The sequence below is a fragment of the Semicossyphus pulcher genome, unplaced genomic scaffold (genome assembly GCF_022749685.1).
Source record: "Semicossyphus pulcher isolate SPU_LCO1_2020_fin unplaced genomic scaffold, fSemPul1.0.p SCAF_16, whole genome shotgun sequence".
NCBI classification, from domain to species: Eukaryota; Metazoa; Chordata; class Actinopteri; order Labriformes; family Labridae; genus Semicossyphus; species Semicossyphus pulcher.
Window position 1 is genome coordinate 23,247,062 of NW_027211670.1, and position 60,948 is coordinate 23,308,009.

Sequence of the window (60,948 nt, forward strand, 5' to 3'; positions counted from 1 at the left end):
TATTTTGAGTGCTGCTTTTTAAATTAAGATGCTCATTGCGTCCTCTTCTTCTGAATTCATTTAATGGCAGCTAACTGGACAATTAGCACCACTAACTGTTTATCTGGACGTGCTCTGTTCCAATAACAGTACTGGAATAAAAATCACCTTTTCTTTCTTTGAGTAACTCTTCACATCCTCAGAAGAGTGGGAGCTAACGTTTTCTTTAAACGCTGCTACTCAGAAATGAGGAAAAACAATTACCTAGATCAAGAAGCAAACTTGGTTTATGGGCCACACATGATCCAAAGTTTGGTGCATGCTCTGCAGTGAGTTTCTCCAGGCCATGGAGGCAGTGGAGGCAATTTCCCTCCCTGGATGTCTGCAGGAGGTAATGGGAGAGATGTACTCGCAGCAGCAGCAGCAGCAGCCACTGTGGCTGACCTTGGTGCTCCTCACGAATCAGCCAAGCACTCAGCTCGAGCCCGGGCAGGGGAAAAATCACTGTGAATAATTTCTTAATGCTTTCACAGAGGAACAAAGAGAGGAGGGTGAGGGAAAGGGGTCAGGGAGAGGGAGAGAGAGAGGGAGTGGGAAAAGCTAGAAGAGGGAGGAGGAGGAGGGAGACAGTGAAAAGTTGAAATGGATGCTAGTGAGACAGAGAACAAATAAGCGCAGGAGACAAAGAGAAAGAGGAGAGGAAGACGAGCGTGATGATGCATAAAGTCAAAGTAAAAAGGAGGAGTGGATGAAAGGAGGGCTGAACATAAAAAGGGAGGGGAGAGCGCTGTGTCCGGTGTCCTGGGATCATGCTGCAGTCTACATTATTCATGGCAGCACCAGATTCATCCAGGGTGACTTACAGCGCTCATCATTTACATGCTATCACCCATGAATTATTAAAATAATGACTTGTGCGTCTGATGAACCATAAAGTGTAGGGGTGAGGTCCCCGAAGGGAAACATTGACTTAGAGGTCAGTCACAGGAAGCTACACCCTGCATAAACATACTGTAGTCTCAGTCGGGAGTCGCGTTTAAAGACCGCCGGAAATATGCTTCATTCTTTACATTTTTCATAACATGCACCACCAGGTGTCCCGGAGATCAAAAAACATCAGTCAGAGAGAAAAACATCCGGGCCTGCAGCACCTGTGTGCATATCAAGTCTATGATAGGGTGGGGGAATCAATCCCTAACATATCAATACAACAGAGTCTTGTTTGGAGTGTAAACACCAGCATCAATAGGACAAATACATGATCCGTCTCCCTCCTCCGTGTTTACTCCAACAAAGATTTGAGATTGGGAAAACTCTTCTGACAAGCGCAGGGTTTTATGTCACGTTGTGGCCACTCAAGGAGCATCACTTCCATCAGGGTTTCCCACAAAATAAAGAGTTTAAATCCAAAGAAAACGTGAGCCTGAACATTAAACAGCAGCATCAGCAGGCCGACAGTAAACAGGAAATGTCCCACCACAATCATTAACAGGAGGGACATCATACCAGAGAACATCTCTCTGTGTGTTTCTTTGTACAAGAGAAGGTTTTTTTTTTTATGAGATTATGATACCACAGTGAAGTTGACCTTTGACCTTTTAGGTATAAAAGTTGAAATTGTGAAACTATAGTTGTGTCCCAATCCCGGGCTGCAGCCTGTGAAGGAGACGGACAGAGGATGCTCCATGCATAGCCTGTGTAGACCGTTAAAGCCGAACCGTTAAAGCCGGTCTGGTCTACGGAGGATTTCCTGTTTGCGTCATCAGCTGTTCCCGCTGCTCCTGTCGACTAGCAACAGGTAGCTAGCGGGCTAACTAGCTAGCATAACTAATGTCACGTAACTTAACCAAAACATGTGTATCGCTAGCTATTCGAAAACTAGATTGGGACACAGGTCATGTCATAATTAGCTTGTGCATTCTTGATTTAAGACCCAAAATGTCTTTTGAGAGATCACAGTGAACTTTGAACTTTGACCTTTGACACCCAAGTCCTAGTGGACTTTTGTGCCAAATGTAATAAAATCCCTCCAGGTGTTGAGGTGCTGGGATATTGTGTTCACAGAAATGGGGTGGACATTCAAACGTACGCTGACCGTAACCCGAAGACATCAACAAGGAGAAAACAAACAGCTGCTTTCACACACTGATAAAGCTGATACAGCTGAATAAACAAGAATAATTCAACCAACAAATTGGAATCAGTTCATCCTGAAGTCACAGATACGTTTGTGCCAAATTTGGGGTAATTCCCTCGGAGCGTTCCTGAGATATCACAAGAACAGGACAGAAGGACGAAAACCATTCTACCTGCTGCCAAAGCTTCGGCACACACCGGGGCACAGAGATCATTTGTAGCTCTGGCCAGGGTTTTAATAGATGTCAGATCAAAACCTAATTTTGTAATACCACCCACTCTTAGTGCACGGCTCATTACTCCATCCTAAATGTGCAGCTCTCTAAAACATCTTGATATTTTAGGCCTTGATCTTTGTAGGATCTGAAAACATCAGAGCGGTTGAGGAGGGAGAGAAAGACGAAGCACATCCTTACTCAGAAAGAGCTTTTTAATAAGGTGCAGCAATTAAGCTTTTAGGATAAAAGTGGGCTCATCTCAACACATCCTGCCGCAGTTGTCCAGTCTGCTGAGGCAGCAGTTTGAGCTCCACCATTCCTTTATTGCTGATCTCTAGAGGCAGAACAAAAGTATGACATGGCCAAGAAAACAGGACGAGTTATCCCCGATTACACCCTCAGACTTTCAGAGGAGAAATCTTGTCAGGGATTTTGGTTTGTGCAGATTTTCTACTACCGTGATGGGATACACAGCTCCGGTCTCAAACCTCAGCAAATCATTATTGATATTTAGGATTTACATCAGTGCTTTCTGAGCGGAACCACAACAGCCAAGGCAAGCGAAGTCTTCAAGGAGATGAAACCACCAACAGTTCCACTTCTCCGCCCTGAGGCTAACGTTAGCTACCGCACTGCTGTTGATGGATATTAAAACTGACAGTAAAATTTCACCTCCAGTTCTCTTTGAAGACCAGAGCTGACTGCTTCTCGTCAACCGTATCCACATTTAATAAACCTGCTTTTGTTTTTTCTCACAGCACAGAATAACCACAGCTTGTTGTAGCAACACTCTGTTATGTTCCCTTCTCCTTCCCTGTGAGATCACATGAAATCACATAAGATCACGTCTGGTTCAACGCTCCCTCAGGCGAGCATTAGATTCTTGATCTATCCTGTAGTGTGTGCATGTTTTACATGAGAGAGAGGAGTTTCTTCTTATGTGTGTGAGACTGTCATCCAGCCCCTCAGTCACTCAACATTTCACGAATGTTTAAGACTCTAATTCAGACTATGTGTTACATTAACGCCCACTGGACTTCTATACTGTCCGTCTATTTTTAAGCTTTTTGCACTCACCAATATCCTGCACATCTGTACAGTTTTTAGTTGCACCTGTTGTACATATTTTGTATAATATGTATTTTATTTTTATTGCCTATTTTTTAAATCTTATTCTGTTTAAGTCTTTTACTTATTTTGATTCTAGTTCTGTTGATTATTCGGCAGCAAAATCACCAAAACAAATTCCTTGTATGTGTGAACCTGCTTTGCGATAAACCCCAAATGTGATTCTGATTCTGAAGTCTAAAGCGGGCATCACCCGTCTGAACACAAATAACTCCAATACTTATTTTTATTTATTTATTTCATTAATGTGCAAAATCACTATCTCACTTCTCAGCATGTGCAAAACTTCTCTAAGGGCCCGATCGGACAGAACGCGTTTAAGCAGCTGCAGGGCGGCTTTTTGTCATTGCTTCGCGTTTTGGAGGAAACACTCAGTTGAAAAAACTCAAAGCAGAAAAGCGCCCGACATCATTGGCGTTTTTTCTGATTGTCCAATCGGATGAAAGGAGAGGCGGGCCTTCTGTCAGTAGACAATATAACGGTTGGTTAATGACAGCTATGATTCGGTGGTTGCCGTAACAACAGTAGAAAAAAGGCGCAGCGAGCTGCTCTTTTTTTTAACCGTAGGCTTCAACAAAAAAGGCAGTGCGGTGCGCCTCGCGTTTTACAGCCTGCAAAACGCGCTCTGTCTGATCGGGCCCTTACTGTATTATTACACCAGGTGGTCCATTTGTTTCTTCATGCTGACTTAGTTTTTCATTTGGTCTGTTGCATATTTACCATATATTGTTCACTTATCTTATTAGCGCTATACATGTTTTTTAGGATACAGTTTGTTTACTTATTTCTACATGCCCTTTATTGTAATGTTGCATGATCCACTTTGCTGCTGTAAAATAAAGGATTAACGTATCTTATCTTATAAAAAACATGTCATAGCATTCGGGGCAACCCTGGGACTTGGTTCGAACAATGAACCAAGTTCAAATCAGGCTTTGTACCTTTGTTGCCTTTTCCTCTCCCTAATTTTCAGTCATGTCTGACTATGAGTGCCATATTTGTTCCTCTTAAAGAAAGGGTTGGGTTTGTATTTAAAGTTGAATACACAAGGAATTAAAATTATATAATAAAAAGAAACCTGAAAATACAACATTTGCTTGCCTCTACTGTGAGTGAACAACTCAGGTGTAATAGGTTCGGTCTTACCTTAAAGCTGGTGTTGGTTCACATTGTTTGCCCACAGCAGCATCCCATTCATCTGTCAATAACACAAAATTGATAAATAAGCAATACAATGATAACCATGCTACACTAAAGCCTTATAGTAGAAATATGTCATTTCCAACATAAAAAGAATCAAGATGAAAGAATATCCACCCATTCCTCGTGTAGTTGATAATAAAGTCTAAGCGTGTTTACATTTGTTTTCTTTTACACAGGAGTTTTTTCACACACCACCTGTCAGTTTACTCTCTGATCACCCCAACAGTCAGAGAGAAGCACAACCCAGTCTGACACGAAGCTACCACTGGAGTACCATCAGTCCACACAAGGCATTGTTAGCATTGTTCTATATTTACTGCTGCCGTGCAGTGATCACTTACACTGTCGGCCATATATAGAACACTTCATAGTTATACAGCACACAGTTATTATAAACTAGATCCAGGTGTTAAATTAAAGGCTGCTGAAGCCTGGAGGACCAGCAGAGTGGAGCTTCTAATCTCATTTTATGAACTATAATATTCTGCTCACGTGTCCCATCTCTCTCTTGGTTCATTTTACCTCTCGAGTTAAGTCTTTCCACTGTGCCGATTACTGGAGCTGCCTTGGAACATATTTAAGTTGCGTAAAACATGAAATAAAACATGACTGTGAATAGATGTCGTTTAAAAGACGACAAACAAACATGGCTGCCTTTCAGGATTGCACATCACTAACAGGAGGTTTCTAGTGGATGCGTAATGAAGAGTGCTATATGATTAGGTCACAGCTGACACCTTTAGGCCTGGACATCACTGGGATTCTCCATTAGCAGACACGATGTCTGTCAAATTGGTAAAATATAACTCTGGGATTTTATGTACATTGTTGAAAACACCTGGAAAACACAATTTCCTAAGAAACCTTTAAGAAAATGTTCAGGTAACATGCACATATTCACTCCAGAACAAGAAAAATAGCTTACATACTTTTACTCTAAAATACAAAAAAAAACAGTTTATTCATCCAACTTTTACTTTTTAAACTATCCGAGTAGAATAAAGGAAAAGTTTCTTTTACGAGTTGGAAACAGCTCGTCTAAGGACTTGTTTTGTAAAGTACTGTTTATTTACCATTCTGTGAGAGACTCTTAAAGCACTTAAAGCATTCCTATCCGTGCTACACAACATCTCCAAGGTTCCTTACAGCAAAAGATTGTCCTAGACGTACAACAACAAACTGCTCAGACAGACAGACCTTTTTTTGGCCAGCATTGACTGAGGCTGGATTAACAGGCCTTTCAGAAGTCTGCAGTAAAAGAAAGAAAGAAAATATAGAATTCTTAGTGCTATATGTTCGGAGAGCACGTGTTCCCATGCAGCTCAGCTCTGGATCCTTTTCAATAAAGTTTTTTAATGCAACAACTGTCCAAAGTTCAAAGTGGAATCATCTCATTTAATTATTTTTCTGAGCCCTTCATGCCCTCTGGCAGTAGCTGTCAATGAGACTTGGTAATAACACAGGGGAAATCAGCATTACATTTGATGATGACTGGATAGAAAGTTATTTAAAAAGTATCAAATAGACTTTATTATTAATGTTCAACGTAATTAGCCATTGGAGAGGCTTTTCTTTACCAGTGAACATTTGAACTTTTGTTACTCAACCCAAAGAGGAAATTAACATTGCATGCCAATTGTAATTGGTCCAATTAACAGCACAATATTAAGAAAAATCAAAGTTAAAGGATTTACATTCAAGACCAACATCTATTCTTTAGAGGATATATCTCACACAGTAAATTGGGTGAAGCTTTAAGATATAGGGAAAGCCTTTCAAGCACAAGGAGATCCAGGGCAGTACGGTGATCAAAGGCAGACATGTCTATATGGTAAATATGCTAATCATTAATTACTGCTAATCATCATAGTCAACTGAGACAGGGTTTAAAACATCTTTAATCTTTGCACCCACCTTTGAACCAACAGATCTGTGTTTATGCAGGTGCACATGCATGTTGACATGGTTTAATACCAATCACATGGTAAAAGTTCTCTAATCCAATTATAAACTGTATAAATAATGAACCAATCCAATTACAGACTGTACGTATAATTAATAAACTACTGTGATGTCACCCACTGGTTTGTCCAATGCATTTTGCCCGTCGCCATGTTGGTTTTTGAGCCAGAAGTGACCATATTTGGACGAGAGAGTGGCACTGGAGAGGAGGGGTGAGCAAACGTTATCAAAGCTAGACAGTCTGCGCCTGTGGCTAACATGTTAGCTAGCAAACGAGCTAGTTAACCATGATGTTTTTCAAAGAACCAAATTCTATTTGTGGTGGCGGCTTACTGGAGTTGTTAAGACTAAAAGAGCCAAGAGAGCTTGTGAAATGTAACATACTCACTGCTTGCTCGCCAACATGTTGGGTTGGAAATAGAACGGCAGGGGAACGACTAGAACTAGGTAAGTTAAAAAAACTGGCCTTGTCACCTATAAATCCCGCTGGGTTTTTTTTGTGAAGAGAAGCCAAAGAAAAATCCTCCCATGCGTCAAATAAAGCGGTGTTCGAGAAACAGTGAACAAACTAACAGCCAGGTGAGGGCAGACACTGATACCTGCTAATTAGTGTTACAATATACAAAAATAATAATTGATTTTCATTCGCAAGAAGAGTAGAAGCACGGACTTCTTAAAGAGCCTCTTAGTACAATAAACTAAAATCGCACCAACACCACAAACACGCCCAAGAGGTTACGTTCAGCGACTGAAATGACACCTAGCAGACAGCTAGCGGCACACACCTGTCACTCAAAGCTGCTGCGCCCCTAATTATGCATAACTTAAAGATTGTGTCATGAAGAGAGACATCAGCTATAAAGACCAAAATCTTTTTTTGTACCAGGCTGTAAACATGTTTAATTCTGCTGTACAGTTAAGTATTATAATACAGGGCGTAATGGAGATTGGCTCACTTTTGGAGCCAGCCTCAAGTGGTCATAAGAGGAACTGCACTTTTTGGCACTTCTTGCTTTGTCTTAATTGTTTAGCCCTGGAGGATGCTGCTTGGATCCAACATGATCTGTAAGATTACACCGAGATGGTTATTGGCAGTGGACTGAATCCAACGCTGGGGGTAATGTGTCAGATGTTTTGTTTCCTCCTGGAGCTCAACCCGAACCACTTAATGGAATTAAAAAGAAACTTAGGTCAGGTAGATCAGAGAGACATATGTAACACCTCTGTGTCATATGTCTTACTAACACCTCAGAAATGTCTTTGAGCCTGATGTGAGGCTTTCAGTGGGAGCTTTTCTCCCTTGAACATGCTCAGAGCGGTTGGTGAGTAATGTAATTGTGGTGCAGGAGATGAAATTATCGCACCCTTCACAAGGTGAGGGTGTGTAGCGACGGCATAAGGAACACTCAAGCATTTCAACAAGGCACAACTGAACTGCTATCCATCTGTACCACCCCACAAGGGAATTTTTACTGGACACAAAAAACAAAACAAATTCGATTTACTTTTTTAAAAAACTTTTTAAAATTGAATTGGACTGTTCAATCTTTGTCAAACTTTACCCTTGTACGTGTTCCAGAGGAGACACGGCTTTAATTGTAGCGAGAGAAGCACTTAATCTGTCAAACTGAAGATATGTTGTCTATAAAACGGATCAGAATCAGCCTCTAAGCTTTATCATGTGTCGGGTTGTGTAAATAACCATTAGCTAAGATCTGCCTCACTTAGAAACTGTTGCTACATGTTTCCATCTAAACCACTCGCGTGGTCCTAATTAGCACATGATCACTTAGACTGGCCATTGTTCTTGCTAGTCTGAGTTAGCTTAAATATTGATTGTATTGTCAAACAATATGTATGATCATTTCTCTAACACGTGTTACCCAAATGTGACACTGTCTGGGGTAGCTTACACTGGGGTTGGTAGCTGCTTTAGGATGTACGTCTTGATCTTTTGAGGAGCAAGCTCGTTAGCCTGACATGCTAACAATTGCAGCTTCCACACATTTTGATCCGGTCCCTCCCCTTCTGCTCTCATGTTTTAGAAGAGCTTAATTAAAAACAGACTCCATCCTTCACACTCTTTGGATACCAAATATTGCTCTTACTCCAGCGCATACACATGCCTTAACACGTGGAGCATTCAAAGTTTGACAGGCCGACACTGTGCGTGGTTTCAGACAAGCCATAATTGGACAATCACTGTTTGGTGGACGGATTTAACGAACTGTCAATTGTAGAAGGACATTTCTCCTTCGGGTTATTAAAAGCGACACATTTTCAGACATGATAATGAGGACACTACGTTGGTGTCCTCAATGGAAGCTCCAACGCCGTCTCCGTCTTGTCTTGGTCACTGGTATTTCCATTCAGTCTCGAACAAGGTGTTTCTGCCTTTCATTCGGCTGTCAGTTCCCCATGGTGACACATTATTCTTTAATATTACATGCACCGTCTGCCCTGTACTGACATGTACAAAGGCACATTGTGCTTCTGCCCTATAGTGCGTCTTTTCCATACAGCAACCAAGCATTGTCATTTTAGACATGTAGTTTTCGAGTGTGGAAAGAACATTCTTTGTCCCTTGATTTCAGCAAAGAATGCAACATCTCGGCAGCAAACTTCTCTTTTTAATTAGTTATTGGACGAAAACTGAATCTGAATTAACTCCTATTTGGTGTCTTCATTTACTTGGTTTTAAACCTGCTCAAACTCAAATCCTGCTCTTGATCACAGCTGTTACACACACACCTTTCCCCTATCTTCCGCTCACTATCTCCCCCTCCCTTTGCATCTTCTTCTTCCCACTCCCTTGCCCTCTCTGCATTCACACAAAAAGAGATAATGAAACACCACGGAGGGAAACGCCACCCACACACTCGGACAAACACTGTTGGAAAACAATAGCGCTGACTGTCCTTGAAAAGAAACAAAAAAATAACACAAAGCCAGCGAAAAATGCTCCGTAAGCCCAAGGTAATTAATTAAGAATGTTCAGATTTAGTCATGGCTTAATACCCAGCAGTACAGTGCGAAATCGCAGCGAAGTGAGAGCTAATTAGGCCCACCTCTTAAGTCGTGATGTGTTTTATTTATAACTGCATTTCGGGAACGTTCTCTAAATTTATGTGGCACCACCATGGTGACCAGGAAATCTCACACTGCTGGTTTAAAACTCTGGATGTCACCGAGCATTCATAAATCTTATTATTGGGTGGGATGAGTATGTTAATAATGTAGAACAAGGACAGTTTATGAATATTCATAGCGCCCATGATAGATCTTGGTGAGCCGTTATGAGTTGGCTCTTAGCTCGGCTCTGGGCGGACAGCTCCTTCTTAAAAGCCATTCATCATTGGAAGGTGTCACCGCGGACCGTCTCATCTGTAAAGGCACTAAAGTGGCTTTCAGTCCTCCAGTCAAACAGCTAGAGCTCTATGAGACGACTCCACGGCTCTGCGTCAAACACCGTTATCACAATTTTATTGCATGTCTGTGATGAATGCTCCGTTTTGATTGGTCAATTTTACCCTCTGTTATTTCAGTATAGCACGCTGCTGCGAAGCAGGCGGACCATTGCAATGGATGGAGCCATTATCACAGACTCTAGAGAGCTAAGACCAATTAGCCTTATTATTACGTCGGCCATTTTACTCCTCAATATCTTAATAATGTGGTACTGTTGTACTCCACTGCTGTAAAAAGAAATCAGGAAGGACATTTAAACATATTTTAAAGTAAAACAACATATTTGATAACCCTTTAGATACCGTAGGACAACAGCTAACATTAGCATTCAACCAATTCCTAGCTAAGATTATGTTAGCTAAGAATTTATCGCCTTTCCTGTTGTATTTCAAAACACTAACAAATGGTAATGTTAGCTTTCAGCTACTTCCTAGCTGATGGCAATATCAGCTAGTGGCAGAATGCTAATGCTAGCTGTTATCTTACTGTAGCTAGTAGGTGGTCAAATATAATGCAAGTATAAATATGGGCAGTTTTGCCTCCAGATTTTCACTGTTCATCGTCTTTCAGTTGCTTATAAGTCGGGATTTGGTGAAGTGGTAATGATGCGTCCGAAAGTTTTAAATCAATATCATCATATCCAAATCAGTTTTGCGTCAGTTTCTTTAGCAAGTAGCCGAGTTATAAGCAGGATAATATCCAGGGAGCAGGACGTGAAAAAGAGGGGCCTACCTGGCTCTACCCACACAAAGAGAATCTGATGCCTTACATATACATCATCAATCCCCTGTACTACAGTATACTGCAGTACAGGTGAGCTCCAGTAATTCAGAAGTGCTTTTCAAACCGGCATCATTGTTCCAAAGAGAACAAGCAGGCAGGGAGAAATAAACACCAGCCAACAATCTGTTTAAATCAATATCTGCTTTGCCAGCTTACTGTCAGACTTTTGTGATACCCCGCAGACTGCTGTTAAGCTGATTTAAAGGCCCTGGAAAAGACAATTTTCTCAGTCAGCATCTTAATGAAGCTCTCCCAAAAGCTTCGGTGTATTTTTGCATGCTTGGCCAGTAATTTATTTCTCATTTCATTCGGCCTTCACTCCTCTCTCGCACGCTCGCTCCGATTTCCTGCTGTCATTGTCCGCTGCCGTCAATTGAGACATCAGCTGTCACATGAGCTGTCACGTCTATCCAGTCACACTGAGACACACCCTCCGTGTTAGCAAATTATCTTGCTGCTGGTTTTAAATATGATTTTTTTTCCCCCACTGCCTCTAGTTAGTTCATGCTGCTGTTGTGTGTGCTACTCGCTTTCTCCATCCCCGCCCAGCCTTCCCAGATTCATCAGCTCATCATTTCATCATCTCATCAGGTCTCAGCAGCAGTAACAAGCGGGAGCTTTATCCTGCTGCTGCTCCGAGCAGACGCCCTTCAACTACAAAAAATATCCCTGTAGAGTCGAAGCATCAAAGACCTTCTGACAAATCACGTCATCTGTCATCATCTATTATAATCATTGTCTTGTCTTAATTCGCTGCGTCTCCTGAGTGAACTAAAGGAGATGGAATCCTACAGAAATCCAAATCTGATTTAACACCCGTAAAGAGTCCTGATACATTTTGGACCCTAAAACTAACAACATCCAAGGACCATTTTTTCAAGACTCAAGCTTTGATTTCTGCTAATTTACTCTTAAATATTTAATGTCACCAAAAAACCCTAAGATTTGCAGGGTAGAAGGTTTTTATGTCGTTATTTTAATTGTGGATAATCACTTGGAGTTTTAAGAACGAATGGGAAATGGACTGCACTTATCAGCACTTTTCTAGTCTTCCGACCACTCAAGGCACTTTTACACTACATGCCAAATTCACCCATTGATGGCAAAAGCCTAAGTCCCAAACTCCAATCAGTATCTACACCCATTCATACCTGATGGCTATGCCCTCGGGAGCCATTTGGGGATCGGTGTCTTGCCCAAGGACACTTCAACATGTGACTGTAGCAGTCAGGAATCAAACCCCCAACCTTCCGATTGAGAGAATACCAACTCTACCACTGAGCGACAGCCGCCCACAACAAAGAAACCCCCGCCCACTTTTTAATGTGTTTGCATTGCAAGAACTAGGAACGATCTTGGTTTCTAGAACCAATCTTGAGAATCCGTTATTAGGTTCTACTTCAAAGTAGGTTCTCTCTGAACATACGAGGAACCTTGAGTGATGGAAGTGTACGCTGATTTGTTGAACACGTAATCCAGTGCAGAACCAGCAACAGCCGTGTAACAGCTAGCAGCAGCAGACTTAAAACACGGGCCAAAGTCCTGGCTCCATGAAGCACATGCATCAAACACAAAGCTCCAATATGGCCTCCTAAGTCTTGTTTGTGCTGAAGAAACATCTGAAGGAAATTAGCGTCTCAAACAGAAAATAGGCCTTAAGGGTTCAAAGTTCAGAGGGGAGGTTCCTGGTGGGCAGTTCCTCTCAGGGAGTCCCAGGAACTGTTTGATCGTACAACAATGTTTAGGCAGGTGGTGCGTGTCAAAGGAACATCCACTTGAACGGCAGGACTCAAGGTTTCCCAAAGCTTCACACTGCCTCCGCTGGCTCGCCTGCTTCCCACAGTGCATCCTGGTGCCATGTCTTCCCCAGGTGAGCGACGCACACCTGGACATCCACATGATGTGAAAGAAAACGTGATTCATCAGACCAGGACGCTTTCTTCCATCGCTCCGTGGTCCAGCTCTGATTCTCACCTGCCCATTGGATGCGCTTTCGGAGGTGAACAGGGGTCAGCATGGGCACCCTGACCGGTCTGCGGCTACACTGCCCCATACGCTGCAAACTGCGATGAACTTGGAGGTGCTCTGACCCAATCTTCTAGCTTCACAATTTGGCCCTTGTCAAAAGTCCTTAAAATCCTTGAAATTGCCTGTTTTTCACTTTAACTTTGAGGACAAAATGTTCACCTGTCAGCGGTCATGATGTTGTGGCTGATCGTGCATATTTATGGTCTTGGAAGCAGCTGGTGCAGCCCAGTGTAGGTATATAAAAACTAAATTTAATGCTCTTTTCAAAGCATTTACATACAGTAGCATTTGGTTTCTGAGTATTGTTTTTGACTTTGAAAATCTTGCATAGTAATTGTGGCATATGTTTCTTGTTTTTCACCCATCCCAATGACTGAAATCGAACCTCCTTTCTTTCCAACTCCATCAATAAATCCCTTTTTTTAAAGCTTGAAGAATGAAGGAATGATTTTCTGTCTGCAACCCAACAGAAGAAAAGGACAAAACAAATATAAATGCTCGTTTTAGTATTCAAATTAAAGCTGTGGAGAAGATTTATATGTACAATTATAAATCCATACCATGCTTCTGTGCTCAAACATATAATCAACATACTGTCCGGTTCTGAATCACACCACATCTTCTATTTCTACTTTTAACCATCTGCAGACTTTGGTACACATATGATTTTACAGTGTTTTGCAGAAAGCCATTAAACAGAGAAGTGACCATGAGTAAGTCTCCTCTCCGAGCGACAGCACAGCAGCTCCTGTCGTCAGTCCTGCCCTTGGCTTTCTCAGTGAGTTCAAAGACCCTGTGGGGTATCCAGAGCTCATCATTTATTGATCTGATTCTTGTTTGATTCTATTTATAGTTTACCGCTTCAGTACTGTAACACTTCCTTCTGTTCCCTCCTGCGTGAAACACACAACACTCGTGATCAAGCACATTATTATCAGGTCGAACTGTGTCAATGTCACAGCAGGGTAACAGAGAGATGAATCTATGGTTTGTCGTGTTTTATCTCGTCCCTGTCGCTGTCACATCCACAGAAAAACAGAGTGCACGCAGTGGGAGCCTCGCAACATGGGGCATGCATATTTCAGATGCTCAATCTAAGAAGATGGCATCGCTACGTGTTCTCTGGGTTGCTAAGAGCTTGATAAAGGGCGGGCTGCCTTTCTGGAGGGGGTTGTTATCCATATTAATGAGTGTCTACGGTTGTGTGGGAGACATGCTGCCCGCCCACTATCAACACCAACTTTTCATGAAGTTACAGTACGAGCCAAGATGTTAATTAGGATTCGTCTGCTACAGGTTAGATACGAGGAAGCTTTTATTTCCCTTAAAGGTTATGTTTGTGGCTTTTGCCTTCATTGGATAGGACTTGGATTGAGTTGAAAATATGGGAAGAGAGAGCAGGGATGACATGCAGCAAGGGGGCAAGGGTCGGAGTCAAACCTGGGGCAGCTGCATCAAGGACTGAGCCTGAGTCTAAGGTCAAATAGCAATACAACAAAAGTCAAGTACCCGAGACTTTCAGTCCAAGGAGCGACTTCTTAAAGGATTAAAATGTTCCTGAAGCCCATTGTAGTCCACGCTTCCACTGACGTCTAAAGACCTGTGAAAATTAGCCTGCTGATGTGTTTAAGAGTCTTCTGGTGGCAGCGAGTTTTCCGCCAATCAGATATATTCAACACTACAAGTCCAACCCCCAAAGTCCCTGACCTTTCAGACCCCCACAGCGGAGATCTTTGGGGGAGAAATATAGTTTCCAGGACTTTTTTTTAGAACCTGGTCCTAGCAGTGGACCTTCTTAAGTCCCGGGTCAAAGTTCCTGGGAGGGAAACCCAACCGTAGTTCTCTGGTATGACTTTAAGTCATTGAAAATTCTACCAAAGTAAAAGCACTGATGGATTATCCAAGCAGCGACCTCCCAGGCTGAAAGATGAAGCCAAAATGGAAGTGTCGGAAACTGCAGTTCCTTAATTGGAAGTTCCCGTGTGTTTCTTCTACTTGCTCCTCCTCCATGTATGCAAGCTAACAGCATATTTGCTATGTTCATTAAGCTAGCTTGGTCTCTGTGGGAAACACTGTGGTTAACTATCCAATTAGCCAGCTAATGAATGAGTCTGAGGCGAAGACTGGGTGACTTTCTCGCCTCATCCTCTCATTAAAATACAGACTTCTGGCACCAAAACAACAAGATGGAGACGGCTACAGCGCAAAACTCACTGCTTCAAAACAGCAGTACACGAACCATTGGTGACGACTATAGAGATAACAGTAAATATACTTAAAGATATTATCTCAAAGATTTCAGTTTCATTCTCTTTAGCACCTCTAATGGCGATCAACAGTAAATGCAGTACACGTCCCAATTTAACCAGACGTCCACGGTTGGCTCCGGTTGTAACTCTTGATTTTCCTGGCTGACGGTCGCTTTCCTTTTCAGACTGTTTGCTTCATCTGAGCGTCGAGTTTGTTTCTTTTTCTTTGGATTTTCACATTTTTTTTTTTTTTTTTTTTTTTTTTTTTTAGATTATTTTTTGGGGCTTTTTGCCTTTAATTGATAGGACAGCTGAAGATAGACAGGAAATGTAAGGAGGAGAGAGTGGGGGACGACATGCACCAAATGATCGGCAGACCGGGAGTCGAACCTGCGATCAGTGCAACGAGGACTGTAGCCTCTGTACATGGGGCGCCTGCTCTACCAACCGAGCTAAACCAGCGCCCCGGATTTTCACATATTTTTGAAGTTGTATCTGTAGACATCCATCTTTTCTTTGTTTGTTCAGCCATAGTAGATTACTGTTTACATGCAACACTCGCAGAGAGCAGAAAAGCAGCCGCTTAGCTCCGCCTACCCTCTCTGGCAGACCAACCACTGCTGGCTGATGGAAAACGTGTCACTAACTGGGCGCCGCTTGGGATTTTTTCCGCGAATGTCCCCACAGACACCCAGTCTGTAATACTGTGAATGCAAAGGCTTTCATCAGCGGGCCATAGGCTCAATCACCACTGTGTTACCTCAGTCGGCGACAAAAATCTTTGAGATTATCACTTAAAGGTATCAAAGTAAAAGTACTTAATCTGCAGAAATCCAGGAATCTGTTTTATATGATTTATGGGTGGGGAAGAAGTTCAGTTTTGTGTTGTTGTTTGATGTTGTTGCTCTTAACTCTTCTTAGAGGAAAGATTGTAACAGGGTCATTGGATTATTATTGGATTCAGTCATGTAAAAGCCTCTTTGTGTACATTTAATCCTGATTTAATTTCTGGACTGTATCTACAGTACTTGCAGTCTGAATGGCGAGGCTGTTGCAGTAAACAATATAACAGACTGTACAGTGAATAGAAATCATGTGTTAGAGAGCAGGGAGGTTGTGAGCAGCGTGCACAAGGTTTTTTAATCTATTACCGGTTATTACCCCGCTGCACTGTGCAGATATAAATGTATTTGCAATCATTCCCCTGCTCTATTACCTCCTCCAACTCTCATCCTGCATATTACACTGTGTAAATGTCTGGGTAAATATTACCCAGAATTCTGCCTCTTTTACTTAGCAACATGATTTCTTATTTTACGAGCGCACAGGACATTTTTACAAAGACATTTTTATTTTCACACATAAAGGCAGATTTCTTTTTTAACATGAATGTGGGCTTTTATGGCTCATGTGTTAACCATCAGACAAATTTATGCCTATTGCAGTGGGAGGAAGGTTTTAAGGAACACAATAAAAGGATTGTACTGCCATGAGACTGTACATCCGGTTGTGTAAAAAAATGAGTGAATGAGCAGAGAGGAGAAAAACCTCTGGACAAAAAGAGAAGAGAAAAAGACCAATAATCTCCCCCTTGAGGCGCTCCTATTTATAGGAGCTGAATGTCGCTTCAGATTAAGGTCAATGATGAACATTTGCTGCCCTCTGCTGGAGAGAACAGTTTGTATCTCTGTTTTTATCAATTATAAACCCACAGTAACCTGTGCACCTGCTTTATAAAATCCTTTAAGTTAAACTGTAATCAAAATATCTGTATGAATATATAATATGAGCTCTCAAGCAAGAGTCTCAGCGGAGAGCTCACACACTATATACGCTTCATATTTAACCACACAGCAGAGGATATAATTCAATTAATTGGACCATGATTTCACATCCACAAATCACATCCCACGTGCGCCCCAGGCTCCGCGCTCTTAAAGCTCGTATGACATAAAAAGAAGATGAAATTGCCTCCAAATAAAGATTCTAAGGGGGTTGTATGTTATAGATGGTAAAGCCCCCTCGAGGCAAATGTGCGATTTGTGAAATCAGATTATAAAAATAAAATTGACTGCGCACGAGCCTCCTGGGGAGAAGGATAATTGGACATAAAATCTATTAAATTACAACATTTTATTAAATAAGGATTCAGTTTTTACTAGTTTCATCCAAAGCAGCAGAAGCATTTATCAGTAAGAGAAGCAGACACAAACATGTCCAACTGCCTCGCCCTGCTTTTTTAACGCTCAACAAAACGTACTGCTGCATTTTATTTAAGGTGGAACAAAAACACTGAAAGAATTTCAGACTTTAAATCCTCACAGACATTTGTAAGAAGATATTTGACGTTAGGAAACATCAGCGATATTTAATGTTACATGTGAAGGCACTGTGATCTGAATTTGAAAACATTACGTTTGATTCTCTTTCTTCCGTCTTGAAAAGTTGACCTTTTGCGGTCTGACAGCACTATCTTATGGAGATTAGAAGTGTACAATAACGCACTGATCAAAGCCAGGAGGAGATATTTTTACAGTGAGACGAACCTGCACCGATCAGCCATAACATTATGACCTCTGACAGGTGAAGGGAATAACAGTGGGTGGGAGATGTTAGGCAGCAAAGTTCTTGACTTCTTGGCCCCTCATGATGTGTGTGCGTCGCTAACCTGGGGAAGACATGATACCAGGATGCACCATGGGAAGAAGACAAGCCGGCGGACACAGTGTGATGCTTTGGGTAATGTTCTGCGGGGAAACCTCGGGTCCTGCCATTCATGTGGATGTTACTTTGACACCACCTACTTAAACATCGCTGCAGACCAAGCTTCGTGGAAACAGTATTCCCTCATAGCAGTGGTCTCTCTCAGCAGGATGATGCTCCCTGCCACACTGAAATGGTTCAGGAATGGTTTGAGGAACAACGAGTTAAAGGTGTTGACTTGGCTTTCAAATCCCCCAGATCTCAATCCGATCGAGCGTCTGTGGGATGTGCTGGACAAACAAGTCCGGTCCATGGAGGCCCCACCTCGCAACTCACAGGACTTACAGGATCTGCTGCTCACGTCTTGGTGCCAGATACCTCAGCACACCTTCAGAGCTCTAGAGGAGTCCATGCCTCGACGGGTCAGGGCTGCTTTGACGGCAACTGGGGGACCTACACAATATTAGGCAGGAGGTTATAATGGTCTGGCTGATGGGTGTATGTACTGAACAGATTTGATATCATTTCTGGATAAACACGGCTCTATTTTCTTCATTTCAGCCTTTTTGATTCGTCCATACTCGAGTGATGTCAACAGGAATTAAAGAAAAAGGCAAAAACGTCAACTGGACCAACGGTCAAACAACCATTAACCGAAGCCTGTTTATGAAACTATTAAATTATTGTTGCCTCTGTGTTTCATTGTCGAACACAGTTTACAAAATAAAAGACTTCTCTCCACAAAAACAGGGGGGTTTCCACACCAGGGCGCAAAATCTTTCTACTCACAGCAGCTAATCCGACATGATACCCTGTTATATTCACCACAATATCCCATCTTTACCTCCACAGGAATCAATGTGTTACAATCCTCAGGTGTTGTGCAAACAGAGCAAGCACCGTTCAATATCTGTCAGCTTTCAAAGTCAGAATAAAAGCCGTGGATTACATGTTTGATTTGAGGCAACAGTTTGTTACCAGGAGGAAATGACAGAAGCTATGAAGGTTTGAGCTGCGGGGCCTCGGCCATCATGTAATTTTCATTAATCTGGTGTTCTGCTGCAAAACTACTGCTGTTGGTAAATCAATCGGTGTGCCTTGTGTGTACTTGTTTCTGTACGAGGAAGGACTCACAAGCATTTTTCTGGTGTAAGAAAACGTGAAAACCCTAAAAGTCACAAATTGGTATTTAAGATAAATAATTTGCCATATTTTAAAAGAGGATCCTACTTTGTTCGATTTTTCAAAGAGATTTTCCGACCAAAGAAATCTCATCATATTCAAGATAAAATAAAGTGTCTGTGTCCTAAAAAAAAGCCTGAAAGTTAAGATGAATGCATTTAATCTTTACACCTATAATATGATTAAATGCTCAGCCTTCCTGACTTTTAAAGATTTAAAGCCATAAAACATTTCAAAGCCCTTAAAGGGTAAGTTATTTTTAAAACTAGGTCCTTATTTATTGTTGAAACTAAATGACGACGACACATCCCGACCTTTGAGATGTAAAGGCATTTTCAGTCCACGGAACAAAAGAGAATTTCCACATCATGTTCTAAAAATACTGTATTTTTGGATCCAACACTCACAAACAATCACATTGACATTTCCTTCAGAATAAAACGAGCGCACGGGTTCACATTTAATCAACATTCAGTTCATCCTTCTTTTAAAACCGTCCTGTAAATAAAAACAACTCTTTGTGCCGTGAACGATCACAGCGTGTCTTTGAAGTAAGCCCTTTATGGTGACGTCTCGGAAACATGATGAAGTAAGGAAAGTTGTGTTTACAGATCCACAACTCTTTGGTTCTTGGGCGTGTTTGTCATTGATCATCAAAACATCAATTATCCATTCTGCCACTTAAATACATCAAACCGCTAACAGAAACAACTGGTATAATTCATATGAGCATGAATCACAATCTGTTAAATGAGTGGAAACTTTTGCTTTGTGGCCCATTTTCTCAAAGATGAAGCTGCTAGTGTCACTAAAACAAGAGTCAGTCCTTTATGCTACGACAGCTACTGGCTGCTACCTGCTCAGACTGAAATGTGCTGCCTTGTTCCGGCTAATAACTATGAACATATTTAAAAAAAAAAAAACACATCCGAATGTTTCAATTCAATTCAGGAAAGATGATATTGAATCTCTGCGTCTCTCTTTTCAAACAGGCTGACAACAGAAAAAAATATTTTCCACTAAACCAAACTGTGATTTCTAAAGTCCAGAAAAATCCCACAGCTGGGAACCACACTGAACTCCTGCTAAGGTAGCACGCCTATAATTTAATTATTAAATATTACTGCACATCATAAAACTAATGGACTGAGTGAAATGCTTCATGGACACTTTGGCCATCATACACCTGCAGAATACGAGCAGAAATGTCCCCTAACCTTTCTCTAAATTAAATTAACTTTAAGACATGATTACAGCTTTGTAACATCACTCAGACTCCCTTTAACATTCTACAGTATAACCTATTTCCTTAGATCCTAAAAAACAAGACTAGATCACTAGACGAGTTTGAAAGCAGGTGCGCGCTGCGGACGTAGGTGAGGACAGCGGACGAGCAGCAGAGGAGCAGCCCCGCCTACTCCCAGAATAAAGCATCCAGAGCCGTTTAGACAGAGAGACGTGTCAGTGGAGGTCCAATGTGCTCCATGATCCGCCATTGCGATGTCGCAGCTCTCTCTCTACGGCTCTCTCAGTCAGTCAGTCACATGCAGACCCATGTGTACGGCTGACCCCTACGGATTTGGATGAGGACTTCATTTTTTCAACTCTACTCCATCTACAGTTTGGTAAACAAATCGATCCTTTCTCTGGTTCTATACGAGCAAAAGAAAACACTTAAAGCTGTACGCGACACAATAACTTTCAACAGTAGAATAAGTAGGATCTGGTGGTTGCAGTTTGTGAAGACAACAGAAAAACCAGGCTAAAGAACATCACTTGCTTGCTTCTGGAAACATCCTAGCACCGGGTTGCTACCGTTTTAAGGGTCCTGCCCTCTAACCCTGACTGCCCTAATTGGCTGGGGCTACAAACCCACTGCTCAAAGGTAAAGGTCCAGAAAAGTACCGAACACTGCAAATATATTAAGAAAATGTGGGAAAAAAAGGAAGGCGGCGGGGTCTCGTACGATTAGTCATATAATTTGTGTGACTCCCAAGGGATAAGAAAGGTATTATTTTAGAGATAATACGTTGTTTACTGTGGATAAGCCTCCTCATTCTGTGTTTAAAAAAAGACTACGCAGTGTGAGAGCAGCTTTTAGGAGCGACAAACCCAAAAGACACCCGACTTGGTAGCTGTGGTTCCCCTCAGCTCAACAGAGCCTTTAGGTCTCTTTTAACTCAGAGCTTTGTTCTTTTGGTTTGCAAACTCTCAAAGCTCTCATGACACTCAGCAGCAAGCAAAAGGCACCAAAAACCTACGATGGGCGACCTGCCAGCACCAAGCAGCAGATAAAAATGTTTGGCTAGCTGGTGAAAGCATGGAGCCTTTAGCAGCTAAACAGCCAAACCAGGAGCTGAGACCAAAACAGCAGGAGAGGGAGAGTAAATACTGGAATAACACTCATCAGGTATCTGAAGGACGACACCAAATGAGTGCTAAAGTTGCTCAATGTCTTCTGGGAGAGCAAAATTGTCATAAAGACTCAAGAGGGTGATACTATGGGAATGCTGCATTCACTGACTGCTGGTGTCCTCTTGGCAGGACAAACCCACTCCTGCTGCTTCATTTGTCACATTTTTTCCCCTTTTTTGATGGATATTGTCTGTTTTTTTATACGTGTTGAGAAGTGTTTCTAATATTTTGTCCTTTTCATATGTAAAAGCAGAAGAACAGAAGATTAAAAACACTTTTGAGTGTACCAGGATCGACAAGCCTTCTGTATTGGATTGCACTAGCTTGCACAGACGTACCTAATAAACTGGTAAACCAGTGTAACTTGGATCCAGATTCTAAAGTGAGATGCAGACATAAAAAATCTTATGCTAATGTAACGGCTCCTGAGTTGTAGGATTTTCTCATTATGTTATGTCGGATCAGAAGAGTGCATTAGTACATTCTTTCTGCACTCAGGCCAGACGATTGTGCAGACAGGAGGCTTACTGCGACACACAACAGGAGGAGTCCAAATATGGAAACGGTCAGATAAAAGTACGAGTTGCTTAACCTCCCAGTCTTGGCCCTGAGCGCAACAGCGTGGGCTAAATATAAAACTTTGTGGTTTCTCGTGTCTCGCCTCTGCAGCAGTTCACAGGTCCCTCACCATTTCATTAAAAAATGGTTCCTCTCCTCTAAAGCCCCAAAAACCCAAAGTAAGAGGAGGCTTCTGGTGGGAGAGAAGCTGAATAAATACAGCACTGTATCATTACATACAAAAGAACTTTGGCGACCGCCTCACTGTGCCAGTGGGTGTGAAATGGCACATGGTATTTGTGCAGCTACATTGTCCTCGCCCCTCGACACCTTTCACATCAGAAATCTGCCATTTCTACAGACACAATAGTCTCTTACAAATGCTTTTTAAGTGTCTCTGGAAAACCTTTAACTCAAAGGAAATAGGCCACAAAGAAGCACTGCAGTACACTTTCCCTTGGTCCTCTCTGTAAAGTGTAATGTGTCTCTTTCCTGGGGTTTGGTACCATGGCAGTATCCCCAGAAGGCTTCATTTAGAGCGCTGCTCAGCACAGTCGAAAGCCAGAGAGCCACGGATCCTTGTGGATCTGCAGCCAAATCAGAGGCCTGATACTCTGTGTGCTCTCAGCAGTCCATGGGGACTAAAGGAAGGAGGTGTCCTCTTCAGCCTTGTCAGTACTTATTAATGCCGAAGATCCTCACACCGTGCAGCTGAGGCAGCTTGGGGATGAGTACAGTGAGCAAGGAAACTGTGTTGATCACAAAATGGACTCGGTCGTATTTGGTGTAGAAGCTGGTTAGTATATACCTGCAAGAGGAGATAAAGAGAGAAGAAGAAATAATGATTAGCAGATTCAAGATTAAAGGAGCAATTCACCCCTGGAAAAAGCCACTGTCAGTCAAAGCTGGTGTTCACTGTAATCGATATGGTTTCGCCCGTTCTACATTCCTACAACACCCAGCGTGCATTGCGCCCCTCCCTCTGAAAGGAACGGCCCAGCAAGGGCGTGATTACATAGGGACGTCATAGGTCTGCGTGTAAAGTCTACCTGCTTGATTTGTTCGTTCTTTCGACCAGAGCAGCTGGTAAAACAGAGTTCTACCAAATATACCTACAAACACAGATCATCATGGTGTCCACCTGCGTTGTACCGAAGGATAAGGGGAGCACGATGAAAAGAGACGCTGTGAAATACTACCGTCTTCTTGGAGGCGGGCATCCTAGATTGAGGAAGTGTAGTTTAGCGAGCTCCCTGGCCTCCGCCAGATGACGGGTGTTACGTAGTCTGGCTGAGGTTTTCCAGAGCACATTGGAGAAGCGGATAGCGTCCTCCAAAGGCATAGAGCCAAAATTGCACCATAATGGCGTTATCTCTACATGATAGCATGATAGGACTGAGGTTGAAAACATGTCATGGACCGATCATTCTGCCAACAAGCCTGAGGAACAGAACAAACTCAGTATGCAAAGACCTTTCACTTATTTTTCCTCTGATAGTCACCGTAAGATAAGTTTCCTAACTCATGGATCGGTTCCAACACTGGAATTTCAGAGACTGTTTCAACATGCTGAACAACAGGATTGCAACATCAGTGATTAGTTAAACCCCAAACATCAGGGTATTTAACATTTTAATGATTATAAACCACACTTCTGCCTCATGTTTTTAGTCAAATAATTTGGGCTAAAGTTAAAAAATTACGTCAACAAAATCCGTAATAATCAGTCAGTAGTCTCCAAGTCTGCAGAGGTGCACTTTAATGACCTTATGTCGCTGTCTAAGTTCATGAACTGTATAAGAGCATCATCCATTTTCCCCTCTGATGTTCTCAGGTGCTTATGCCTGAACTGTCCCTAAATGCTGCAATGCTAAGCTATTAATCCATCACTTCCACATAAGTGGTCTTTGCAGCGAGGCACTCCAGTCAATAAGAATCTATACAGCTTTGATATAAACAAGCGCCTTTGGATGTAGCTGTGCACACCATTCAGGGATTTTTGTATGAAGAACAGAACATTTTGTTCTCTTCTGAACAAGTGAGGACATGCAATAAAAGCTCTTGAGACACTTTTGTGGAGCTTTTTCCAACTGGAGCCTGGAGACTGACCACTTGTCTCTCCCTGCTGGCTCTGGCTGTTAAACAAAATGAAGGGGAGGCTTTTGCGTGCACAGGAGTCCACCTGCAAAACTGCTATCACCACAGTGTTCAGGCCGAGCTGGCAAACTAACCCCAGGGAGCCCGAGAGAGTGCTTCCTGTCAACTGAACTCTGCTGGTTAATAAGGACAGAAAAGGGCAGGAGAGCAGCACGGGGTCCTGCTGCAAATACTAAGCCCCTTAACAATTTGTGAGCTTGGTTAATAAGGGAGCAGCAGGGAGGGTAATCAATCATTGTGGGTGAAAACTAAAATAAAGGCTAATTTTTTAGAGAAAAGTATGTTTTTGCAGATAATTCATCAAGTGCACAAATTAATCAAAGTTATATTTGTGTACCAGTTCAGTTAGGAATAAAAAATAAGTAGAGGCAGCAGCACACTGATTAAGGCGGCTGGCACGGGGGGAAAAAGCAATCACTCACTTCCATAGAGACCCACAAACAGAGCACAGTGTCTGTGTGTGGGAAGCCAGTGAGGGATCATGTCCTTGTTGAAGCACTTGGGAGTTTTTCTGGTTGTTCTGTTTACACTCTCTTCATCTGTCGACACCGTCTTAATGTCAAATGTTGGCACGACATAACATTCAGTCCTGCTCTACTAGTTTCACAGAGTCTAGATCCGTTCTAGATGATCAGCTGCTCACGCCACCTGTTAAATAACCAGAGAAGAGCAGAAGGATCGGAGAGACACTTACAAGACAATGGGGGTGATGGTGAGGAACTTCCGAGAAGCGGTGAACTGCACACCATAGTCCATCTGCTCCCAGTGTGTGAGGAGGCGAGCCTTGCCCTGATCTGGGGTCTCAAACGGCGTGCCTTTGACGGTGTGAAGTAGCAGGTACATGCACTGCAAGAGACGAGAGACACAAAGTCAGAGACAGAAAGAGAACGCTGTAAAAGTCATACTGGTGGATGATTACATTTTACAGTGAGTAAATAGGTAATGTGAAGTTTAGATGCTTAATTTTCTCGTATTGATGATTTACTCTGCAGACTTTAAACGCAACAAGTGGATGTCTTTCAGGATACCACGTGTTAGGAGTGCAACCTAGACGACTAAACATAGCCATCCCTAAAAAAAAGGCTATATATCGTCTGAATAGGAGTGACTTTGCAGGGCAATGCAGTGCATCCTCAGGGAGCTACGCCCAAGCAAATCTCTTTTACCCCAGGAGACCACTGTGTCCCATGTGAAACTTAAATAAGTTTATGTATTATTTTGGCCCAAAGTGTGATTTTTAGGGAGTTTTGGTGCATGAACTCTGCCAAACTTTAACTGTTTTGTTTTGTAAAATGGTGAGGTCAAGGCACCAAAAAAACCTTGACTTTTACCTTAACCTTACTAAGCAATAATCTTTAGGCCTACTACATCGATATCAGATCACACACACACCCCATTTGAGTATCTTTTTGTTGTTGGATAATGAAGTTGTTCCAAGTGTCAATATAAACCGTGTCCCAATCCAGGGGCTGCATCCTACGAAGGCCTCAGCGGCGTGCCGAAGGCTGTCCCAATTCGAAGGCTCCTTCGGATGCAGCTGACAAATGCGTCCATTTCCAGGGCAACAAAGGATCCATCGGGTGCATCCTTCGAGGCCCAGCTCATCCTGAGATGTATGTGTATGTATTTATTTGGTTTCAACTCATTCGAATAGCAAATGTTACACATGTTTACAAAAACAAAAGGGCCCTTGAAACAAATTATCTTTAAAATAATAGGTTAAGTTACGTGACGTTAGTTATGCTAGCTAGTTAGCCCGCAAGCTATCTGTTGCTAGGTGACAGGAGCGGCGTTTGGTGACGCAAGGGTAAGGGCGGGAACAGCTGGTGACGCAAACAGGAAATCCTCTGCAGACCAGACCGTCTCATTTCAGTTCGGCTTTAACGGCCTACACAAGCTATGAATTGCGCATCCTCTGTAGACCGCTTCCTTCGAAGGATGCAGCCGCTGGATTGGGACACAGCTATGATCTAGCACTCTATACTCAATTTGAAAATGTAGCCACAAGTCAGGTAAAAGCCTTTTGAAAATCAGCAGGAAGTCTCGTCATGGTTGCAGTCGGGCCAGCAGAAAAGTTGCAGGAGTGAATATCCAAATATTTACAGTATTTAATGATCATAAAAGAACAAAAAAATAAGCTCTGTTTAATGTTAGAGTAAGGCATGTGTTTTGCAAGCTTATCTCTGACGTGACAAGAAGGCGCATCATTCCTGCTACACTCTTTGTGAAACAATACGTAGGACACCTGGGTTAAATAGGGTGTCTTAAAAATCTAATTGTACTTAATACTCTTCTCAGGCCAAGCAGACGATCTCAGGTAATCAAAATTTAGGATGCAAGGATGAGGAATCATCTCTGAAAGATAAATGCTGGTTGAGACATTTCAGGCACCAATTTAGTAACAAGGAGCATGACTAAGAGCAGCTAAATAAAACATTCCTGTCTTCGTGCAGAGATTTGTTACCCCCTGACTCCTTTGTAAAGTTATGCTCCTTCACCACACACCAAACCTTTAATCAGGCAGCACTAAATTGTCCTAAACTGACCAGACTTGCTGAACAAATCTTAAAAGAGTGGTGATGTTAATTACGGGCACTATGCTTCACTTACCAGATTGTGTATGAGGTTGGTGAGGGTCCAGACCACCGGTACGCTGGCAAAGGGAATGCTGAGCAGGATGACGTGCAGGAGGCCGATGCCCAGGATGTAGGAGAGCCACATCCCTCTGCTGTTCATCACGCGGGTGTTTGGGTTCACCTCGCTGTGCGCCGTGCCCACATTCATGATGGCGGCGGTGCCACTTCAAAAGCAGTCTGCCTTCAGTTTGAAGCCTGTGTTTGATCTTTGAACCCAGCTGGTGTGACTACCTGTCTGCTACACAGAAAGGAGTGTTAATACAACTTATAGCAATGATCTAACTTTGCCTGAACAGCGTGTGCTGTTAAAAAAATGATATGACTTGCTAGCTTGAAGCTCGAGCTGTTCAATTAAAATAATTACTTCCATGTAGGGCTGGGCGATAAGTCAATACTTGTATTCACAAACTTTGAGGTGCACTTTTTATTTTATTGGTTCATCGTTAAGAGCTCTGCTCATAAATGTATCAACTATATCTCAGTAAAACTACTGAACAGACTTTTTTACCATATAATGAAGAATATTTTAAACTGGGCTTAAAAATTAGGAGAATAGAACTTTAAGAGTTTTAAATTACAAACCTTTGGAGTGTTTTGACAAAATTGATTCAAATACTTGCCAATTAACTGCACTGAATATGTACTGAATCATGTTCATATATAATTTTGCATATTATGATGTATTTACTTATTTCAAAAGTGAAAGTGATTAAAACCATGCAGCCCAGCCTTACATGTTTTATGCACTTCTAATTCAATACTAAAGCAGCTACCGTTTACTTAGATGTTGTGCAATAAAGCACAATCATGATGATTTAGACAGACACCTGCCAGCCAATCAGAAACAAGTACTTTCTTTGGCCATGGTGGAACTGGAACTATAGCTAATTCAAGATATAGGTTGGATTGACATATGTTAAAAAGTAACCTTTGCACTCAAGAAAAACTGCTGAGCTAGTCACTCTCTGCCTGGTCAACACTAATTGATTGACATGAGTAAACAATGTACCGCCTGTTCATTCCAGCATGCTGTGTTGCAAGTTGTCAGAGCCTTGCATGTAACTGGCTACATAATGACCCGTAACGTAGCTACACACACCTACAAGTGGGCTACCTGGCACTACTAGAGTTAAAAGTACACTAATATATGTCAGTTATACCTGAGTAAGTAAATAGTTCCACTCACTGCAGAGAAAGATGGCTTCAACTCCGACCTGTATTAGTCCGTTATCACAGTTTTTGTCTCATCGATGCCTTCAGTTATATAATTAATACTATCACTGGGAAGCTGGCGCGAGTCCAGTGTATCGATCAGTCATCCGGGACCATCTCTCAGCTCCAAACGTGCTGCGACGTGTTCCGGTCTGCTCGCGGGCACACAATTAACCGAGACGCATCCACTTTTCCTTCGTCTTCCAGACAACAGCTGGTGACAACACAGCACAGTTCATGATGTAACGTCATCGCTATTCGTTACCACGGCCCCGTATTTCGGCTGAGTTTTTTCCCTCCTCGCATTCGGCTATGATTGGTTCGTATGCGTCACGTGGCCAAGACTGACCTATCGGCGTTTAAAGCGTTGACAGAACGCGGACTACGCCCCCTTTCGACGTCACAGTGGAGGAGGGATCCGAGGAAACAGGCATGACAATTGGGATTGTAACGAAAATTTAAAACGTTTTAAAAGGAGGAAATCATATTTAATATTTTACATAAAATAACTTTTAAGGAAGTAAAATATATATATTTTTTAGAATTTGAAAAACTGTTAATAGTAGTGTTTTCTTCTAGAGGTAATTTCCTGTTTTCTACATTTATTTTTCTATTTTTAAACAAATTTGACTTCTAAACTTGCAAAAAATAATATAAAAAAGAAAAAGTTCTATTAAAAATACCGATTTTTATTTTACTGAACTTTCATAAATATTGTAAGAAGGCAAAAATTATAAAGCAGAAGCAGTTTAACTTCTGCAATCTTACAATAAAGTATATAAAAAAAACCCAGACTAAAATTATACAGGCGTGATAAAAGCTCTGTAAGGACATTTATGCTTTGAGTTCAGTGTTAACATCAGCATTATCACAGTGGCAAGGCAAACGTACTGATGTTTACAAGGTAAAAGTTAACGAGGTTACCCATGTAAATAAGGGCTGTTAGCATGTGCACATCTGCATTAAATACAATGTAGAGCTGAGGCAGGTGAAGATGCCAATAGTTTTGCAGGTATTTAGACATAAACCAAAGCATTGGTTAAATCAAACATTTGAACTGAATGTGCTGATAATGTAAAAGTCAGGGAATCACCTATTTTTTTCAGCGGGTGGCAAAAATGTCTGTGCTAAATTTCATTGTAAACAATAAATAGCTGCTTTTTTTGAAGCAGTAAAGTAAAATATGTATCGGGTAAATAAATAGGCAGAGTTAAGAATATATTATAAAATATGCTGTATGACCAGTGAGATATGACTATGTTAAGAGCTTTACAAAAGGAGTATAAACGGTGTGAGAAGGTGGAGCTAGAGCAAGAGTCAGGAGATCATCAGATGCAGTAAAATATATCCTCTGAAAACAATATTTCTGCAAATTTCACAGCAATCCATCCAAATATTGTAGAAATATTTCAGATTTGGCAAAAGTTCTGACTCAGCCTAGCCACCAACAGATCGCATGACTAACTGACGGAGCCATCCTCTTAACCCAGGACGTGGGGGAATTAAAGTAGCTCTTACAGGTATGAAACACAAAGCAAGGGACACGTGAGACTTAATGATCACAGATCTTTAGATAATTTTAATTCATTTGACGTGTTTGATTAAAACATCCACTGGCTCTGATGTCTCTGCTACGCTCTTGATACCTCAGCACAAAAGGAGGCCCTTGACTACTTATGTACCCAAGGTGAGTGGAGACCTTCCTGGAGGCGAAGAAAAAATGACTGACGTGGCTGATACTCCGTTCCCTAAATCAAAGATCAACAGTGTCATGTTCTAGGTCCCAAGATAAGCTCTAATACTAATTTAGGCCCACAGGAGCCCGAGGCTGAAGGGGTCAACTGTGTTCTTCTTGCATGCCATGTTACGTGACACCCACTGTTTCTCTGATCAGTGTCAAGAAACAGGTTTGGCCGACTGACAGTGGACTCTCTCATATGCTCATAGCCCTGGGTGCTGTAGCCGTGTTAGCTGTGTAAACCTAGAGCTCTGTTCAGATGCGAACTATGGATGACAGCGCTGTGAGATCACTGCTGGCACTGGAACAATGGCCAAATATGTGACAATGATAAAACAGACCTGAGGAGAGGAGGAGAGTTATGACGCCTACAGTGTCAGAATTACAAGACGTCATCTGCATATATATGACATTTAGAGACAGATATGAAATGGAGACGCTTGAATATTTCCAGTCCTTTCAGTAACATTTATAATATACACTTAATATACACAATGTCTTTGTCCAACGAGTCTTGCTTTTATGTTTTATCCTACAAAAACGTGCACTCAGCCTCGCAGGAGTGGGTATCTGATCTTTCCCGTAAGAAAACTTTGGCCACCACTGACGCTGATAAAATCAAAGCTTCAAAGTCCGGCAGTGGTATCCATTTCTGCACGACCACATATTTAACAGATGTTAAGGTTTGTTCTTCTGTGGACTACATTTCTCAGCACTTTGGCTAACCCTCGTGGGACTACTTGCTGAGCTTTTCAGATGAAATGTGATTCTGTTAGCAGGACTTGTGGCGGTAATAAAAGCTATTACTGACAAGATGCATTATGTTCTGACCGTCTCTAGCTGGGAACTAAATTCTTTATATGTCATTAGCAAAAAGGACTATTTTTTAGAAATAACTTTATATATAATTAATCATTTTATAACCATAACAACGTACAGAATCTGCAGGTATATTAGAGAGAATTTGCAAATTCAACAAAGAAAGAACAAAAACGTAACCCCAGGACCTTTATACCTTTAAAGTTCTTCCTTTCATTTAACTATTAGAAAACATTTCATACTCTGAATGACTAGCTCAGCCACGGAGCTCCACATAACCTGTTTGGTGCCATTTGTTTGTAAAAAGGATAACAGAAACACGACTGGCCCAATTTTCATGAAATTTCATGGAAAGGTCAACGTGAGCCGACGGAGAACAAATCCAATGTTGGGGCTGATCTGGATACGTACAACAAAACCAACTTAAAACATCACTGGATAAAGAAAAGCATAGCTGAGACATCGATGCTTCAACTATATAGTTTTTAAATACATCCAGTTACACAGTGTGCAGAAGTTGCTAGCAGAATGGAATACATAGAAAACTGGACGATTGGCCTTGGTGCAGGTCGGCGCTCTTTGAGTGTCCTTCCTGTTGTAATGTAATCTTTATCTGGTGCTGTTAACACTGTTTTGAATTCTACTTTAAAAGCTATACATGTCTTCCCTTCGTTGTAGATAAAGTTTTACGAGTGATTGAAGCTTTAGTTTATATTTGAGACACTGCAGCTTGCATAACATCACAAGCCAGCTTTAAAAGACATATTTGGAAGAAAATTCTTTATCACTTACTAAAGCACTCTCCAGATTGCAATATTTCAATGTTCCAGCCTAAGAAATTTGGTGCTGCTTCCCTTTATGCTCCAGAGATTTCTGGTGATGTTACAGTTCTGTCAATGCAGGGATTTAATCCTGACTATTAGCCCAACCCTTCACGATAAAAGCTGTGCACTTGATTTAACAACTTAATTAAATGAATCTCAATTGTAAGGCATTTTGCACAACAGTCACTGTTTTGTAGAAGTAGAAGCTACACACTCTACACACTTTTGAAATTTAGCGATTCCAAAGACATGGCTTTCAGATCAGATAAAATTTAAAGGGAATTTGTCACAATAATTTTAACATTTTAATGACTCAATCCCTTTTAAAAAAAAGTCTAAAATAATTGGTATTCATCGTGTCACATTAAAGGATCATGCCTTCATAAATACAGCACACTTCATATACTGTCTGTTCTTGACAAACCAAGAGCTTCTGACTGTGTGCAGCCAGCAGATGTCACCATCAACACACTGTGAGCTGGTTTCTGCCACTCTGGACCTTCAGTCAGATTACTTTACAACAAGCACAGTGCTGCAGTCAGGATTACAGGTGTAATAATTCTGCTCAGCTTGTTCCCTGTGTTTGTACCTGTGTTACCACTGATCAAGGTTGTTACCACCCGAAGACAAAGACAGAGGGGTTACAACCTTACATGTCCATAGGTGCGTGAATCTAACCAACTGCTACTGGAAGGTCAATTCTTATATGACAGAGGATCTTTTTATAAACATACAGAGAAGATAATTAATTAACTTAGTAAAATGGTATTGTCATAGTCAGAGGCTAGGGATAGCCTAGGTATGAACAAATATCATTAGGTACACCTGGCGTGTACCTAATGGCGTCTAATCCAAGACTTCTTCCTCCATCAAAGTAAAAATGTGCTGTTTTTGTGGGGAATAAAAGGTTTTCCAGAGGTTCAGTAATTTTGGAGACTGTAGTTTGCAGTGGTGTTGATTGATACACAGAGGTCACAGGGGTTACATGCTCTACATTTAAAAACTGTGAGTTAAGGCAATCTGACGAGAATCCAGCAATTGCCACACTTTCCACGAACAGAGCACACAGAGCCCTGAATCTGTGCGCTGTGCTGATGAACATACATGTGAAGCCAAAAGGGGATTTGTTCAAATTCAACAAAGATGATAAGTGCCATGCAAAAACCGTAAACATTTTCACCTTGTCTCTAAATGTTAAGGAAGGCAGCTGATTATTTTCGGGGTGTTTTTAAGGTCAATGGCAGCGGGGCTTGTACGACCCGTAGACGGTGACAGGAATGACACTGCTGGGGCGGCTCCCTCCAATAGCAGAGGTGGACTTGTGACCCAGGCAGGCTTGGATGATAGCCCCGCTGGAAAAGGCTGACGCAGGGAGTCCATTATTGCCCCTGGAGGAAGCTGAGGATTAGAACACCAAAGAATTTCAATAAAAGAAGTGTCTGTTTGGGGGTCGGGGAGGGGCAGAAGGATGGTGGTGTTGGGGTGGGGGGGTTCCCCTCATTGTCCCTACAGTGATTGAGAGCAAGAGGAGGGGAGTGGGACGGCATTGTGTTTGCAGCTCCTCTGAAGAAGGTGGTTATTAGGGGGGATGGCTAAGGAGGGGTGAGGGATGGGGAGGCTGTTGACTCTTCATCTTGTGTGAACAAAGTCTCTGGCACATAGCCCTCTTCTGTCCCTCTGTCCTGGGCTCCCTTGTTTACGAGTGCCATGAATTCTGTCCCTCTCGGCGGGGACCCCCACCAACTCCAACCTGCACCGCCGCACATTGTGGGGCTTAAGTGCCCTTTAATTAGGCCGCCTCAGTGTCCGGCTGAAGACCACTGAGGGTTTAGGCTCTTCCCTGTGGGACCTTGCTGAGCGGCTCACACACAGCCCCATGGATGAAGTGTTTGCTGCTCTAATGAAAAAGGTTTATTTGGGGGAAGACTTCTTGTCGTCTTTGTCCCCCGTCTTAAAAAGGCCTAACAAAGGCGTTGATATTATCCTTAACACCCACCCATTTCCAGGACACATTAGCAAGGACTCGGAGGTGAGGCAGCAGCGGTCTCTCGGCCAAAGACGAGCATGACTTCCAAAATTCCCCAGACGAGCCATGACAGTAAACACAAATCACTTCCTGCACAGACTGAACACATGCACACCAGGACTCATCATCATCTTTATCTGGTTTAAATTAATCCTGAAATTAGTTCTTAAGAGGGAGGCGAAATGTGGCTCTTGGTCAGGAAATTTGTCTGCAAGATTTCCAGTCAATTTGCTTGAATTCAGGCAGGAATAAGTAACAAAGCTACCGAAGTAGGGCTGTGTCTCTGCAGGACTTGGCGTTACGATATGCATCAGGATACAGGAGTTGCAATTCAACACATTGGGTTACATATCATGATTATTTCATCTAGTTTTAGGAAAAACATAAAAAACACAATATGCATAAAAGTAAAAGCTTTTTAAAATGGATTCAACATCCCCAAATGTACACAGACAAACACACGCACAACTTTGCCATGATGGAGCACATTTCATTATCACAGGGTCCAGAGTTTTTTAGGGGGAGGTGGGAAAGAGGCATTGGGAATTTGCTCTGGCAAAATGAGTAATTCCTGGATGCCCCATTGTGTGAAGAGCTTACAGGGTGAGGGCCCTGAAAGGAGGAGGCAAAGGAAGGATATAAACACGGGAGCAAGCGAAATAAAGTGAAAGATGGAAGGAATGAGAGACGGAGAAGAATGCTGAAAAGACGTTTGTGAAGGGAGCAGGGCGGGATTGGGCGTGTTCAGAAACTTTTTCGCTACAGCCCAGTGTGTGTAGATACCCTCCTAATCCTGGTTTTATTGGCTGCCTGTGTCCAGCCATGCCGGTCGGATTGAGCGGGGAGGGTAGAGAGGTGGGGGGGCCGAACACATGTCCCTCTTTGTGGTAATACGCTGATTAGGCCTGAGAAAGAGCCGGACCTGGTTACGGCCTTTCTCAGGTCACCGTAGAAACCGGCCCGGTAGGGGACCTCTGTGTGTGCCTCCCCCTCCTGTGCACCTACTGATGCAGACACGCAGACCGAGGCCTTCCTTTGCAGAGGTTCGAACAAAACGCCACCACTCACAAACAGCAGCACAAGTGTCGTTGAGTCACAGCTCATTCCCACATCGTTCTTGACCCCGATCGCTGCTGCCTTCCCAGACTGCTCGCGTTGCACTTGTGGCCTCAACCTGTGAAACGTGGTTTCAATGTTGTTCAGATGCAGACCGCAGACTGATTCCTCCGCCTGCGCTCATAAATTAAACCCTCGTCACATTCCCCCCATCCATCCCTGGCCCTACGCACCGTCTATCGCTCCTACAGAGAGACTGTCATCCAAATCCCAGAGCTGAGCTAGGCACATTTCTGACGATGCCGTAACACACAACAATGTTGGTGATTGAAAACAGACCTGCCTCATTGTCAGCACCGCCGTGACATACCGCAGCTTGAGTGGAGGCATTGAAAAGTCATCTTTATTGCTAGAATGGAGAAGACTCCCCACCACGTCTGGCTGGAGAGCAGGCTTCATACAAGTTTCACAAAGACATCTATCAATTATTGTCACATTTAGAGACTCGGAGGAACCCCCCCCTTACTCCTCTCAAACAGGGCGGTAGGTCGAGTGCTGCTCAGTCACTGCCTGTTTCCCCATCCTCTTTGTTATGGAGGAATAAAACAGAAGGGGCGGGTGAAGGGGGGCACTCCACTGCTGACCTCCAGACTGTGGTCACTGGGCTCTCTCCCTGCGGTGGGCACTCAGCCTCCTCTCTGCAGAGTGCACGCTCCCAGCCCCTGCTGAGCGACCTTCCAGCCCCCTCAGTCCACAGAGCTCAGTCATGCCCCGGAGGTCCTGAGCAGAGAGAGCACGGCCCCCAGGCAACACACATCAGAGGGGACGACAACTGGGATGCTTTGCTCGCATATAAACATTTAAAGCCACATAAGAGTGACGTGACAAACTTTGTATTTATCTACAGTGAAGTGTCCAGTCATTTTAGCAACTCAGTCTCTTCATATCTAACAGCATATAACCACCTATCAGTCGGCAGTTTTTAGCTTGCATGACGGACATTAAAACAATCCAACTTATTACTTCCTTGTTTAAAATCACGTCACATTTTAGATCTTTGTTGTTTTAAACTTTTCTTTAAACTGGATGAAGGATTTTAGTCACTGGACGTCTGGTGAAACAAGACAAGCTAAAGTTAGCGGCCGCTCGATTGGCAGCCCACAAAGCACTGCCAAAGACTGTTCTAGAAACCCTGATTTTTGACATGAAACTGCTTTATTCAGTGATTTTCCACTTTTAATTACTGTGTTGGTTTGTTTTGGAAAGAGGGAGACCTCCGCGGATAATTCAGCTCCTGGTAGAAACCTTGTGAACAATGAACACTGAAGAAACCGAGCCTAAAAATAGAGCAAAAGTTGTTCTCCTTGAGCATTGGAGAGACATTTGTTAGTCCTAAAGTCTTAAAAATGTGGACTAGATGACTTAAGTGCAGGTTAATAAACTATATTTTTCTCCAGGTTTCTGACACTTTTAGGATGCTCTTTTAACAGACAGCTCTATAGAACAATTTATCGTGACGGACATGTAGAAAAAATGATCCTGATAAAATGTTTCACCGTTGCAGCGAACCCGAGTGTATGTGACATTTCTTTTTTTAGTGGTAACACATTATTTTCATTCATTTTTCTTTTCTTACGATATTAAATCAGGATGGAATCAATAAAACATCTCTCACTGTGTCGCTGAACCTATCACGACCTTTCTCCCTTGGAAACAGGTCTCCCTGAAGCTGGCTTCCATATGGCTGCAAACACTAAATCTGTTGTGAAATCTATCATGTAAGCCATCTGGTCTAATGACTTGTACTTGTACTTTTAAGAAGTGTTAACTCACATTTTTAAACGACTTTTCAACAACAAAATCTTTTTTGAGGTAATTAAAAAAGTGAATTCACCTGAAATGTAACTAAAAGCAACTACAAACTACAGCCTTGACGAAGACTTCTATTATCACATGTTACCACTGACAGCATCAGTCTGTAAAGAGCGTTAGGCAAAAGACGAGCACCAAACTGGGGCCTCACCTTTAATAAAAAGCTCCTCTGTGAGGTTATTTATTTATTTAGCTTGCTTCCAAAACATCTTGCGCAGTGCTTACATGTTTTGTCGTTATCTTTTCCACGATTACCGCCTGATAATCCTCTGAGACAAAACTTCTCAAAGAGATTGCCATCACTACAACCGGCTCTGTTTGATCTCGGCCGGGTGTCTTGTTTGTATTCGCCCTGATCAGTTTCCTTGTGTGTGTGAATCAAATGCGTGGTTACTTCAGGCTAAGTCCATCACAAGTGTCCCACCCTCCTGCTTCACTCTCTATCTCTCTCTCTCTCTCCCTCCTCCTCCTCCCCCCTGTCCCACGGCTGCTCGCCCCACAGCCCCATCAGAATGACAATAGTATTGATGTAAAATGTGTCGCCTTTGGGCCGCTGAAGCATATAACCCCTGCATGCCTGGCCAAGCCACCACCGCAGTTTATGGCTTTATTGTGTCCCCTTTTATGTCCTCCCCTGTTGGGGTGGGCGGACAACAATTTAGAAAATTCACTGTAAACGTCCCTGTGAGTGGGACGGATATTTTGCGTGTGTCGACGCATGTGTGTGCGCAGTGTATCGGCGTATATCCGGATCAATTAGTCAGGGCGCAACCCCTAAAAATCAATGTGTCAACAGCATGTGTGAACCCCGACTGTTCTGCAGAGCAGCCGGCCTTCATCCCTTCAGCTACCTGCAGCCGCTTTGGGGAATTTTTCAATGATCACGGATGAAACAAGTTGAGTAACAACTCTACTCTACCTTCTTCTTGTGTCCCTCCCTCTCTCATTTCCCTCCCTCCCTCCCTCTTTTCACTCCTTCCTTTCTTTTCCACATTACCAGGGGGTGGCGTGTGATTGACAGATGGGAACGAATAATAATTTTTTTTTCGTAACCTAAGGCCATCTTCTGTGATTGGCTTGCCAGCTGACATCTCCAAACCTCACCCCCCCCCTCCCTCCTCTCCTCTCCTCTCCTCTCCTCACCCCCCCTTTAATATTGGGCCTGTGGATGAGGCATCCTGAGGGAGAAAAAAGTAGAGAGAGAGAGGGAAAAGATATCTACCTTAGGGAAGAACCTCAGAGAGAGGGAGGGAAGAAGAGGACGGGTAGGAGCGTGTGTGCATGTGTGTAAGAGACACTTATTCTCTTAACTACTAGGAGACAGACACACTTTCCTGGCCCGACTCAAAGAAGGGGGGAAAACAGGAGGAAGATTTTTTTTTTCAATATCATTTTAAATCTTCCCAATCAAGCTGCCCTTAAGCTCCTCTTCCTGGAAACTCTTCTTCACTGCCTGCTGGAAGTTCTACATGTATTGATCCATTTACCCTCTCACACACTTACAAGGCTTACCTCATGGATTTGTATCTGATTGGATATTTGATGTGTGTGTGGTTGTCCAGCTCACGGGTGCTTGGAGGCTATCCCATCTGGTGGTGAGTACAAAATCCAGCACTTTCAGCATCAGAGCCCTATAGGCGCATAACGAGAGAAAGAGAGTCTTTTTTGGTCAAATGATGATTTCTGAGAGGGCAGAATGTGCACTTTCAGTTGACTGCGTGGAAAAATGTTCTCCGGCCCAGTCCAAAGAATCTTAACCTCAAATACTAGTGTAACGGAAAAGGCTCGCCGTTCTTTTCCCCTCCACACTCAGGTCCATTTATCATATTGGAGTATGTTGTGATGCGAGTAGGTTTTAAGTTTATAAACCTATGCATGCTGAAGAACATGGAGTTCTCTTTGTAATTTAAGACAAAACACGCCGGCATGTGGTTTATGTGATATGTCAACAGTGCCGTAAGGACTTGAGAGGCATTTAAACACAACTGTGCAAGTCAGAGGGATCTTTCAATGTAAGAGAAATTGCAGCTATCGCTTAAGGACAATAACAACACTGATAGAGAAAAAAAGCCTCCCGTTTTTAAAGCATAATCAATTTCCTTCTTGACGTGCAACCATATCATTTACGGAGTGTCTTAGGAAGCACAACAATCATGACTTATAAGATCAGCGTCATGTTTTGTTTGCTATTGTGTGTCAGCGTTCAACATTCAGGCCGCCGGCCCCCACAACATGCCGTGAATTGAATCTGAAGTGTTTTTTTTGGACGTTTGACATGCACTGAACTCAAACCTCGCCACCGACAAAGTTGCGCACAATTTGAAAAATATTACAAATTTGTGGTGTACCACGCGGTATCAGCTGTTATTAAATCAATCTCTTGGTTTGCTGCAAAACAGTTTGGCATATCATTTTGCTTTTGTACACACAATTCACCCCCTCCACGACGGATTTGTCAGCAGACAATATGTTTAGGTGCCGCAGGGTTTTTATTCTTTGTTAAATTATCCCAGATCGCTTTTGGCATCAGCAAGTGAAATTTAGAGGTTTATCTCATTACGAATTCAGCTACATGCAGCTGACCTCATGGCTCCTGGTCGTCTTTTGTAACATAAAGCTTCTATTTTGGAGATATTGGCGTAGGCGTATGACAAAGCTCTTTTGGCTCTCGACACAATACTTGTCAGAGCTACTGCACTTTTAGTAGCCCGACTAGCATGTGGTCCCACCGTGGTGCTGTCCAAACCGCGAGCATCTTCTGGTTTCATTTACAGAGCAGGCGGCTGCCAAGCACACAGGCCACAGGGCTGAAGTGTTAATGGCAAAGAGGACTTTACACTCACTCCTGGCTTCAGCAGGAACCGTCAGACAACAGCGACAAAGAGCCTGGGACTCTCTCGCTCTCTCTCCCTCTCTCTCTCTGTGAGAACTACCTGCAGCTGTTCTGTTCAAGGAGCTTACATGACACCGGTGTAATGTTCGAACCCTAACAATGCGCTCCACCTTTGATTTGGCGAACAAATTTTGAAGTGTAGGCAGGGTGAGGGGTTACTGGGAGGGAGGGAAAGATGAAAAGCCGAGCCGTATAGCTCCAGGTGACTGGGCAGGTGCTGAGGAATGGGTGTCAAACAGCGCTGTCAGTGGCATCACCCCGCGGTGTCGGACACGTCCAAAAGGAGACAAAATGAGGGGGTGCGTCAAACAAGAGGGTGCCGAGTTTCAGCGAGGGCCCAGGCAGGCTCCTCTCAGCTTCTGTCTCAGGGGCGATGACTCGGCCATAAATTCTCCAGCCAAGGTGGGACGTGTTGGAGGGGAGAGGAGTTTTGACTGCTTTATGCCTGGCAGCCTTGCTTTTACAAGATGGGGTGTTGAAAACAAAACAGAGCATAAATAACTCGAGTGATATGCACATATGCATGGATGAAGACGAGGTGTAGTAGAAAGAAAAGGCATAGCAAACTAATGAGGTGGGTTTGGAGAGGCGAGGCGGAGCGGTGAATTGCCTTCTTGAAATGCAAGAATGTTTGGGAAACTGTTGTTTTGTGCAAAATGGGCAAATAAAAAGGAGAATTCATGACAGCTTCAAGCTATGTTGTGGCCTCACATAATCCACAGGTCCCACAGCTTCTCTGTCCAGTTATCTGACAGCGGCGTCGATTCTGAGCGGTTTGAAAATGATAAAAATATCGATTCTTGTCCTTATTTTGAGCGTTTTGTTTTCACCTTTTAACCGAGGCTCAATAATTAAGGAATATCACGATTATTAACTGATGCTGAGGACTTTGACCGAGCAATATTCCTGTTAATTAAAGTCCCGACTGGTGTTGTATAAAGCCTGCATGAGTGTGAACCTCATCAGTTATCTTCAGATCAGCTTAAGCCACTCTGTCAGCCAGCAGTGAGTTTGTGTTGCTTGCATAAACAGCGGTGGTTGTAAGTGAATGATGACAGTCACTTTCAGCGAGGAATTACCTTCAGCCCAATTTACTCTTATAGCAGCCATCGAGCATTAGCGGCGATTATCGGTTAAACTCACATTACACAGCCTCCAGATGCTTAAATCCAATAACTATATTCCCTTAATCCTCTGTTATCATCACTCCTGTTACATCTGCATGAGAAAGAAGAAACACCGTACACGTGATGCACATTTGTTTGGCGTTGGAGTTCTGCTCTCCCACAAAAATGTGGGTTTAAACTGAGAACAATGTGTAGGGAGGGAAGAAACTGAGACAGAAAAAGAGACAATGTGAGCGCTACTTCTGCACAGCAAATCGTCATAAACAACAAATCTGTTCGGAAAAATGTCTCAAACCTTGAGAAGCTTTAATCAACGATTGGCGCCATCCTAATTAATATTTTAAGTACACCTAGCAGGGCTTTGTTTAACCTCCACTCAAGTGAAACTTTACTGCAAGTGTGGCAAACAGATCGGGAAATCAGAGTCAAGTAGCTTTGTGTCATTATCAATAAAGAGAAGAATTAATAGGTCTTAAACATATAGCTTAAATTCTATTCTCGTTCTAAAATCCTTCTTTGATTGAATTTTAACATCCTTTGATTAAAATTTTAAGCATGTTGCAGCCTAAACGCTGCTTCCTGACTAAAACTGTGTGTGCCGTCTGAAGCTCTACTTGTGGAAGTTTTAGGGACCGACACAGCCTCGATAATATCAGCTGCACAACTCTCCAAAGATTCCCTTCCAAACTACCCAGTCCACACACACAAACCTTTCCAGTTCAACCTGAGCGGCTTAAACGGGGCTCTAGAGTCCATCTCTGGGTCTCAGGAATGTCATTATCTCACTGTGACACCCCCCACCTCCAATCTTCAATCCAATCTTCAACCCCGACCACTGGCAAAGGGCTCACTTAAATGATTCTTACTGCGGGAAAATCCTCCGCCTGCCGTCTTGTGTGAAAAGATCAAGGATGTTTGGGTATTATTCTCCACAGTGCAGTGGAAGGTAGAGAAAGGAGCAGGAAAGTCCAGAAGAATGTCATTCACAAGAAACTTCAGGGTTCCATTATGAATGGCTGAGGGCCGCCGTAGGGCCAGGGTCAAAGGCAATTTTGGGCTAAAGCCTTAGAAAAATGTCCCCATAAAAGAGCGATATCCAGAGATACAGGCGATATGTGAGGGCTCAAGTCTTCAAAAACATGTAACACTATCTAATAAATTATAGAAATACCAAGAACTTAAACAGGTATATTACAACCGCTCTGGTGTTAGGGCCATAATGAGTCATCGTTGGTTGAGGAGATGATCAAGACGCTCTGATTTAAACTTCTCGATCGAGATGCATTTTAATGTATTTTTTAAATAATACCTTACAGGTATAACTGGTCCGCTGCTAGCGGTCTCCTAATCGAAACAATAACACAAGGAATAGTTTGATGATGTTGTGAAGTAGCGAGGGATCATGGGAGTTGTTGTCCTTAGTGTTAAACAAAAACTCAATCTCAGGGAGACATGTTCACGGCTTCATACGTTTTACGTTGATTTACGTGTCTTCTCGTTTGTTCATGTTAATTCACATTAGGTCATTTAATTCTAATTAAGTAACATAAGCTGACGTGGTCAACTCTGGCATAATCTCTGATGTTTCAAGACAGGAGACCAAATGAAACGCAGCATTTTCTCTGTGAAATTAAAGATCGGACAATTAGACACAATTAGTAGTTTTTAGATTTTTCTCTGCAGAAGAAATACATATTAGCTTTGTTGGGAAGCACTGTGGAGATGATCGTCGTCGCTAAACTGTACAAAACTACCTTTCTTGTGCGACCAGTTTAGCTCCGAGAGATTGAGGAAGACTCTGCTCTTGGCAATGAATGCAAGGGCCGAGTGCCCGCAGGTAGGCAGATACGTACGCACAAGGTGGAGTGGTTTGCAGAATAAAATAACTGAACAACCGTATTACAGTCCTGCGACAGCCACCGACACTGACAGCATTTGACTTATAAAATTCTGTTGGAATGTGCAGATTTTAACAAATATAACAAAAAGTGTGTCCAAGTAAAATGCACAGCCGACAGTTAAAAGAATGTTTCCATCAAAGTGGTTTCACAGACTGTCAGTGACCTTTATGTGCTGATCCAACACATCACTTCAAACATTTTAAGACTATTTTCAAGACACAAACATGTGGGATGACATTACAAGTCAAATCCAAGCAAGGTGAGAGGTTCAAAGGAGAGTGGTATTTCAAAGCAGCAAAGGCAACTCCTAATCTTCCCCCACCATCAAAGGACATGCAGTGTGCTGTTGTAGGAAATGACAAAGTCCCCCCAGTGCACAGCTATTAGCTGCACTAAAACACAGGCCGGGACGGTTCCTCAAAGGGAAACCTGCGACGGCCAGGGGCAAAGAGATCGTTAGGGGACACGTGTGGAGGCACAAGCACACAATATTTAAAGTCTTCATTACCTGGCTAATCTCACCTGCTCGGCTTGTTACAGAGGTTAATTATGAGCAGAAAGCTATTTCTCTGTCACACAGGGTCAGACACAGAGATGTACTGATCACACCTGTACAGCCTATGTTCAGTCAGAGCCCTCAGGTCGCTGAGCAGGTCAATGAAACAACTAACAGATGCAGTTTGGAAAGGAAGAGAGGCGTATCATTCTGTATCTGTGAGTAACAAAGGGTCCTGTTTCAATATTAGAGCTGAGATGATTTTGAATTAGGGCTGATTAATCAACAAAACAACAGTTAGTCTGCAGTTTTTTTGTTGCCCTCGTCAACTTTCTAACTTTGAAGGGAAATTAGCATCCCTTTTTAGATCTTTGAAGTTTTAACTGTATGAGTTAACGACATGAAGGACTTAATGCATCAGAAATCTGAGAAGCAAGCATGGAGAAACATTTATTTTAAACGTGAGACTGCTCTTCTGCTATATCACCGCTTTGAACAGGAGAGGAGACGATCTCTACAGATAATTCAGCTCCTGGTAAAACGGAGCAGTCGTCTTCAGCAGCAGCTCGGCTCCTGATGTCCTTCTGTCTGCTGGAGAGCGATAGACTGACATTGATGTTGGACGTGAAACTGCTTCATTCGGGTGTTTTACCGGTTTCTATTATCTTTACTTTAAAGGAAAAGACTTTAAACGTGTGGTAGACGACTTCAGCTCATTTCTTCAGGCTTCTGTCATTATCAGGATGCTCCTCAAACTGGCAGCATCATAAAATTATATTGTGATAATTATCAATACTGAAAATAGAGAAACATAATGGCATCAGATAAACACTGTCATGTCTCTAGTGATGATCATGATGACATGTGGCACCTCTGCGGGTGAGGGCTTTGAAAGTTTTTCTATACGAGAGGCGATACGATAGCTAAGGATAAATACTGCTATCTTTTTCTGTTGCTTAAAATTCAGACATATAATATAATACAACACATGCTGGTTGTCGCCGCAAGCTCTCAGAGGAAAAGCCAAAAGCACTCCTGACTCCTCACTAGCTGACAATTAAAATATATAGATACGTTTCTGTAGCAGACGCTTTTCTATTTTAAATCGTCTTAAACAGAAGAAGCCAAACATCTCAAAAGGTGAAAGGTTGCATAAATGCTGGCAGCCGAAACAGAACTTTTCTGAACAAAGAAGTCTAAAACAGGCTTATCATATCAAAGAAAACAAGATTAGAAATGTACTCAGATGTTTGATGCCATTTTAGCCTGCAGCAAAAAGATGCTGCTCATCTTCGGACAACAACCAGGACTACTGAGGGATACAAATGTAAAAGGAAGAGGCCAAAATTGATATTATTAATGTTTTATAAAGATGGGCACCTGCAGATCATTCAGAATGTGGTTAGGGCTGTTAACCAGAGCTGGCTTCCAGCGGGACTGCCTGTGGGCAAAATATCTGCAGACTGGCGAGCTTTGTTAACCGGGTTTATCCTCCACAATCAGGCTTCACATTCCAGCGTTTTCAGAGGTTTTGTCAAATCAACCAAGCATGAGAAAGTCAACAGCAATTACGTCCTTAATTACTTTTAAAGACACTATGTGGTGTTTGAAATCTCCGCAAAGAAATTCCAGACAGATTCCAGACGATCCATTACGAGTTATGATTTGCATAGGATGCATTACAGCTGACAATTCAAGCAGCGGTGCCAACAAGCTGCCCCTAATGAGCAGAGGCTGGGAACAATGCACTGTTTGAGTTGTGGTTCATTCACACAGTCCCTCAAGACTCTCATTCAAACAGGCTCTGTCCTTTCAAGGCAACAGCTCAGACTCTGTTGTGTCCACCTACAGACAGGCCGAGGCACCGAGCTCCCAGTCTGACATGCATTTGTCAGTGCCTTGTACTCTCTAGTGCACTTCTGTGCAGAGCTACTGCTGCTCTCATTCACTTCCTGACAGGCAGGTTCACAAGTTTACACCCTGTTCAGCTTCCCTCTTCACGTCTGCGTACATGTGACTGCAGGGGCTCCTTGTCCCAACTCCACTCTCTGCTACAGTCTGCAGAGAGGGGAGAGGAGGGGAGGAAGAGGTAGAAAGACAGAACAGGTTGGAACATTTTTCAGGGGTCCTGTCATTTTTTATCTGATCAGCCAGGAGCTGTTGGACTACAAATCAAAAGTGTGCCAAAGAAAAAGAGAAGACAACAAAACACAGACAGGAGCTTTTGCATTCCTCCCTCCACCAGGAAAAGTCCCATCCTCGGGCAAAGCCGGCAACTTTCCTTGGCCCACTTACTCTCTTTTAGTGTCTTTATCTCTCTGCGGACTCTGTTGTGGGATTTATACATGCAGTGTTTTCAATGCACGTCTCTGACTGCTCTGCTAGGGCCTCATTTAGCGACACGATGTCCTCCAGGCAAATCTGACAAGTTGAGCTGCGGCGTCAACATATAGAGGTAAATTAGAGGTAGATTAGAGTTTAATGCAAACACTATTCCCCCTGTTTGGCACTGCAGGAGAGTTTTCAGGAGCATGGCTCTCACTGAGGAAGTGACAGAACACACTTGGGTGTCAGCGCTTCAGGCACAAACCCAGCATAAGCTAATATTCATTTCACTTTAATGAAATAAGTTAACTTGTTCAGACACGGCGAAGAACATCGTCAATAATCGCTACGGCAAACAGGAATACAAGAGCATTTAATCAAATCTGAAGGCAGCATCAAATCTGTTTGTAAAGGCTGAATCCTTCAAAGATCTTATACTGACTTTATTAAGCTGTAACCTTTACGGGGATAATCGGCAGGATTTTCATGTAAATAAATGATGTTGAATGAGGTTACATGATTATGACTGAGCCTATGGCCCACATGAAAGCGCCTTGCTGGGTGTTGGTGGCATCATTCTCGAGGGAAAGAAATAGAAATATAAAAAACTTAAAGATGAAGGCAAACAGTCAGAGGAGCTAAGAGGAACTGACAACAATGAAAAAATAGAGTTACCTGCAATTACTGCTTCTCCCCATAGGTGCTGCCCAATCAAAGCAGATCTTCGGTAGGGTCGCTTTAAACATCTACAAGAAAAGAAAATATAATAAAGTTTATATTTAAGAGCCCAACTCATGTGTTAGCCTGTATTACGCGCCATTATTGAGTATCAGCATTTATGTTTTCCTCTCAACTTTTTTCACAGATCATAAAATGCAGAAAACAATCCTGTGAGTGATTTAAAAAAAGACTTCATGACTTATTTTGTCCGACAAAGCGAACTCTGATTCCATAGTTTCGATTAGTCACAGCACTGTCTGCAGCACATATAGCAGAGGGTCACAGCCGAGCTGACGGTGGTTCGCACTAGAATTGGTAGAGAATATGATATAATGTTCAATAAAGTTATACGTCTAAGAATGCAGCCTTCTAATAATATTTGCAATGTCAAAATAATGCTTAAAAAGTGCACAATCCACATAGAAAAGGCCACTTTCATACCCTGGTATTTTACTAACTCAAAAACTAACCTGAAATCATTCAAATCTGCCTGTCGTTGTGGCCCTGCCCAAATGAGGTGTAGCTGCATTCATCATCAACTCTTAAACTGGACACTTTCCCAGCTTATGATGAAACAAAATGGACTTTTATATATCGTCATGCATCAGCAGTTTTCAGCATGTCCTGCAACAGGGGTGCAAGCCAATTAACACTCTCCTAGTGTTTGCAGAGAGTGGTTAAGTAGGCATCCCACTTCTTGGCACTGCATAACAACCTTGTTGGAAGTAGAGCCTTACAAGTAGCAACACAACCATGCAGTTTCCATGAGTCTTTGAACAGTGCCGAAGGAATAACGCATGGAGGGATGGATTGTGACAGGCTCTGTAATCCCTCTCTTTTCCTTTTCTGGTTCACTCTCAAACTTTGGTTGCTACTTCAACATTCAATTTGTTCTGAGCAACAAACTGCTAAAAAAAACTTTAAATTCACTCGATGTTAAATCAACACAAAACATACTTCAATTTGAGCCTATTTTGTCAATTCAAAGGCCATAATTTCAGCTAAAGCAGTCGTGGAAATTAACAAATTTCATAACCTACAGCCGAATATGTTATGAAATGTTATGTCAAATGTTTTTTTGTATCCTTCTTTTATGTTGCATGGGGAGCTAAATATCTATATATCTACGCAAGCACTGTGCTTAAATGTAGTTTGAGGTATTCGCATAGGTGAATTTCCTTTTCAGACAACTTCTACCCCACTACATTTTAGAAGGAAACATGCTTTTTTACTCCACTTTATATAATTACCAGCTATAGTTACTTTGCAGATTCAGATTTTAAACACAAAGCATGTGACATGCATTTTTATCGATTCAACTAAAACAGATTATGTTAGCCTATTACTAGCTATAGGCTACCAACCAGCTGCTACATGAATATATATGCAGCACCCCTGGATATTAATCTATACATTTGTTCAATTCTGCTTCTATAAATGTTAAAACTATTCACTTACAACCAGTACATTTTAAAATAAATATGTCTACTTTGTTGTAGAGCTACTTCTACCTAGGCAAAGGAGCTGAAACTTTGACTAATAGCTTTGGTTGAAACTTAGAAACAAAACCTTATTTAGCTGAACTTACTTGACATACTACAACATAAAATCATGGAGAATAACTTAATTAGATATTTTAACCTGGTAATAAAATGAAAACAAATTGGAGTTGATGAGCAAGGAGGAGAGTAATCACTTCACAGTGTTTATCAACAAGAAATTTAAAATGTAAAGTCAACAGAGAGGCCCATTCTTAAACTTTGCTAAAACTAAACCTTTGTGCTTATGAAAATTAAAAAGCAAGAAATGATATCGGCACTTTTGTAATAATATGTAGTGTCATTTAATCTGCTTATTCTTGCATGGCCATGTTCAGAGGTATTTGTGTAATTTGGGATACTTTGTCAGAATCCAAAACGCATTAATATAAGGTTAGGGTCATGATACAAACACGTTTAATGTGCCTTTATTATTTTGCCTAATATAAATTGACTTATTGCAGTCTCTTAGAAGATTGAACAGCAGCTGTTGTATTTCACATGTGCACATTATTGTCGAAACGTAATTAAGCAGCATCCTTGTTGTAAGATACCTGCATGTAGGCCCTGCTCATGAACTTCAAACTGTTTTTGTAGGTCATCAGGCTGAAGGCAGGGAGGTCAGATGTCATGTTTTGCTCAACAGGTTCAGAGGGTCACCTGGTACTTTTTGTGCCTCTGGACATAAGAGGCTGTCACAAAAAGAAAGCTCATCTACGCATAGACGTGTGCTACACACTGACCTCTGTAATGCAGACCTCCCACATTAGCAGCTGCAAAACATTTCAGGAGGGGGTCCTTGACTCACCTTTGGATGCAGAGATGAAATAAAAACAGAGATGCAGTAGGGTAATCTCTGTCACTTCATTTATTCTCGTAAAGCAGCAGAGGTTATGGTATTGATTTTACTACATTGGGAGTGGTTGTGTAAAAAGTCTTTGTTGACAGTGTTATAGTCTTGATTACGTGAATTTCCACTCTCCAGCAAGGTGTGTGGTGGAATCCCTTTGTTTCCTCTGTTTGATTTCTGTGGTTTCCAGTGGCCCGTCACACTTTCACATCAGCCCAGTTTAGATACAGAGAAAACCCCCAACCAAGCCGTAAACCCCCCCAGGCCAGTAGAGGCCCCATACGGACCTGCCTGAACATGCACCTGCCAAGCCCTGCCGCTCGCTGCTGCTCTGCTGCTTGTCTCGTCCCCTGCAGCAGATTCCCCCGGCATTCTGCCTCTGTGGAGGTCTCTGCGTCTGCTGCTCCCTCACTCGGTTGAGACACGTTGCTCGTGGCTTCCGAGAAGTGAGGCAGAGCGGGCAGGATCAGCATGGCACACATGTGGTCTGCATGCATGAGTCTGCGTGTGTGTCTGTTTGCACGATACGCCTCATAACCCCTCAGGGTTAAGACTCTCATTAGCACCTAGCCAAAAAGCTATCCCTTTCATCTCATCTGTCCATAAGGATCAAGCAATGCACGTCCTTCGCAAACAAAGACAAATAGGCTGGCAGATCCACAGCGTGTAGTCTAAACATGCTGTGTCCACCACAAAGTCCCGTGTGGTTAGATAATTGATTCCATCAGAAATCCCAAATTCAGTTGTGGGCAAGCTGTCCTGAGTAGAACCCGAAATGAAGCACAAGTTGGCACAGTTGTCTTAATACTGATATCTCACTCAGGCAGGAGAGATTTTCCCTTGAGTAAATGTGACTGATGTTTTAGGGGAACATGTGACACCAGGGTAAAGATCCAAGCTTCATGCAGGGCATCATCCACCCTGCTCCATCCCATGACTGAGAGATTAATGGGCAGCAGCCAAGCTAGCAGACAGTGTAATTAAGGTCCTTAGTCACACAGTCACCAGACGGAGTGAAGTCAGCAACACTTGAACTCAGTGATGTCGGCAGGATTGGGACTGGCAGATGAGCTAATGTGGCTGCCTCTGCTCGGGTAAACTCAAGACAAAAACATGAAGGGTGATTGATGAGCGCTATCCTCTTACTAAATCTGCACGGGAACATCAAACTGGGCGAAACAGTTTGGTACAGAAAAGATGGAACTTATTTTTTCTTGTGCGTAGTGGTGTTAGTTCTTCTTATCACACATGTCTTGTGCTGATTGTCACGTGTATGAAAGTTAAGTTAAGTATTTTTGGGGGTATTCTGAGTTTGTCATTTCCTGTAACACACCGAAAGAACTTTGATGACTCATCCTGCACTTGGGAGCATATTCAAATTTTGCCCCCAATGAAATGCGCAATCAAATTTTTATGTCCTTCCTCTATGACGCACAGGACCGGTGAGCTAGCTCGCAAATATGGCTCATCACTGTTTGTTTGTTTGTGTTTGCCGCTGTAAACGCCAATCAATATCTGTGACAAAACCCTCCCTCCCTGTTTTTAAAGGAAAACACTAACATGCAGACACTCGGATGGCTGCTTTCAATGGGAGCTTTGAGCGTCCTATCCTTCAGAAGCTGTGATCAGACAGGATTTCATAGTGAAACATAAGAATAATTTGTTGTGTATCATCGTCATTTAAGAAGCTTATATCAGAAACCCAAGTGTGATCATCACCCATTAGACCAGCTGTTAAAGCAAAACAAGCTCAGTCTCATGTCTCGCTGCGTAAGCTCCTCTGGCAAACCTTGATACCTGTGATCCTGCTGTAACAATGCTCACCTGAGATCAAAAACAGTGTGCATGAGGAGGGGAGACGGGTGGAGGTGGGGGCAGGGTTTAGCCGTATGTAAAAAGCAAAAGCGCACATGAGCTGTGAGCCTATCTAAGGGGGGATTTTTTCCCTGTGACTTCAATGGCTTAACTTTTGTGTTGGGGTGGGGCACTGTGCTGCACTCATCTGTCAGAGTCAGTGGCTGCTGTGATTGGGTTGCGCCCTGCGGGGGTCCTGAGGTCATCCTGAGTGGCGCTCTGATCTGATCAGCGTCAATTGTTCCCCCATGATCCTCTCATGGCCTCCAGCGCCACGTTGTCGGCCCAGACTGGGCTAAGTGCTGGAGAGTCTGGTACAGCCTTCATGTAGAAATGTGAACTACCAGCGCGCCTTCCAAACCCTGTAAACATCCAAACACACACCTTTCTCATGGAGAGCGTTCATCTCTTAAGAATGAGGGCCTGGTCAGAAGCTTTTCTTCGGATAATAACTTTAATAAATAAATTTGAGACTGACATCTTGCAGTAATTGCATGAGCTTCTGGAAGGAACCTTACAGTTGTGTTGGAGCTTGTCATCACAAAAAGCATGTTAAAACACGGACATGACAAACACGTCGTCTCTCTCTTTCTTTTATTTCAAGAGAAATAGAAAGCAATTAAAATTAATTACCTGAGTGAAACTATAATGGTTTCTGGCATCACAAGCTGATCCTGGCTGTCTTATTGTGATGATTAATCCCTGTTTAGGCACATCTGCACGAGCCTTCTGGTGAGGCACATTGCTTCAGATATGCTGTTTTCATCCATCACCAGCAAGCTCAGCTGTATACACTCATTCTCAGCAAAACAAGCTGCAGAGACAAAACCGCAAATTAATAAAGGATCTTTGGAGGCAGGTGTTTTCCTGTATTTGAAATACTGCGAGGGGGCTTTTCCCAAACCGAGCAGACAGGTTCTCGTGTGTTATCTGTTAGATCAACACATCTGTGTATGCTAACAAGTGGGAACGCTTTGAAAGTCAGTACTAATAGCTTGTATCCCTGCCCTGAAGTGGGGCCATTAGCCTTCCTTTCCTGGTGGCAAAATAAACAGGACTTAATATAAACTTTATTAAACAGAAAAGTCAATAAAACACTCAAGTATGAATCACTGCACTGTCAAAGAGCTACGCCTACAGTCAGATCAATGGATATAGAAGCAGTTTCTTCTTGTAGAGCCGGCCTCCCTGGCAGGTCACCATCTCTGCTAGTGCGGGGTTGAGTTCGGAAAGGGCACAGACTTGTACCGGGATCCTTTCATCTGTAAAAAGCACAAGTGCTGGGTATTGTTTGAAGCTAAAAGAAGCTTCATTTAAAGCTGAGAGTAGCTTAAGTTCACAAATGTTAAATGTTGTCAAAACCGATGAATGAATGGTGTTCTAAATCAGGAACTATCTGGCCAAGGAATAAGCTATTTTAGCTCAGTACTTGACAGATTTTTTTTGTGTCTTGGACTCTTTAGCCGGTGCAAAATGAGTATTGATTTTCAGTAGATATTGTAGTTGTCCAATGTTATCTAAATTCTCCATAATCACCATTTGGACAAGCACTATTTTCCTCTAACTTCATCACCAAAGAAGGAAACTCATGCTGCGACGATGTTGTTCTGCTGTTCATCCACTGCCTTTTAGTTGCAGATCCATCAGGCAAAGGAAAAATGATAACGCTTCAACTTCAACGTCCGTCAGAGATCTCTTAATAATGCTTTTCTCCGCGTCACAGGTCCCTGGCACTTGGGCAGCAGTACTCATCCCTGGGCTCCCAACCCATCCTGTGTGGCTCTATCCCCGGTCTGGTGCCCAAGCAGCTGCGTTTCTGCCGCAACTACATAGAGATCATGCCCAGCGTCGCGGAAGGTGTCAAGCTGGGGATCCAGGAATGCCAGCACCAGTTCCGGGGCCGCCGATGGAACTGTACCACTATCAAGGACAACCTGGCCATCTTTGGCCCGGTGCTGGATAAAGGTATTTTCAAGCTCTTGTCTTTGTATAAGTATTTCACATGTAGAGCATCCGAGCCTGCAGAATAATGGTCTAAATAATCTTCGCCAAACAACGCCCGATTGTAAAAAGTAGGTTATATCATTGCGGCTACTGCAAGCTGTTACAAAGCGTAGCATTAAACAGTTTCCACCCTCAGGCTCAGCACTGCCTGTTCTCTGGGCTTCTGCTGACAAACGCTTAACTAGGGCAATTACAATAATATACACCTTTCCTGGCTGCTGTGAGAAATGAGTGCAGGTACAAGCACCGACACATTATTCAACTTCCATCCATCTTAACCCTCAATAACGCATTTGTCTTCAGAGTCAGCCTCTTCTTTTTTTTTTCAGTTTACCCAACCATGTTTACACTCTCTTACATGAAAGAGGGTCAGTGCGGTAAATCTATCAACGCTACCTGACACGTACAGCTGATATACTGGAGACATCCATCAGGCGCTTCACACGCAGAATACTAATTGTAAGCTATAGCCACGCTAACTGTGTCCTTTAAAAACAATCCCACTGAACCTGGCAGTGGGACACAATAGGCACAGGTGTCTCGCTTTAGGCCTTGCAGTGCCAAATTATAAAGGTAGAAGTTTGTGTGTTGATAGCGAGGCTGCTGATTGGGAATGAATTACCCCGTATGTCAGAGGGGAAGGAATCCGGGCAGAAATGGGCAGTGTGAGCAGTCCAAGCTCCTCAGTCAAATAAAAGGGAGAGGGGAGGCCAAATGAGATTACAGGCAATAGAAAAGGGCCGGGGGGCTCCGCTCAACCCCTACTGTGCATGAAGACCAGTGCGCGCCTCACACAGTCCAGCTCCCACGGACGCCCCATTCACACGCCCTTTTGACTCTGTCATGAAAACAGGCTGAAAGGGGATCTCTCGCAACCTAGCCAGGGTGTGCACTTTGGGATAGGGAAGCAAAGGAAGGAAGGTAGGAGGGAAGGAAGGAAGGAAAAAGAGCGTCTCACTTTGGGAGTGATGAATTGAAAAGTTGGAGTTAGGGAAGGGAGAGCGACCAACAGCTAGCAGCAGCCACCTTTAGCCGCACGTTGGCCATGTTGGTGGATGCCTGGAGGAAGTGGGGGGTTGAGGTCCTGCGGTGGGTGGTGGTGTATGGGATTTCAGCTCAGGGTGTTGGCAGAGGGGTGGCTGGAGAGAGAGAGGGGGGGGGGTGGTTGGTGGTGGGGTTAGGGAGTTTAGGGAATGCCAGCTCCGGGCAGAGCGGGGCTGTGGGGGCGCGAGTCGCTGGGCCCTTTGTGTGGATAATACAGTGTGACACAAGGGAAACAAAGGCGGATTGATGGGCCCAGCAGGTAGCAGGAGCAGCGCTAGCCTTGGCTAACAGCCAGAGCTCCAGGGGCCCAGGGCTCACAGGCCCCTGTTGTGGAGGGCCCAGCTCGGCTTGCCAGGGCGAGAAGGGATGCCGAACCTGAGGACTGTGTGTTATCCAATAATGCAAGGATTCGCTGGGGATTTAGACCGAAACCTTTGACTAAGAATGACGGGGAAGGATACAGAGGCTTGTGACTATTTCACTGTTTAGATTAAGTTATAGTTAAAAATAGCACTTTCTGTTGTTCATGTAGCTAATACTCAGTATCTGCATTACAAGAAAGGACCACATCAGATGATCCATATGACCTTTCACACTGTAAATCATCAACATGCATACACCATAGACTGTATACAAGAAAAGGACGAAGCCACTGTGATGTCATCCATTCGTTTTAGGGACTACCATTTAGAAACTTTTATTTGCTATTGTAGCAACTTGCTATTCCCAAGAGTTCAAAGATTGAGATGATAAACTCATTAGGAAAATTTTTACTGAGGCAAATAATCAACTGAGAAATGGTGTCATTCTCTGTTTGCAACCAGTGGAGTCGCCCCCTGTTGGCCATTAGAAAGAATGCAGGTTTAAGGCGCTTCACTTTTCAGACCTGAAGGCCACATGCCCTTCTTATATACGGTCTATGGAAGTTGTTCTCAACTGGTCTTGCCTCAGGACTCACCACCACCTCCTTAATGACATATCATGACCCAAATTTCTGAAATTTTTTAACCACCCAAACTTATTTGATGGAAAAGTGGTGCGGTTTGGACCTGAGACGGAGCAAAACATCACAGTATGTCAACATCACAAAACACAACAGTATCATAGTGAACCACAACGACCAGCATGTAGCAGTGCGAGAAAAACATTCCCTCTACAGTTTATTCAGTTAGCAACCTTTTTTCAACAGAAATAAACTAAAAAACTGCAACATAAATGCAACTACTGTAGGGCTCATCAAGTTTCAAGAATGTAAATGTAACTGGAAAGTCGATACATGAGCTGTGTCCCAATCCAGCAGCCGCCGCCTTCGAAGGCCGTATTTGAAGGCCGATTGTGTCACAGAAGCGCGCCGAAGGCTGTCCCAGTTCGAAGGCTCCTTCACATGCGGCCGACAAATGCGCCCTCCGTTTCCCCGGCCATGAAGGATCCATCGGGTGCATCCTTCGCAGCCCACCGTACCCCAAGACGCATTGGGTGGCAATTCAAACGAGATGGTGGACTTTTAAAGGGCCGAGGAATACACTTTAAAATGTTGAAGTTTTTGGTCAGTTGAATAGTTAGTGTTACACATGTTTAAAAAACCAAAGGACCCTTGAAACTAAATTATCTTTAAAATAATCGGTTAACTTAAGCAACGTTAATTATGCTAGCTAGTTAGCCCGCTAGCTACCTGTTGCTTGGCAACAGGAGCGACGTTTGGTGATACAAGGGTAGACCAGACCGTCTCATTTCAGGTCGGCTTTAACGGTCTACGCAGGCTATGAATGGAGCATCCTCCGTGGACCGCCTCCTACGAAGGCTGCAGCCTCTGGATTGGGACACAGCTAACGAGTGTGAATAAACTACACTGCTGCTGCATCATGTCATAGAAAACTCATGTCCTTCAAAATAAAAGCGCAGCACTGACTTTTTGCCAGAATTTTTTTTTCAAGCACACATCTGCGACCCGCTGAAACAGCTCCGCGACCCACCACTTGAGAACCATGGGTCTATGGGACACACTCAGAAATGTCAAACCCATAGATTGAGATCCATACTCATTTTGTTTTCTAACTTGCAGACACAGTAAGGGTGGACACATATCAGTAGCTTCCAGCCAAACATCCGTGAACTTTGTCTGTTGCTGGTAAAGCAGTGTGCTTGGGTCCTTAAAGACTCGTTGGCAGTTGAATAGTTGAGGAATTTCTGGCTTCAGTAGCCACTGTGGTCTGCAAAATACTACTTTAATTCTCTGGTCGTGTTCATACAAATTTCAGAACTCAAATCACGCAATCATGCATATCGGGAACCACTCAGTCCTCCCCATAACTCTGTGTATGAGTGTGTGTTACTATGTCTGTTACAGAGCTAGCGGAGTGTAATGGGTGAGCCTCGGTAAGTGTGCTGTGATTGTGAAACAATGGTGTCTGGTTACATAATAAGCTGTTGCCTTCAAAGGAGGCGTAACTCCATCCCCGAGTGTAAAAAAGAAACAGGCCGACACACTGCTAGGTTTCACCAGAGGGCCTTGGGCTCTGAACAGGGACGGGTATGGGGGGAGGAGGGAGGGTGACAACATTCCTGAAACACTATCCAGATGCAAAGCAGCACACCTCAGGGATGACAGGAGGTCACTGAGATCCTGCTGAGCGTAAGGCCCTCCTGACACAGCCACAATAGGCTGATGTCACTGCAGGGATTCTGCTTTTAGGCTCCTTCATGTGTCCTGTATCTGGGCTGATGATGACTATACGGTCAATACTGCGATCAATGTTTATGTATTGTGAAATAAGAGAGGCTTCTTGTTTAGAGTGGCAAATTAATGCTCCGTTTCAAAGATGAAATGTTGTGTTAAAAGGTTATCGCCTGGAGGTATCCCTTTCAGTACCTCTGTCTGGCTGTTGGCAGAAGGAAAGATTGCCTCGTCTGTGTTTAACAAAGATTGACACCCTCCATCCCTCTTTTTCCCCTCTGCCTTTCCGTCTGTCTTCATCTGTCTCCCTCAGCAACCAGAGAGTCAGCATTCGTCCACGCTATAGCCTCGGCAGGAGTAGCGTTTGCAGTTACACGCTCCTGCGCTGAGGGCACGTCCACCATGTGCGGGTGTGACTCCCATCACAAGAGGCCTCCGGGAGAAGGCTGGAAGTGGGGCGGCTGCAGCGAGGACGCAGAGTTCGGGGTGCTGGTGTCCAGGGAGTTTGCCGACGCCAGAGAGAATCGTCCAGACGCTCGATCGGCGATGAACCGACACAACAACGAGGCAGGACGCTCGGTAAAAACATTTATACACAGACGATGTGCATGACATCATAATGAATTACACTACCTCGCCAAAGTTAGAAGGACAGCTGAACACAACACCCATATGTGATAGTTGGATCGCAAAGCTACAGACATTAATCTGCTGCTGTAATAGTCTCCAATCTTCTGGGAAGGTTTTTCCAATAAATTTTGGAAGCTGGCTGCAGGGATTTGCTCCCATTCAGGCACAAGAGCTCCAACACTGATGTGACAAAGCCTGGCGCGCAGTCGGTACTCTAGTTCATCCAGAAGGTGTTGGGATAGGGTTGAAGTCAGGGTTCTGTGTAAGCCAATCACGTTCCAGGTGAGACTGTGTCTGTTTGACCTGGTGAGGTGTCTTTTGGCGGTAATCTGGATCGACTGCAGACATACTAAGTGAGGAGAAAAGTGCATTACAGTAGTCATTGCAAGATGAGATAAAGGCGTGTTTAAGTATCTCGAGTTTAGCTGTTAGCATTAGCCTCTTCCAATGTAGCAACTACTCTTGCTGGGCTCTAAACAAATAAACGTTACATATGAATGTGCAACAATTATTGAGAATCCAAAGGTAAAAGGGAACCAAAAAGTTAATAAATAACAACAACAACAATTACAAGTACCCACACTGTTCCAGCAATCATTTGATACAGCTCCAAAATGCCGGTTCAGATAAGGTGGAGCAAGATGAAAGTGCTTCACGGCACTGTAATACATCACATAAATTAAACAACCTCAGCACAAATTGCACTATAAATGGTAGCCTAAGGATAAAACTGTACTGAGATGCAGTAAACAATGGACAATGACCTGCCTGTCTTCCAAAAGGAACGGATTAATCAGGGAATTTTGCTCTTTGAGGTTACTAATTGTTCATGTGACTGCCAGGGATTTGGTATCCGACTTGTCCGCACATTTCTGAGTTTCCACCTTAAAATGAGCACTTCACTTTGAATGACTGCTTAATTACTCATCTAAGCAACACCTAACCCCCCCCCCCCTTCCCCTCACACCTCGCTTTTCATGCTTTGCATCCCAATGAAAAAGTCCCTGCCAGTCAAATAACCCGAGTGAGTCGAGGGGGAAAAGAAGGAAATCAGCTCAGACTTAAAACATCACTGGCTGCTGTCACTGCCTGGAGAAAGCAGGCTCCCCGGCTGCTCGCTGAGGGGCAAATGGAGGGACCACACGGCAACAAGAGAGGCCTTTGATGTGAGCACACAGGAGCAGCCGGGGAGAGAGCGCACAGGAGCGAGCTGAACAGCAGCCCTGTCAGGAGTCTCCGCTCCTCTCCACCTGGCCCTCTCACGCTCCTTTATTTAGCCCCGAGGGCCTCTGGGACTGGATGTTGGCATGACAAGCTTACAGTGTGATGTCACTAGTCCAATCCACCCATACCCCTGCTCCCCCGCTCTCCCCCTCCTCACCCAGAGGTGCCCCAGCCACCTGCCTTCCGCCGCAGCTGGGGGAATTCTGCAGCTAAATATAGCTGTTGAATTAAAGCACAAACAAATCAAAACACAAAGGTAAAACATGCCCCGCGGCAGCACAGTCATAGTGCGAGCCAGTGACTTCAGAGGGAATTAGCAGCAGCGCAGAGCCTCTGTACTTCACAGCTGCATGACACTTAGATAAATTGCAGCCGGTGGCATATTGTTTTTGTTGGCCTGCTCTGAGAGTCTTTAGTGGTTTTGTTAGTCTGCGTAACTGAATTTCCTGTAAATTTCTGACCATAAAATTCCAAAAGATCTTTCTTGGTGGTGAATGACTTTGACTGCCCCGTAAGCACTGAGTCATCAAATTAAGGGCAGCTCATTTCAGTCAATTAAAGGAATACTGCGCACAAAATCTGCCCACTCAGAAATGAATTCTAACCGCCTGTAAGGCCTCTGAAGGTGGCAGTTAGTGTGGTAACTGAGACACACCAAAAAAATCTCAAACATCCTTAGAAATGTTCAACTTCTCACCACCACACAGCTCTGAAACTCTTCCTCAAGATGCGTATTTAAGGATTCCTTGTGTGAAGGATAATATACATCTCTAAAAATTGAAGCAAACTGTTTTCACAATGGCAGACCGGGTCTAACTTTAGATTTATATTGACAAACTGAGACACTTCATGCATCTGTCACATGCATTTTGCCAATTTGTTCAGTTTAGTCTTTGTTTAAATGAAGGAAATGAATTTGCATTCAGCAATTTACTTGCTCTAAACATTGGTGGATTGATTCTAAGGGCCCATAGTAACGTAATGATCTATGTAAATCACAGTGTCATCTGCATAGTGGTGGTAAGCAACTTTATTGTCTTGTATGATTTAACTAACCCTGGAGGACTCTGCGTTTCATGGTGATCTACTTGGATTTATGAAACCAATGGAAACAACAGACCTTCTGCCTTTGAGATATGATCTGAACAGGCAAGGGACTGGGCCAGATAATGCCACCGACTGATCCAGTCTATCAAGAAGTATTTTAGATGTCATTGTATCAAAAGCTCCACTTCTTCTTCTTTTTAAAGATTATTTTTTTGGCCTTTGGCTTTATTTATAAGACAGCTGAAGATAGACAGGAAATGTTGGGAGTAGAGGGTGGGGGATGACATGCACCAAATGATCGGCAGACCGGGAGTCGAGCCTGCGATCAGTGCGACGAGGACTGTAGCCTCTGTACATGGGGCGCCTGCTCTACCAACTGAGCTAAACAGCGCCTCAAAAGCTACACTTCCATGAAGAGGTGCCAAAACTGATGCTTCACCTGAATTAGTGTACAAAATTATAAAACAGTTTTAGCTGTAGTATCTGCTCTGAAGCACGATTGAAATCAAAAGGGGTGTAAAAAGTCATTCACTTGAATCAAAACTAAACAACCATGTTGAATATTTGTGGCTCCAGAATAGAACCTTGTGGGACTCCACATGTCATAATCATGCTAACAGATTTATGGTCACCAGAGGAAATAACAGAGCTTCTGCCATCCAGTTATGATGTGATCCAACTGAGGACTGTGCCAGATAGTCTCAGCCAGACATTGCTAAGTAATAATAGAGCTTAACAGTGACTATTCTTGCCAAGCTGATAAATAGTTGCATTATATTATGTCGTATCGAATATTATTCTTTTAGGACGGGTTGAACACGTTTTTCTCAACGTGGAAAGGCATTGACACAAGAATTTAGTCCAAAAATTCTTACAAACTGAATATTAAAGTGTTTTCTGTGTCCCTCAGACCATCCTCGAACACATGCACCTGCGCTGTAAATGTCACGGCCTGTCAGGAAGCTGCGAGGTGAAGACATGTTGGTGGGCGCAGCCGGACTTCCGCATGCTGGGCGACTACCTGAAGGACAAGTACGACAGCGCCTCAGAGATGGTGGTGGAGAAGCACCGCGAGTCCCGAGGGTGGGTGGAGACCCTGCGAGTCAAGTACAACTTCTTCAAGCACCCCACCGAGCGAGACCTGGTCTACTACGAGGGCTCGCCCAACTTCTGCGAGCCCAACCCGGAGACCGGCTCCTTCGGGACGCGTGACCGAGTCTGCAATGTGTCGTCACACGGCATCGAGGGCTGCGACCTGCTGTGCTGCGGCCGCGGCCACAACACCCGGACTGAGAAACGCAAGGAGAAGTGTCACTGCATCTTCCACTGGTGCTGCTACGTCAGCTGTCAGGAGTGTGTGCGCGTGTACGACGTGCACACGTGCAAGTGAGAGAGACGCCTGTGCTTTCAGAAAAACTGACTGCTGGACTACAAGTGCTTCCCGCCCACTCTTCCCTGCAACATCCCACCTCCTGCACGATTCCTACTTCCCCAAACACAAAATCATATTCATCGGCACACACTCAGGCCCTAATGGGTAATGGCACATCAGTCATGGATACTTCTTTATCTTTTTTTTGTAGAATCAGTCTTCCAAACCACTTTATTTCATAATATCTGAGCAGAACATGTGGGAAGAAGCTCGAGTTGTGCCACTTTCCCCTGGTTCCTTTCCCTGCAGCGTTGGACCAAGACCCCCTTTTGCCCCTACCCAGCCTGCCCTTCCTGTCTTTATTTATTTCCCCCCTCCATGCCGGCACAATGTCTCTGGCATGTACAGTAACACTTTTCACCTGTGAGATTAATGCAGTAAAAATAAGACTCTTCTAACTAACACCTCACTTCTCCGGCCGCCTGGCTGGTTTACCTTTTTGTTTTGTGTGTTTTTTTTTTTTTAACTAAACCAACCTCTACACCGTCACTTAGTCGTAAGTGAAACTGAACACAGCCCCAGGAAACCATCACTTTGTAACTACTGAACTGAACTGAACTGAAAACAACAGGCAGGTGTTGGAAGCTGCCACAGTCCTGTCTTATTTTTTTTGTAAACTACTGAGCTGATGAAATCCTCAGTGTTGCTGACTGACTCTGCTGCACCAGTCAACCGGGGAGCCTGGAAGATATATGCTACAGCCTGATTTTATAGCCCTGCATTTCTGAAATATTACCATCGGGCTGGGACTGGAGGTATGCAGCATGTGTGTGAACAAGCATGCTCATTCCACTAACTAACAAATGTATGCACTATTCAGTTAGACGGAGCTCCAGG

At 43.3% G+C, this 60,948-nt stretch overlaps 2 protein-coding genes across 2 annotated transcripts; one reads left to right on the top strand and one right to left on the bottom strand.

The window, feature by feature from the left end:
• Nucleotides 1-22,684: 22,684 nt before the first annotated feature.
• ormdl3 (ORMDL sphingolipid biosynthesis regulator 3) lies at nucleotides 22,685-28,157 on the bottom strand. The gene is made up of 4 exons (XM_069664892.1): nucleotides 27,992-28,157; nucleotides 26,780-27,040; nucleotides 24,864-25,015; nucleotides 22,685-22,820 (listed from the first exon to the last, which is right to left on the bottom strand). The coding sequence occupies exons 2-4, from the start codon at nucleotides 26,951-26,953 to the stop codon at nucleotides 22,685-22,687; spliced, it is 462 nt and encodes a 153-aa protein (XP_069520993.1). The 5' UTR covers nucleotides 26,954-27,040; nucleotides 27,992-28,157.
• A 9,710-nt stretch (nucleotides 28,158-37,867) lies between these two features.
• wnt3 (wingless-type MMTV integration site family, member 3) lies at nucleotides 37,868-60,069 on the top strand. Its single transcript, XM_069664137.1, has 4 exons — nucleotides 37,868-37,947; nucleotides 51,780-52,021; nucleotides 56,092-56,357; nucleotides 59,590-60,069. The coding sequence occupies exons 1-4, from the start codon at nucleotides 37,868-37,870 to the stop codon at nucleotides 60,067-60,069; spliced, it is 1,068 nt and encodes a 355-aa protein (XP_069520238.1).
• Nucleotides 60,070-60,948: the final 879 nt, after the last annotated feature.

Excerpts from the sequence above, each read along its gene's own strand:
- wnt3 (XM_069664137.1), top strand. The coding sequence starts at position 37,868 with ATGGATTTGTATCTGATTGGATATTTGATGTGTGTGTGGTTGTCCAGC. Across the intron at positions 52,022-56,091 it reads TGGCCCGGTGCTGGATAAAG|CAACCAGAGAGTCAGCATTC; the intron begins GTATTTTCAAGC and ends TGTCTCCCTCAG. Across the intron at positions 56,358-59,589 it reads ACAACGAGGCAGGACGCTCG|ACCATCCTCGAACACATGCA; the intron begins GTAAAAACATTT and ends TGTGTCCCTCAG.
- ormdl3 (XM_069664892.1), bottom strand. The coding sequence starts at position 26,953 with ATGAATGTGGGCACGGCGCACAGCGAGGTGAACCCAAACACCCGCGTG. Across the intron at positions 25,016-26,779 it reads CCAACCTCATACACAATCTG|TGCATGTACCTGCTACTTCA; the intron begins GTAAGTGAAGCA and ends CGTCTCTTGCAG. Across the intron at positions 22,821-24,863 it reads ACCATCACCCCCATTGTCTT|GTATATACTAACCAGCTTCT; the intron begins GTAAGTGTCTCT and ends CTCCTCTTGCAG.